Source organism: Myotis daubentonii, chromosome X (genome assembly GCF_963259705.1).
Source record: "Myotis daubentonii chromosome X, mMyoDau2.1, whole genome shotgun sequence".
Classification (NCBI taxonomy): domain Eukaryota; kingdom Metazoa; phylum Chordata; class Mammalia; order Chiroptera; family Vespertilionidae; genus Myotis; species Myotis daubentonii.
Window position 1 is genome coordinate 2,261,032 of NC_081861.1, and position 69,706 is coordinate 2,330,737.

Here is a 69,706-nt window from a genome sequence, read left to right on the forward strand (position 1 = left end):
AATGTGTTTTTGTTAATGGAATTATTATCATCATCATTATCCTCATTATTATTATTACTGACTCATGCCTTCTCATGAAAGGAGAAGCTGTCTTGAGGGACCATGATAGAAAGGAAGTTAATGAGTAATAAGTAAGATCACATCATTAGAACAATTAAGAAGTCATGAATACTGCAATTCTTTAATTAAGGGTTGCCAGAACATACACTGCCCTTTCCTGGTATTTCAAAGTAAGAGTGTGACCTTTTATTTTATTACTAGCTTTATTTTCTTTAATAGATGATCAGTATATATCAAGTTTTGTTGACAATGATGATGAATAAGGAAGGAAACATTAAAGTCACATGCAATGCAGCTTCACAGGCAGGTCCCAGCTCTTAAGTTTTTCACTTAAAGTTAGTCTCTGACTTACTGCCAAATACCAGAAATGACTCAGTCCTATAGGGTGTGAGCTCTGGAATCAGACTGCTTAGGTTCATCCTAGGTCCTTTCTGCAGTATCTGTGGTCTTGGGTGAACTGTTTAGCCCTTCAGGCTTCAGTCTCCTTGTCTGTTAAATGAAGATGCAAGCAGTACTAATGTCATGAATTCAGTAGAGAAGAGGTCAGCAAATGATGGCTTATAGGCCCAATTCGGCCTGCAACCAATTTTTATAAATAAAGTTTTACTGGAACACAGCCAAATCCATTTGTTTACACTTTGGCTTTCAGAGTGTGACAGAGATGTTATGGCTCACAAAGCTGAAAACAGCTATCTGGTCATTTACAGAAAAAGTTTACTAGCCCCTGACCTAAAGGAATAAATAAGATAATGCATATAAATGTGTTTTCTGGTTCTTGGCACTTCACAAGTACTCAGTGAATATTAATGACTAGCTTTCTCTATTGCCAAAGATGCAAGAACCATTCACTACAGCTTAAAATATACAGCTAATGTCTGTAAACAATGTGTATCTGAATGAATTTCTGACATGATTAGAAACTCAGCCCAGTATTACTGAGTTATATCATTCATTCACTGATTTGTTGTGTCTCAGTTGTGTTCACATATATAGCATATCTGCTAGGTTAGTGGCCAGTTACCTGTGGGCATTTGGCTGATTGATATTTATGTGAGGAAGAGACCAGAGGATATTCAGCACCTGGAAAGAGACATTGAAGCCATTGCCAGGTTCTGTCTTCTGGTCCTTGGATCTGCGTCTGAATCTTTTTGAGAGAAAGCTTGCTTTCCTATGAGACTGTGTGAGGCAGGGAAGCATGCTCCCCTCTATTTGGTCCAGGGGCAAATCCTATCTAATAAAAGAGAAACATGGTAATTGGCGTACGACCGCTACCCTTCCCATTGGCTAATCAGCGAGATATGCAAATTAACTGCCAGCCAAGATGGCGGCCGGCAGCCAGGAAGCTTGAAACTAACATGAGGCTTGCTTGCTTCAGTGACGGAGGACTCCAACGTTCCCCGCCTGCCGCTGCAGGCCTCTGAGCTGCAACTCTAAGCAACTCTGTAACAAATATAGAAGCTAAACAAAACCCCAGAAACCTGCTTTAGTCCGCCGGGCTTCAGCCAGCAGGATCGCAACATTGTTTCAAATACAGAGGGTAAACAAAGGCCAGAAACCTACTTTCAGCAGCAGAGGCCTCAGAGCTGGAGCCAAGCCTCAGAGCTAAAGCTAGCCCAGAATTAAAAAGAAAAAGAAAAAAAGGAGCGGTTGGGAGCTTCAGTCACCCCCAGCCTGAAAACAGCCCTCAGCCCCTCACCCAGACTGGCCAGGCACCCCAGTGGGGACCCCCCACCCTGAAGAGTGTGTGACCAGCTGCAAACAGCCCTCAGCCCCTCACCCAGGCTGGCCAGGCACCCCAGTGGGGACCCCCCACCCTGAAGAGTGTGTGACCAGCTGCAAACAGCCCCTCACCCAGGCTGGCCAGGCACCCCAGTGGGGACCCCCACCCTGAAGGATGTGTGACCAGCTGCAAACAGCCATCATCCCCTCACCCAGGCTGGCCAGGCACCCCAGTGGGGACCCCCATCCTGATCCAGGACACCCTTCAGGGCAAACCAGCCAGCACCCACCCGTGCACCAGGCCTCTACCCTATATAGTAAAAGGGTAATATGCCTCCCAGCACTGGGATCAGCGGAGCCGTGAGGCCTCCCGGCACCAGGATCAGCGTGACAGGGGGCAGCGCCCAAACCCCCTGATCGCCCTGTGGCTCTGTGTGTGACAGGGGGTGGGGCCACAACCTCCCTATCCGCCCTGCTCTGTTGGTGACAGGGGAAGGCACCCCAACCTCCTGATCAGCCCTGCTCTGTGCCTGATACGGGGGAGCTCCCCAACCCCCTGATCGCCCTGTGGCTCTGTGTGTGACAGGGTGCAGCGCCCCAACCCCCTCCCCCAACCCGCACGGGCCCTGCTCTGTGTGTGACGGGCTAGAGCCATAACCTCCCCATCGGCCCTGCCCTGAGTGTGAGAGTGGCGGCGCCCCAACCCCCTGATGGGCCCTGCTCTGTGCATGACAGGGGGCAGCGCCCCAACCCGCTGATGGGCCCTGCTCTGTGCGTGACAGGGGGCAGCGCCCCAACCTGCTGATTGGCCCTGCTCTGTGCGTGACAGGGGGCAGCGCCCCAACCCGCTGATTGGCCCTGCTCTGTGCATGACAGGGAGTGGTGCCGCAACCTCCCCATCGACCCTGCCTTGAGTGTGACAGGGGACGGTGTCCCAACCCCCCAATCGGCCCTACCCTGAGCGTGACTGAGGGTGGCATCACAACCTCCTGATCACCCTGCTCTGTGCATGACAGGGGGCAGCGCCCCAACTCCCCAATCGGCCCTGCTCTGAGCCCGACCAAGGGCTGCACCTAGGGATTGGGCCTGCCCTCTGCCACCTGGGAGCAGGCCTAAGCCAGCAGGTCGTTATCTCCCGAGGGGTCCCAGACTGTGAGAGGGCACAGGCCGGGCTGAGGGACCCCTCCCCACCCCCCGAGTGCACAAATTTTTGTGCACCGGGCCTCTAGTCTATACTAATAAAAGGGTAATGTGCTAATTAGACTGAACAATTTCCGGATGACTTTCCAGATGTCCTTTTGGACAAAGCCATGGTGGCATGGCTGAGGCAGAGGCAGTTAGGGGTCATCAGGCTGGTAGGGAAGAGCAGTTAGGGGCAATCAGGCTGGCAGGGGAGAGCAGTTAGGGAGATCAGGCCACCGGCAGGTGAGTGGTTAGGAGCCAGCGGTCCCAGATTGTGAGAGGGATGTCCAACTGCCAGTTTAGGCCCGATCCCAAGGGGTCACTGATTGGAGAGTGTTCAGGCTGGGCTGAGCCCCCCCATGCACAAATTCATGTACCAGGCCACTAATTAGGAAATAAAATGAAGAGAAGGACCAGGGGGCATTCCTCCTCTGTCAGTGTGGCAAACACCATGGCTGCAGCTCATTCTGCAGGACTATAGCCTTGAAGGCTTCAGGAGATGGTGTCCTGGCACTACTACTAGTGTCTGTCACTCACAGGGGCTCCATTTTCCTCAAAATTTCACCCAATTTATGGGCACCCATGAGGTTTCTTAATAGTAGTTTTTAGGTTTCTCCACTCTGGGCAATAATGTTAAGATCTGCTGGAGAATGCCTTTCCCCTTGGCCCTCCACACTGCACCGGTGGCCCCTGTGAAACTGACGTTATCAATGTTACCAAATGCTTTTTCACATGCACAGTTGGTGAAACCTAGTGCAACTCCATTGCATACTCTCAACACAAATGTGTACTGAAGACACACTCTACCTACAGAATCCTTGGTTGAAAATGATTTAAAGACCCTACTAAGCCCTGAAAACCATAAGATAGCTATCTACTCTTTGCCATTCTTACTGGTAGAAGAGCTGGAAGAACTTGTCCAACTTCCTGGATTTGTAGATGAGAAAACTGATACTCAGAGGAAGTAATAGGCCAGGTAATATGTCCTTCAGTGAATTAGTGTGAGAGCGAGAACCAAACTCCAGTGGAAAGGCTTGTTCTGATGTGGGAGAGTAATACCTCTGGAACTGGTCTAGGAATTGGCCAGGTGGAGTCTTTTCTTGCCCCAAAAAAAGAGTAGTGCCAAGCAGGCCTGCTCCTACCATTTCTGCACCCAGGTCAATAATACAAATAGGGGCCACATGCTATTTATCTAAAAATATCAACTTTATAAATTAAGTTAGCAACAATTGAAATAAAATATGTTTTATCCTCTTATCTTGACAAATATACTTTTATAAAAGTCTTGAAATCCTGGTTCAAATTGGGATTTTTAGATCCCTTAGCCCCATGCATGCCTCACCTTGTGCAGTAGGGTAGAGTTTAGGGAGGGCCAGAATGGGATTCTAAAATTAGAGTTCCAGATTAAGGGTCTCTCTTACGTGATTCTAAGCAGAGTACTGGTGCCCAGTATAGTGGCAGAATTTTAGAATCAAGACAAGTGGGAACCACAAAAAACGCACATTTTCTAAAGCACATATCAATGAGATATAGTCCTGATTCCCTTAAGACCACCCCCATTCCCTTCCTGAATCCAGCTGAGCTAAAATGGAAGGAACAACTCTTACAAACACTTCAGCTAATAAAGGCTCAGTCTGGTAGGCGGGAGGTAATCTTCAGGAACATCTACTTTACAGGGAAGCAGAGAAGTTTGGAACCATATTGGGATAAATAATATGGGGTCCTGTAGACAGAAACCAATTAAGTCAAACCTCAGGTTGAAACTTCTCTAGTTCTCATCTCCACATAATAATCTTAATTCCAAGGCTCTCAGGGATACCTGAACCTCTTTAGTATCATTCAAAATTAGAAAAGAAAAAAATCTCCATTTTATTACTTGAAGAAGAAGTAGACTCTTTCTGTTCAATTACTCAATATTATAGACCTTTGACCCTTCCCCAGAAAGCTTGGTTAGGCTATTTGATAATTTTCCTGACTTAACATTTAGTGATATTCTATACTACAGGCCCCGTGCACGAATTTGTGCATGGGTGGGGGCAGATCGGGCTGGGCCAGCTGGGGGGAGGGGCTGCGGGCGGTTGGTTGGCTGGCCCCACCCCCTGGTCGAACTCCCAGTTAAGGGAGCAATTTGCATATTAGCATTTTATTATACAGGATACTTTTAGCAATAGTGGTAGTGAGTCAATTGGTCTTGAAAATATACCTAATTTCTTTACTTCAACCACTCCTTTCTGACTTTAGGTAGTGTCCTCATTCCTTATTTCCATATCCAAAGAGAGGCAGTGTTCAATTTTCTTTTTCTTTTTTTTACTTTGTTTTTAGTGTTGACACTATTACAGATATTTTCATTACGTCCCCCCCTTTACCCACTTCCACCCAGCCCTGGCCATACCCCTTTCTCCTGGCAGTCACCACACTATTGTCTGTGTCTATGGATTAGGCCTATATGTTCTTTAGCTAATCCCTTCACCTTCTTTCATCCAGTTCCCTCTCCCCACTCTGCTCAGAAAGCTGTCAATCTGTACCAAGTATCTACGCCTCTGTTTCTATTTTGTTCATCAATTTATTTTGTTCATTAGGTCCCACATATAAATGAGATAATATGGTATTTGCCTTTCTCTGATTGACTTATTTCACTTAGCACAATAATCTCTAGGTCCCTCCAAGCTATTGCTAAACTTAAGAGATCCTTCTTTTTTACAACCGCATAGTATTCCATTGTGTAAATGTACCACAATTTTTTCCCTCTCATCTGTTAATGAGCTCAGCTATTGTAAATAAAGCTGCTATGAGCATAGTGATGCATATATTTTTTCTGATTGGTGTTTCAGAATTATTAGGATATATTTCCAGAAGTGGGCTCACTGGGTCAAAAGGCAGTTCCATTTTTAATTTTTTGAGGAATCTCCATATATTTTTTCCACAGTGGTTGCACCAGTCTGCATTCCTACCAGCAGTGTACTAGGGTTCCCTTTTCTTCACATCCTCTCCAGTACTCATTGTTTGTTGATTTATGGATGATAGCCATTCTGGCAGGTGTGAGGTGATATCTCATTGTGGTTTTAATTTGCAGCTCTCTGATGATTAGTGCCCTTGAGCATTTTTTCATTTGTCTATTGGTGATCTGTATGTCCTCTTTGGACAAGTTGTCTTATTTGGGTCCTTAGCCCATTTTTTAATTGCATTGTTTGTCTTGCTGGTGTTGAGTTGAATAAGTTCTTTATATATAGTTTTGGAAATTATTATTATTTTTTACTTTTAAGTGTTTTTATTAAAAAATTTTAATGTTGATGTTATTGCAGACTTCCCCCATTTCCCTACCCCTTACCAAATGTCTCATTGGCAACTATTTTCTCCCATACAGTGGGTTTCCCTTTCATTTTGTTGATGGTTTCTTTTGCTGTGCAGAAGCTTTTTAGTTTGACAGAGTCCTATTTGTTTATATTTTCCTGAGTTTCCCTTGCCCTTCGAGACATATTAGCAAAAAATATTGCTACAAGAGATGTCTGAGATTTTACTGCCTATATTTTTTTCTAGGATTTTTATGGTTTTGTGACTTATATTTACATATTTTATTCATATTGAGTTTTTTCTTGTACATGATGTAAGTTGGTGGTCTAGTTTCATTTCTTTGCATATACCTGTCCAGTTTTCTCAACACAATGTATTGAAGAGACTGTCTTTAGTTTTCTTATGTTCTCAAAGTGTTTTTGCTTAACATGGGAGCCGATTACATTAATAGCAGAAGAGAAATATGGGCTTAAGCACTTTATACTTTAACAATACGTCTTTAAGAGTTTATTTTTTTAAAATATATTTTATTGATTTTTTACAGAGAGGAAGGGAGAGGGATAGAGAGCTAGAAACATCGATAAGAGAGAAACATCAATCAGCTGCCTCCTGCACGCCCCCTACTGGGGATGTGCCTGCAACCAAGGCACATGCCCTTGACCGGAATCAAACCTGGGACCCTTTAGTCCGCAGGCCGACGCTCTATCCACTGAGCCAAACCAGTCAGGGCTAAGAGTTTCTTTTGATCAACTAAGGAACTAGGACACTCAGGCCCCTAAGGCAGGTTAAGCATCTCCTAAGATGGTTTACCATGAAACTATTTAAAAACTTTTCACAAAGCCATAGAAGTGATTTGGGAATCAGAAACGTTTCATTAAATAGGTGGTATCACTTAATAAGGAAGAAAGATATACATAGTTATTTTAGAAATGTAAACAATGAAAATTGCATGGACCATTCTACCATGGTCTTATTCTATTTTGTAACTAATCAAAATCCACATGTATTTCTTGAGAACCTTTTAAGTACTTGATACAGATCAATAGTCTCTTGATTTTTAAGGACAACAACTAATCAATACAAAATTGGCAAACCACTTGAGAAAAAATCAATTTCTGGTGCTAATGTGACCATATTTCTTAGTTGTTAGTTCCAAGGTCTGTATTTTTGCTTGGCTCACCCACTTACCAATTATGAATCATGTTTGGAATACCATCAGTGCCTTTAAGGAATATCTACTGGAGTTGAATCACACTATACACATTATAAAATGTGCCATAAAAATATGTAATGTTTCTGCCTTCAATGAGATTTTAACCACCTAGTATAGGAATTCTGGGAAGATGGCAATCTGAACACATGTTTTTTGCTTCTCCCTCAAGTTCCTGCTGGAATGAATCTACCCATAAGTTAAAGCTTATTCAAGTGTGTGTCTTTGGGGTGGGAAGGGTTAGGAAGTTGGTGTAAATATGACCATATTTCATTGTAGAACTCTGAAGATACATCTGGTATCTTCAGGCTTCCCAGATGCCCTTTCAGAAAACCAGAAGTCCCCTTCTTTGCAGCATTTCACTCTCCAGCAGGGAAGAGACCATTCTCCCTAATGTAGCCTGGAGTAAGAAGCCCTGAGTCTAAGGATCGGTGAGAGGTCAAACATCAGAGTGCAGGGATTGTCTAAATCTGTGGGGATTAACCCTTTCTTCCTGCTCACTACCATGTCCCTGAGACACTCTGCTGACCCCATGGGTCTCATCACCCCTGGAGGGGGACTGCTGCTATAAACTGCTCCCCTCCCAATGGGGTAACAGATGACAGCCACTCAAAACTCACATGTGAAGAAAATGGAAATAATGGACTCCTCAGCACCAAACAGTCCAGTTGTTTTGCCAGTGGTTACACAGTAATAAACATCTTACCTCATTGATCTGCAAAGCCACTATGGCCTGACAGGCTCCGACAACCTGACATGCAAAGGTTCTGAAAAATATTCCTACACTTGCTGAAAGGAGTGTACATGTGGTTGATGGGTCCGTTAAGGAGACTTAGTAACTCAAAGGAGAGGAACCAGGAGGGTGATATGGAAGATGCAACATATGAAAACTTTCCTTCCATTTTAAAATTAAATCAGAAAAGTTTCCAGAATGATGGAAATGAAATATCTAAGAAACAATGAATGGTGAGCAATAACTTCAGGATCCGTTGTTTAATTTCTTCTGCATTTTCATTGCTCTTACAGTAAACCAGGCTATTATAAGCTCTCAGTAGATTGCTTCTTCAGTCACTTCCTAACTGTTCTGTATATGCTGCTTCACTTTGACCAGACTCATCTTTTTGAAAGGATATTTTGATGCTGCTTCCCTTGTACACCTAAAGCCCTTCAGCAGTCTCATTTTTCTTAGGTTAAATCTTCAATGTGCTCTGTGAAGATTTTGCATGTAGGTATGGCTTCATCTTACTTACCCAGCTGTATTGTGTACCACTTTTGCTTTCATTCAAAACTGTGCTTTCCCACAACAGGAATGTTGTACACCCTGAACTTGTTCTGAAAATATTCTTTCCCCTTCTTCACTTGGCTGAATTATTATTCATTCATTTTGAAGGCAGATGCTTAAATAAGATTACTCTCAGAAAGAATAATGAGACAAAGGTATAAATTACTAAGTAAGAAGACGGCCAACCAAAGGAGGAAGCAACAAACACAACAGCAGATATTGCCTACAAATTAATAGCAGGGCTCAGATTCAGATGAGAGATAAATCATTGGATTATCTATAAGAGCCTTAAATACATGCATTCCTCCTCTTGCACTCTCTGGGACTGCCACATAGACTGAAATATAGGATAGTTGATTGTGTGTAGAACAGGTTTTCTGTAGAAACAGTTACTGTAAAGTGTAGTGGGCGTATCATGACTTGGGGAAACTCATATAGATTTAAAAAGGAAAGGTCTATTGGTGTATTTGTTTCTATTGCTGTAAAGCAAATTGCCATAAACTCAGTGGTTTAAAACAGAGCCCATTGATTTGATCACATTGTTCTGTAGCTAAGGAGCCCCAGGAATGGCTTAACTACATTCCCTGCTCCAGGGTCTCACAAGACTGAAATCAACATGTCAACTAGGGCTGCAGTCTCATCTGAGGATCGACTTCCCACTTCCAATGGCGGTTGATGCCAGTCAGTTCTTTACGGCTGTTGGACTGGGGGCTTTGGTTTCTTGATTCTGCTGTCCAGGTGTCACTCTCAATTGCTTACCACAGGGCCGCTTCTTAGGCCAGCTTAGTCTTCAAAGTCAGCATCGGAGAGAGTCTCTCAGCTACTGATTGAAGGAGAATAAGAAGATAGCAACTAAAGATGATGAGGAATCTTGGATTGGATTCTGGAAAAGCAAAAGGCAGGTAGTGGGAGAACAAGTAAAATCTGAATAAAGTCAGAAATTTGGTAAATAGTATAGTACTGCCTGGCCAACATGGCTCAGTGGTTGAGCATTGACATATGAACCAGGAGGTCACGGTTCAATTCCAAGTCAGGGCATATGCCCGGGTTGTGGGGTCCATCCTCAGTGTGGGGCATGCCGAAGGCAGCCAATCCATGATTCTCTCTCATCATTGATATTTCTATCTCTCCCCCTTTCACTTCCCCTGTGAAATCAATACAAATATATTTTAAAGAAAGAAATCCCCATCTGTAAACTCTTTGGGAACCCCGATTGAGTTCAGGAGCCTTGCTTGCATTGTTGACAATGACCCCTGACGTCACTCTGCACAACAATCCCTACCTCACACCCTAGCCCACAGAGTCCACCGGAACCTGTGATCCAACTCTCAATGTGAACTTCAATCTTGAACTTACATGGAAAACCTTTCCTGAATCTGTGGGAGGCACCTGCCCTGACCCCCTGCTTTAAGTCCAGACCTCATCCTATATAGGCACCGACAGCCCCACCTGGCACAGGACCTCCTGCCCAGACACAGTGCAGGGCTTGCTGACCTAACCCTGTCCTGGCACCATGGCTCTGACACTCTCCAGGAAGCATTGCCTATAACAGTGCTGGAGCCTATAGCCGGATTCTGCAGAAATCTTTCCCTGACTTCCAACAGAAATCCGTAACTTGACCCGTTTCAGGAATCTCTGACCTGATCGTTCGGAGGAACCTCTAAACTTACCCTCTGGAAACACCCTCCTGATCCTGTATAGGAAGCCCTGATGTGACTCTCTCTGACAGCCTTGGTCTGGAAGCCTTGCCCTCACCTTGTACAGGAGCCACTGTCTTGACTGTGGCTAGTGGCTACCACATGAAACAGCGTAGCTATGGGGAGTCTATAGAATCCTGTAGCAAGCACTGCTATAGGCTTTTCAACACTGTTCCCCTTTCTTTCTGACTCACTCACATTCCCAGCCTCCCTTACAATGATGTGTGGACATGTGACAGTTCTGATCAATGGAGTGAGCAAAGTGACATACGCAACTTCCAGGCCTGGCCCATAGGAACCTCTCATGGGCCCTCTTATGAGCACTGGCTGGTGTTCTCAGTGGTTAGAGCATGGGATTGTGCACTGAAGGGTCTCAGATTTGATTCCCAGACAAGGGCATGCACCCGGGTTTAGGTTCGATCCCCAGCCCCAGTTGGAGCATATGCAGGCAGCTGCTGCACTGGCTTTTCTGGCAGGGATCCATGTTGCTGGGGTTGCCATGGAGACCCTTAGCTAGGGTAGAATCTCACAAAGAGGCCATCTTAGAAATGGCCATAAACCTTCCCGAGGCTATGTGGATCAGGTTCCCTGCGTATGTGCAGACCTGGGAACTTACATCCCCAGACTGCATCATTGGGAATGAATACGGTAAGTAGGTGGGGGTGAGCCTAGTTGAGTGGCCCATGGGGCTCCACAAAGTTCTGCTCAAAACCCATTGGGAAAAGGCTGCTGGTGACTGCAGCTGCCAGAGTGAGCAGTGGGACTCAGACCCAGGAGTCACCCAATGGCCAGCAGCTGCTCTGGCAACCTATGGGAAGGTGGGAAGGTTGGCCACCACGTGGGGATATTGGGAATCATTGCATCCAGAAAGCAGGATGGCTTCAGACCTTCTGTTCCCTTCTTTCTTCCTTCCCATACCCACCCACACCCCAAACAGTCTTCGAGGTTAATGCATGCCTCTGCTGTCTGGAGGGGACCCAGGAGAATCACCATACACAAGCTGGGCCTATGGACGCACTGGGCTCCACCCTCCCACAACTGTAAGCCCCACCTGGGAGTACACCCCTCCCCAGGCCTCAGAAGATTCCTATGCAAGAGGCACCTTCCTAAAGAACATCAGGGCACAGCGACTGAGTCCGGACCTGTTGACACTGGGACCTGCAGTGCCTTCCTCCATCCCTGTCCCCAGCAGTGCCTACGGGCCCCCCGACTTTCCTAGGAGCTTCTTTCCTCCAACCAGAAGCCCTCCCAATCCAACGGCCTAATCCTCCTCCAACCTTCCTGGAACCCTGCCCCCATCCACCTGTAGTGAGGCTCCCCCAAAGGGACTGGGAGGTTGAGGAGGGGGATGGGGTCCAAGGCAAAGTTGGGCTGAGCGTGGTCCCTCTTGCCCACTGTCCACCTCAACAGAGGCCAGAGAGTATAAGTACTGCAGAGCGAAAGCAACTCTGCAACGGTCCCTATGCAAGGCCAATATTCAGACGATGACTAGGGAGAACAAGCCCCAAAGGCGCCTGGTAAGAGCCCAGGCCCACCTCCCCTCACCCAGGTACTCTGTTCTCACTCCGGGCAGGGATCTCTGCCCTCACACTCTATGAGAGCCCACATTCCCCCCTCTCGGGCCCATCCACTCAGGGACCCAGCTCTGTACAGGAGTGTCTACCCTCAGCCCACCCTCGGGCTGCAAGCAGGCACGCCGTCCACTCCCTGCACTGCACTTTTCATCCTTGGCTACACACTGGGATCACCGTGGGGCCCTCCCGAGATGGGTTCATTTACTTGGTCTGAGGCGCTGCCTGGGCATCAGGATTATTTTCGACTCACCAAGTGAGTCCAATGTCCTGCAACCCTGAGAACAACTGATGAAGCACCCCACGCCATCCGGAAAGCCCCGGGACAGGAGGCCATGTCCTTGCACCTCAGAGAACCCTCAGACTACACCTTGTCCAGGAAGCACTGCCTGTACCCTGACCCTCACCTCCTGGGTCCACCAACCCCCAATGCACTGACCCTCACATTCTTGCTGCTCCCAGAAAGTCAGCAAGTGGGCAGGTGCCGAGTGCACAAACTGTCAGACAACCATCACGGCAGTGTGGCGGCTGAATGCTGGTAGAAACCCCGTGTGCAATGCCTGCGGACTCTATTACAAGCGACACCATGTGTGCCCTGCCTCTTGGAGCCTGCCCCCTGCACCCCCATCCCACTAACCTGGCCTTCCTTCTCCTTTTCCTTTCCTGTATTCTTCCTATCTCCCTTTCTCTCTTCTCTGTAATTCTTCTCCCTCCTCCTTCCCTATCACCCTTCTCTTCTCTACACCTTCATCTCCTCCCTGCCTGTCTTTTCCCTCCTGCTCCCTTTTCTCTCCTCTATTTCTCATTTCCTTCCCCCTCCCCTCCAGCCATCGGATAGTCCTATGGCTAGAGGCTCCCTCAGCCTTTCCATTGCTTAGGGCCTCACAAGCTCATGACTCCTTAGAGCATTATCTGTGTCGCAGCTGGGGCCTGCTCCCCTAGTCCTTGACCCAGTTCCCCACTGTTAAGGAGTGGGGTGGAAAGGGTGTCCCCGGTGGAGACAGAGAGGCAGAAGTCTGAGGTTGGCGAACACTCATGGACTCTCTTTCATCAGGTGAACAGACCACTGCCTATTCGGACAGAAGTTTCAAAGCCTAGAAAACCCAAGGCATCACAGAAAGAAAAGAAACCAGTGTCGAGCCTGGGAGGCACAGGACCGGCTGATGCTGTGGCTGGTGGCTTCATGGTGGTGGCTGGGGGCAGCGATGGTGGGAATTGTGGGGAAGTGGCCTCGGGCTGGAGATTGGGCCCACCTGATACTGCCCATCTCTACCAAGGCCCGGGCCCCAAGGTGCTGTCTGGGCCTGTCAGCCACCTCATGCCTTCCCCCGGGCCCCTGTTGGGTTCACCCAGAGGCGCCTTCCCCACAGGCCCCGTGCCTCCCACCACCACCAGCACTGTGGAGGCGCCACTCAGCCCATGAGGACACAGAGCATGACTCAGAGCAGGGGTAGGGTCCCTCTCCGCGTGGAGCCAGAAGTTTCTACAACCCAACCTCTGGACCCCCCAACAGCTCTTGGTCTGGACCATCGACGATTTGTAAAATAAATCATCAGAGTTCTGAAGTTGGAGGTGTGAGTCTGAGTGGGACTGAATAAAGAGCCGTGGTAGGTGGGGTGTGCAACAGTGCCTGTGGTTCTCTGGTGATGGCGTGAGGCCGTGTGAGACAGCACGTGTCACCCTTCATGATAGTGGGTTATGATGTGCAAGTATAAGAGTGTACTAGTATGTGAGACCACGTGTGACAGCAACCAGGGTGTATGATATGGCCTGTACATGCACACGTCATGGGCAGAGACTGTGTAGTGGCTGACTGCTCTGTGAGGTGGTGACCATGGGGGTGAGGTTCTGAGAGATGGTGTGCATGACACCAGACAACTGTGAGAAACGGGGCACCAGTGACTGTCTGAGAGGACATGGGGGTATGTGTGCAACGGGGTGTGCTGAGGCAACGTGTGAGGCTGTGCTCATGTGATTGTGCACCATGCAGGGTGGTTCTGAGACGGTGTGACAGCATGTGTGCCAGGCACAGCATTTGCTCAATAAACATTTCTGGGATGCTCACCAAGGGCTGTGTAGGACGGAATGTGGCGACCTAGCAGTGTGACCTGAGGTACTGCGTGCCAGGAGGTCTTTGTGGGTCTGCATACTTGTGTGCAAGCATGTGTATGTGAGCGTATCGCATATCCTGTGCCCTGTCACAGTGTCTCTGAGTGGCTGACAGCGTGAGCAGCTCTGTACACTTGTTTGTGGAGGTATCAATATACACAATTTCAGTCTGTCAGTTAGGGACCCACCTCCAGGGGACAGAAGACATGATCAGGACAGGAACGGGAGGCCAAGTTTGGGGCTGGAAAGACAGCCAGCAAGAAGGGCAGAGGCCGGTCTGGGACCGTGGGGTTGTCCATGGGCCCTCCTGTCACTCATCTCTGATCTCTCTCAGCCCAGCTCGGCCTGCAGCCCTGTGGGAAATGGTAGAGAAGGAGGGGGGAGATTAGGAGGACAAAATAATCTCTAGGGGGGGATATTTAGACCCCACAGGTGGTGAGCTCCCCACAGTGCCAATTCCCTCCCCAATGCACCCACTCACCTGGGATGTGTTCTTCCATGGAACAAACCCTCACACTGGAGCATGCACGGAGTCAGGTGACATCCTAACCCAGACAGGTTAAGCGTCTCTCCCAAGGCCGCACAGCTGGTGGCACAGGGCTGAGCTAGGCTCCGTGACTTAGTCCCACACGGCCCAGAGGCTCCTAACCACAAGCAGCACCGTTTGCTGAGTGCTCACTGTGGTCAACAACAGTGGAAGGCTCAGGTGCTTTCCTTCATGAACACCTGAAAAAATACTCTAGTCCGGCTGGTGTGGCTCAGTGGTTGAGCATCAACAGAACAGCACCCCTTCAGCTCGTCCGCACACTGGCCCACTGAGGAACCACAGTAGTCCCTGCTCATGACAGGGATTGTCCAGAACTTCCCTGGCCGCTCCACAGAACCCCAGCCTCCTCATCCTGTGGGAGCCCCTGTCCTCGTCTTGAACAGAAACCTCTTGCAGAACCTGTGCTGGACAGGCCCCTGGACCCGCCGTGTTCAGGAGCCCCGGATCCCCAACTCCTATCAAAACGGCAGCCCTAGCCTGGTTCAGGAGCCTCTCTGATACTGGAGCTCTAAGGGAACCCTTTCTCTAATCAACAGGAAACCCATCCTGACCCTGAGCAGGATCACCGGTCCTCACCTTCTACAGGAGGCACCCTGTCCTGCCACCACAGCACAGGAACCTCCGCCTTCCCTGGTGGCAGGACAGAGCCTGCCCCACCCACCCTTATAGAAATGCCTGGCCTGACCCTCTTCATGGGACTCCATCTCTATAGGAATCCTGCCTGGACCTTGGACGGGACAGCTCTGTCCTCACACTGCACTGCAGCCCTCCCGTCCAGGTAGCATTTTAGAACCACTTTGCTCATCTTAAAATCTAGTTCTGAAACCACCTCCCTGACTCTGTCTGCAGAAATTCTCTCTTACCATTGATGTTTCTATCCCTCTCCCTTCCTCTCTGAAATCTTTAAAAATATATTTTAAACAAAGAAATCCCCATCTGTAAACTCCTTGGGAACCCCGATTGAGTTCAGGAGCCTTGCTTGCATTGTTGACAATGACCCCTGACGTCACTCTGCACAACAATCCCTACCTCACACCCTAGCCCACAGAGTCCACCGGAACCTGTGATCCAACTCTCAATGTGAACTTCAATCTTGAACTTACATGGAAAACCTTTCCTGAATCTGTGGGAGGCACCTGCCCTGACCCCCTGCTTTAAGTCCAGACCTCATCCTATATAGGCACCGACAGCCCCACCTGGCACAGGACCTCCTGCCCTGACACTGTGCTGGCTCCATGGCTCTGACCCTCTACAGGAAGCCTTGCCTATAACAGTGCTGGATTCTGCAGAAACCTATCCCTGACTTCCAACAGAAATCCGTAACTTGACCCGTTTCGGGAATCTCTGACCTGATCGTTCATAGGAACCTCTAAACTTGCCCTCTGGAAACACCCTCCTGACCCTGTATAGGAAGCCCTGATGTGACTCTCTCTGGCAGCCTTGGTCTGGAAGCCTTGCCCTCCCCTTGTACAGGAGCCACTGTCTTGACTGTGGCTAGTGGCCACCACATGAAACAGCGTAGCTCTGGGGAGTCTACAGAATCCTGTAGCAGGCACTGCTATAGGCTTTTCAACCCTGTTCCCCTTTCTTCCTGACTCACTCACATTCCCAGCCTCCCTTGCAATGACAGGTGGACATGTGACAGTTCTGATCAATGGCGTGAGCACAGTGACATGCGCAACTTCCAGGCCTGGCCCATAGGAACCTCTCATGGGCCCTCTTATGAGCACAGGCTGGTGTTCTCACTGGTTAGAGCATGGGCTTGTGCACTGATGGGTCTCAGGTTTGATTCCCAGACAAGGGCATGCACCTGGGTTTAGGTTTGATCCCCAGCCCCAGTTGGAGCATATGCAGGCAGCTGCTGCACTCGCTTTTCTGGCAGGGTTCCATGTTGCTGGGGTATCCATGGAGACCCTTAGCTAGGGTAGAACCCCACAAAGAGGCCATCTTAGAAATGGCCAGAAGCCTTCCCGAGGCTGTGTGGATCAGGTTCCCTGTGTATGTGCAGACCTGGGAACGTACATCCCCAGACAGCATCATTGGGAATGAATACGGTAAGTAGGTGGGGGTGAGCCTAGTTGAGTGGCCCATGGGGCTCCACAAAGTTCTGCTAAAAGCCCATTGGGAAAAGGCTGCTGGTGACTGCAGCTGCCAGAGTGAGCAGTGGGACTCAGACCCAGGAGTCACCCAATGGCCAGCAGCTGCTCTGGCAACCTATGGGAAGGTGGGAAGGTTGGCCACCACGTGGGGCTGTTGGGAATCACCGCATCTTGAAAGCAGGATGGCTTCAGACCTTCTGTTCCCTTCTTTCTTCCTTCCCATACCCACTCACACCCCAAACAGTCTTCGAGGTTAATGCATGCCTCTGCTGTCTGGAGCGGACCCCAGGAGGCTCACCATATGCCAGCTGGGCCTATGGACGCACTGGGCTCCACCCTCCCGCATCTGTGAGCCCCACCTGGGAGTACACCCCTCCCCAGGCCTCAGAAGATTCCTATGCAAGAGGCACCTTCCTCGAGACCATCAGCGCACAGCGACTGAGTCCGGACCTGTTGATGCTGGGGCCTGCAGAGCCTTCCTCCATCCCTGTCCCCAGCAGTGCCTACGGGCCCCCCAACTTTCCTAGGAGCTTCTTTCCTCCAACCAGAAGCCCCCCCAATCCAGCCGTCTCTTCCTCCCCCAACCTCCAAGGTACCCTGCCCCTGTCCACCTGTGGTGAGGCTCCCCCAAAGGGACAGGGAGGTTGAGGAGGGGGATGGGGTCCAAGGCAAAGTTGGGCTGAGCCTGGTCCCTCTTGCCCCCTGTCCACCTCACCAGAGGCCTGGGATTGTGCGCCATGCAGGGTGGTTCTGAGACGTTGTGATAGCCTGTGTACCAGGCACAGCGACAGTCCGGCAGGGCGAAAGTCCGGCAGAGCGAAAGCCGCTCCACAGTGCTACCTGTGCAATGCCGGTGGTCAGACGATGACTAGGCACAACAAGCCCCAGAGGCGCCCGGTAAGAGCCCAGGCCGGCCTCCCCTCACCCAGGTACTCTGTTCTCACTCCGGGCAGGGATCTCTGCCCTCACACTCTATGAGAACCCACATCCCCCCTCCCTGCCCCATCCACTCAGGGACCCAGCTCTGTACAGGAGTGTCTACCCTCAGCCCACCCTCGGGCTGCAAGCAGGCACGCCGTCCACTCCCTGCACTGCACTTTTCATCCTTGGCTACTCACTGGGATCACCGTGGGGCCCTCCCGAGATGGGTTGATTTACTTGGTCTGGGGCGCTGCCTGGGCATCAGGATTGTTTTCGACTCCCCAAGGGAGTCCAATGTCCGCCAACGCTGAGGACCACTGATGAAGCACCCCACGCCATCTGGAAAGCCCCGGGACAGGAGGCCATGTCCTCGCCCCTCAGAGCACCCTCGGTCTATGCCTTGTCCAGGAAGCCCTGCCTGCACCCTGACCCTCACCTCCTGGGTCCTCCACCCACCAGTGCACTGACCCTCATTTTCTTGCTGCCCCCAGAAGGTCAGCAAGCGTGCAGGTGCCCAGTGCACCAACTGCCAGACAACCATCACGGCAGTGTGGCGGCTGAATGCTGGTAGAGACCCCGTGTGCAATGCCTGCGGCCTTTATTACAAGCGACACCAGGTGTGCCCTGCCTCTTGGAGCCTGCCCCCTGCACCCCCATCCCACTAACCTGGCCTTCCTTCTCCTTTTCCTTTCCTGTATTCTTCCTATCTCCCTTTCTCTCTTCTCCCTGTTATTCTACTCCCTCCTCCTTCCCTATCACCCTTCTCTTCTCTACACCTTCATCTCCTCCCTGCCCTGTCTTTTCCCTCCTGCTCCCTTCTCTCTCCTCCATTTCTCCTTTCCTTCCCCCTCCCCTCCAGCCATCAGCTAGTCCTATGGCTAGAGGCTCCCTCAGCTTTTCCATTGCTTAGGGCCTCACAAGCTCATGACTCCTTAGGGCATTATCTGTGCCGCAGCTGGGGCCTGCTCCCCTAGTCCTTGACCCAGTTCCCCACTGTTAAGGAGTGGGGTGGAAAGGGTGTCCCTGGTGGAGACACAGAGGCAAAAGTCTGAGGTTGGGGAACACTCATGGCCTCTCTTTCATCAGGTGAACCGACCACGGACCGTGCAGAAGGGTGGTATAAAGTCTCGAAAACCAAGGCCATCACAGAAAGAAAAGAAGCCAGTGTCGAGCCTGGGAGGCACAGGACCGGCTGATGCTGTGGCTGGTGGCTTCATGGTGGTGGCTGGGGGCAGCGATGGTGGGAATTGTGGGGAAGTGGCCTCGGGCTGGAGATTGGGCCCACCTGATACTGCCCATCTCTACCAAGGCCCGGGCCCCGAGGTGCTGTCTGGGCCTGTCAGCCACCTCATGCCTTCCCCCGGGCCCCTGTTGGGTTCACCCAGAGGCGCCTTCCCCACAGGCCCCGTGCCTCCCACCACCACCAGCACTGTGGAGGCGCCACTCAGCCCATGAGGACACAGAGCATGACTCAGAGCAGGGGTAGGGTCCCTCTCCGCGTGGAGCCAGAAGTTTCTACAACCCAACCTCTGGACCCCCCAACAGCTCTTGGTCTGGACCATCGACGATTTGTAAAATAAATCATCAGAGTTCTGAAGTTGGAGGTGTGAGTCTGAGTGGGACTGAATAAAGAGCCGTGGTAGGTGGGGTGTGCAACAGTGCCTGTGGTTCTCTGGTGATGGCGTGAGGCCGTGTGAGACAGCACGTGTCACCCTTCATGAGAGTGGGTTATGATGTGCAAGTATAAGAGTGTACTAGTATGTGAGACCACGTGTGACAGCAACCAGGGTGTATGATATGGCCTGTACATGCACACGTCATGGGCAGAGACTGTGTAGTGGCTGACTGCTCTGTGAGGTGGTGACCATGGGGGTGAGGTTCTGAGAGATGGTGTGCATGACACCAGACAACTGTGAGAAACGGGGCACCAGTGACTGTATGAAGGGACGTGGGGGTATGTGTGCAACGGGGTGTGCTGAGGCAACGTGTGAGGCTGTGCTCATGTGATTGTGCACCATGCAGGGTGGTTCTGAGACGGTGTGACAGCATGTGTGCCAGGCACAGCATTTGCTCAATAAACATTTCTGGGATGCTCACCAAGGGCTGTGTAGGACGGAATGTGGCGACCTAGCAGTGTGACCTGAGGTACTGCGTGCCAGGAGGTCTTTGTGGGTCTGCATACTTGTGTGCAAGCATGTGTATGTGAGCGTATCGCATATCCTGTGCCCTGTCACAGTGTCTCTGAGTGGCTGACAGCGTGAGCAGCTCTGTACACTTGTTTGTGGAGGTATCAATATACACAATTTCAGTCTGTCAGTTAGGGACCCACCTCCAGGGGACAGAAGACATGATCAGGACAGGAACGGGAGGCCAAGTTTGGGGCTGGAAAGACAGCCAGCAAGAAGGGCAGAGGCCGGTCTGGGACCGTGGGGTTGTCCATGGGCCCTCCTGTCACTCATCTCTGATCTCTCTCAGCCCAGCTCGGCCTGCAGCCCTGTGGGAAATGGTAGAGAAGGAGGGGGGAGATTAGGAGGACAAAATAATCTCTAGGGGGGGATATTTAGACCCCACAGGTGGTGAGCTCCCCACAGTGCCAATTCCCTCCCCAATGCACCCACTCACCTGGGATGTGTTCTTCCATGGAACAAACCCTCACACTGGAGCATGCACGGAGTCAGGTGACATCCTAACCCAGACAGGTTAAGCGTCTCTCCCAAGGCCGCACAGCTGGTGGCACAGGGCTGAGCTAGGCTCCGTGACTTAGTCCCACACGGCCCAGAGGCTCCTAACCACAAGCAGCACCGTTTGCTGAGTGCTCACTGTGGTCAACAACAGTGGAAGGCTCAGGTGCTTTCCTTCATGAACACCTGAAAAAATACTCTAGTCCGGCTGGTGTGGCTCAGTGGTTGAGCATCAACAGAACAGCACCCCTTCAGCTCGTCCGCACACTGGCCCACTGAGGAACCACAGTAGTCCCTGCTCATGACAGGGATTGTCCAGAACTTCCCTGGCCGCTCCACAGAACCCCAGCCTCCTCATCCTGTGGGAGCCCCTGTCCTCGTCTTGAACAGAAACCTCTTGCAGAACCTGTGCTGGACAGGCCCCTGGACCCGCCGTGTTCAGGAGCCCCGGATCCCCAACTCCTATCAAAACGGCAGCCCTAGCCTGGTTCAGGAGCCTCTCTGATACTGGAGCTCTAAGGGAACCCTTTCTCTAATCAACAGGAAACCCATCCTGACCCTGAGCAGGATCACCGGTCCTCACCTTCTACAGGAGGCACCCTGTCCTGCCACCACAGCACAGGAACCTCCGCCTTCCCTGGTGGCAGGACAGAGCCTGCCCCACCCACCCTTATAGAAATGCCTGGCCTGACCCTCTTCATGGGACTCCATCTCTATAGGAATCCTGCCTGGACCTTGGACGGGACAGCTCTGTCCTCACACTGCACTGCAGCCCTCCCGTCCAGGTAGCATTTTAGAACCACTTTGCTCATCTTAAAATCTAGTTTTGAAACCACCTCCCTGACTCTGTCTGCAGAAATTCTCTCTTACCATTGATGTTTCTATCCCTCTCCCTTCCTCTCTGAAATCTTTAAAAATATATTTTAAACAAAGAAATCCCCATCTGTAAACTCCTTGGGAACCCCGATTGAGTTCAGGAGCCTTGCTTGCATTGTTGACAATGACCCCTGACGTCACTCTGCACAACAATCCCTACCTCACACCCTAGCCCACAGAGTCCACCGGAACCTGTGATCCAACTCTCAATGTGAACTTCAATCTTGAACTTACATGGAAAACCTTTCCTGAATCTGTGGGAGGCACCTGCCCTGACCCCCTGCTTTAAGTCCAGACCTCATCCTATATAGGCACCGACAGCCCCACCTGGCACAGGACCTCCTGCCCTGACACTGTGCTGGCTCCATGGCTCTGACCCTCTACAGGAAGCCTTGCCTATAACAGTGCTGGATTCTGCAGAAACCTATCCCTGACTTCCAACAGAAATCCGTAACTTGACCCGTTTCGGGAATCTCTGACCTGATCGTTCATAGGAACCTCTAAACTTGCCCTCTGGAAACACCCTCCTGACCCTGTATAGGAAGCCCTGATGTGACTCTCTCTGGCAGCCTTGGTCTGGAAGCCTTGCCCTCCCCTTGTACAGGAGCCACTGTCTTGACTGTGGCTAGTGGCCACCACATGAAACAGCGTAGCTCTGGGGAGTCTACAGAATCCTGTAGCAGGCACTGCTATAGGCTTTTCAACCCTGTTCCCCTTTCTTCCTGACTCACTCACATTCCCAGCCTCCCTTGCAATGACAGGTGGACATGTGACAGTTCTGATCAATGGCGTGAGCACAGTGACATGCGCAACTTCCAGGCCTGGCCCATAGGAACCTCTCATGGGCCCTCTTATGAGCACAGGCTGGTGTTCTCACTGGTTAGAGCATGGGCTTGTGCACTGATGGGTCTCAGGTTTGATTCCCAGACAAGGGCATGCACCTGGGTTTAGGTTTGATCCCCAGCCCCAGTTGGAGCATATGCAGGCAGCTGCTGCACTCGCTTTTCTGGCAGGGTTCCATGTTGCTGGGGTATCCATGGAGACCCTTAGCTAGGGTAGAACCCCACAAAGAGGCCATCTTAGAAATGGCCAGAAGCCTTCCCGAGGCTGTGTGGATCAGGTTCCCTGTGTATGTGCAGACCTGGGAACGTACATCCCCAGACAGCATCATTGGGAATGAATACGGTAAGTAGGTGGGGGTGAGCCTAGTTGAGTGGCCCATGGGGCTCCACAAAGTTCTGCTAAAAGCCCATTGGGAAAAGGCTGCTGGTGACTGCAGCTGCCAGAGTGAGCAGTGGGACTCAGACCCAGGAGTCACCCAATGGCCAGCAGCTGCTCTGGCAACCTATGGGAAGGTGGGAAGGTTGGCCACCACGTGGGGCTGTTGGGAATCACCGCATCTTGAAAGCAGGATGGCTTCAGACCTTCTGTTCCCTTCTTTCTTCCTTCCCATACCCACTCACACCCCAAACAGTCTTCGAGGTTAATGCATGCCTCTGCTGTCTGGAGCGGACCCCAGGAGGCTCACCATATGCCAGCTGGGCCTATGGACGCACTGGGCTCCACCCTCCCGCATCTGTGAGCCCCACCTGGGAGTACACCCCTCCCCAGGCCTCAGAAGATTCCTATGCAAGAGGCACCTTCCTCGAGACCATCAGCGCACAGCGACTGAGTCCGGACCTGTTGATGCTGGGGCCTGCAGAGCCTTCCTCCATCCCTGTCCCCAGCAGTGCCTACGGGCCCCCCGACTTTCCTAGGAGCTTCTTTCCTCCAACCAGAAGCCCCCCCAATCCAGCCGTCTCTTCCTCCCCCAACCTCCAAGGTACCCTGCCCCTGTCCACCTGTGGTGAGGCTCCCCCAAAGGGACAGGGAGGTTGAGGAGGGGGATGGGGTCCAAGGCAAAGTTGGGCTGAGCCTGGTCCCTCTTGCCCCCTGTCCACCTCACCAGAGGCCTGGGATTGTGCGCCATGCAGGGTGGTTCTGAGACGTTGTGATAGCCCGTGTACCAGGCACAGCGACAGTCCGGCAGGGCGAAAGTCCGGCAGAGCGAAAGCCGCTCCACAGTGCTACCTGTGCAATGCCGGTGGTCAGACGATGACTAGGCACAACAAGCCCCAGAGGCGCCCGGTAAGAGCCCAGGCCGGCCTCCCCTCACCCAGGTACTCTGTTCTCACTCCGGGCAGGGATCTCTGCCCTCACACTCTATGAGAACCCACATCCCCCCTCCCTGCCCCATCCACTCAGGGACCCAGCTCTGTACAGGAGTGTCTACCCTCAGCCCACCCTCGGGCTGCAAGCAGGCACGCCGTCCACTCCCTGCACTGCACTTTTCATCCTTGGCTACTCACTGGGATCACCGTGGGGCCCTCCCGAGATGGGTTGATTTACTTGGTCTGGGGCGCTGCCTGGGCATCAGGATTGTTTTCGACTCCCCAAGGGAGTCCAATGTCCGCCAACGCTGAGGACCACTGATGAAGCACCCCACGCCATCTGGAAAGCCCCGGGACAGGAGGCCATGTCCTCGCCCCTCAGAGCACCCTCGGTCTATGCCTTGTCCAGGAAGCCCTGCCTGCACCCTGACCCTCACCTCCTGGGTCCTCCACCCACCAGTGCACTGACCCTCATTTTCTTGCTGCCCCCAGAAGGTCAGCAAGCGTGCAGGTGCCCAGTGCACCAACTGCCAGACAACCATCACGGCAGTGTGGCGGCTGAATGCTGGTAGAGACCCCGTGTGCAATGCCTGCGGCCTTTATTACAAGCGACACCAGGTGTGCCCTGCCTCTTGGAGCCTGCCCCCTGCACCCCCATCCCACTAACCTGGCCTTCCTTCTCCTTTTCCTTTCCTGTATTCTTCCTATCTCCCTTTCTCTCTTCTCCCTGTTATTCTACTCCCTCCTCCTTCCCTATCACCCTTCTCTTCTCTACACCTTCATCTCCTCCCTGCCCTGTCTTTTCCCTCCTGCTCCCTTCTCTCTCCTCCATTTCTCCTTTCCTTCCCCCTCCCCTCCAGCCATCAGCTAGTCCTATGGCTAGAGGCTCCCTCAGCTTTTCCATTGCTTAGGGCCTCACAAGCTCATGACTCCTTAGGGCATTATCTGTGCCGCAGCTGGGGCCTGCTCCCCTAGTCCTTGACCCAGTTCCCCACTGTTAAGGAGTGGGGTGGAAAGGGTGTCCCTGGTGGAGACACAGAGGCAAAAGTCTGAGGTTGGGGAACACTCATGGCCTCTCTTTCATCAGGTGAACCGACCACGGACCGTGCAGAAGGGTGGTATAAAGTCTCGAAAACCAAGGCCATCACAGAAAGAAAAGAAGCCAGTGTCGAGCCTGGGAGGCACAGGACCGGCTGATGCTGTGGCTGGTGGCTTCATGGTGGTGGCTGGGGGCAGCGATGGTGGGAATTGTGGGGAAGTGGCCTCGGGCTTGAGATTGGGCCCACCTGATACTGCCCATCTCTACCAAGGCCCGGGCCCCGAGGTGCTGTCTGGGCCTGTCAGCCACCTCATGCCTTCCCCCGGGCCCCTGTTGGGTTCACCCAGAGGCGCCTTCCCCACAGGCCCCGTGCCTCCCACCACCACCAGCACTGTGGAGGCGCCACTCAGCCCATGAGGACACAGAGCATGACTCAGAGCAGGGGTAGGGTCCCTCTCCGCGTGGAGCCAGAAGTTTCTACAACCCAACCTCTGGACCCCCCAACAGCTCTTGGTCTGGACCATCGACGATTTGTAAAATAAATCATCAGAGTTCTGAAGTTGGAGGTGTGAGTCTGAGTGGGACTGAATAAAGAGCCGTGGTAGGTGGGGTGTGCAACAGTGCCTGTGGTTCTCTGGTGATGGCGTGAGGCCGTGTGAGACAGCACGTGTCACCCTTCATGAGAGTGGGTTATGATGTGCAAGTATAAGAGTGTACTAGTATGTGAGACCACGTGTGACAGCAACCAGGGTGTATGATATGGCCTGTACATGCACACGTCATGGGCAGAGACTGTGTAGTGGCTGACTGCTCTGTGAGGTGGTGACCATGGGGGTGAGGTTCTGAGAGATGGTGTGCATGACACCAGACAACTGTGAGAAACGGGGCACCAGTGACTGTATGAAGGGACGTGGGGGTATGTGTGCAACGGGGTGTGCTGAGGCAACGTGTGAGGCTGTGCTCATGTGATTGTGCACCATGCAGGGTGGTTCTGAGACGGTGTGACAGCATGTGTGCCAGGCACAGCATTTGCTCAATAAACATTTCTGGGATGCTCACCAAGGGCTGTGTAGGACGGAATGTGGCGACCTAGCAGTGTGACCTGAGGTACTGCGTGCCAGGAGGTCTTTGTGGGTCTGCATACTTGTGTGCAAGCATGTGTATGTGAGCGTATCGCATATCCTGTGCCCTGTCACAGTGTCTCTGAGTGGCTGACAGCGTGAGCAGCTCTGTACACTTGTTTGTGGAGGTATCAATATACACAATTTCAGTCTGTCAGTTAGGGACCCACCTCCAGGGGACAGAAGACATGATCAGGACAGGAACGGGAGGCCAAGTTTGGGGCTGGAAAGACAGCCAGCAAGAAGGGCAGAGGCCGGTCTGGGACCGTGCGGTTGTCCATGGGCCCTCCTGTCACTCATCTCTGATCTCTCTCAGCCCAGCTCGGCCTGCAGCCCTGTGGGAAATGGTAGAGAAGGAGGGGGGAGATTAGGAGGACAAAATAATCTCTAGGGGGGGATATTTAGACCCCACAGGTGGTGAGCTCCCCACAGTGCCAATTCCCTCCCCAATGCACCCACTCACCTGGGATGTGTTCTTCCATGGAACAAACCCTCACACTGGAGCATGCACGGAGTCAGGTGACATCCTAACCCAGACAGGTTAAGCGTCTCTCCCAAGGCCGCACAGCTGGTGGCACAGGGCTGAGCTAGGCTCCGTGACTTAGTCCCACACGGCCCAGAGGCTCCTAACCACAAGCAGCACCGTTTGCTGAGTGCTCACTGTGGTCAACAACAGTGGAAGGCTCAGGTGCTTTCCTTCATGAACACCTGAAAAAATACTCTAGTCCGGCTGGTGTGGCTCAGTGGTTGAGCATCAACAGAACAGCACCCCTTCAGCTCGTCCGCACACTGGCCCACTGAGGAACCACAGTAGTCCCTGCTCATGACAGGGATTGTCCAGAACTTCCCTGGCCGCTCCACAGAACCCCAGCCTCCTCATCCTGTGGGAGCCCCTGTCCTCGTCTTGAACAGAAACCTCTTGCAGAACCTGTGCTGGACAGGCCCCTGGACCCGCCGTGTTCAGGAGCCCCGGATCCCCAACTCCTATCAAAACGGCAGCCCTAGCCTGGTTCAGGAGCCTCTCTGATACTGGAGCTCTAAGGGAACCCTTTCTCTAATCAACAGGAAACCCATCCTGACCCTGAGCAGGATCACCGGTCCTCACCTTCTACAGGAGGCACCCTGTCCTGCCACCACAGCACAGGAACCTCCGCCTTCCCTGGTGGCAGGACAGAGCCTGCCCCACCCACCCTTATAGAAATGCCTGGCCTGACCCTCTTCATGGGACTCCATCTCTATAGGAATCCTGCCTGGACCTTGGACGGGACAGCTCTGTCCTCACACTGCACTGCAGCCCTCCCGTCCAGGTAGCATTTTAGAACCACTTTGCTCATCTTAAAATCTAGTTTTGAAACCACCTCCCTGACTCTGTCTGCAGAAATTCTCTCTTACCATTGATGTTTCTATCCCTCTCCCTTCCTCTCTGAAATCTTTAAAAATATATTTTAAACAAAGAAATCCCCATCTGTAAACTCCTTGGGAACCCCGATTGAGTTCAGGAGCCTTGCTTGCATTGTTGACAATGACCCCTGACGTCACTCTGCACAACAATCCCTACCTCACACCCTAGCCCACAGAGTCCACCGGAACCTGTGATCCAACTCTCAATGTGAACTTCAATCTTGAACTTACATGGAAAACCTTTCCTGAATCTGTGGGAGGCACCTGCCCTGACCCCCTGCTTTAAGTCCAGACCTCATCCTATATAGGCACCGACAGCCCCACCTGGCACAGGACCTCCTGCCCTGACACTGTGCTGGCTCCATGGCTCTGACCCTCTACAGGAAGCCTTGCCTATAACAGTGCTGGATTCTGCAGAAACCTATCCCTGACTTCCAACAGAAATCCGTAACTTGACCCGTTTCGGGAATCTCTGACCTGATCGTTCATAGGAACCTCTAAACTTGCCCTCTGGAAACACCCTCCTGACCCTGTATAGGAAGCCCTGATGTGACTCTCTCTGGCAGCCTTGGTCTGGAAGCCTTGCCCTCCCCTTGTACAGGAGCCACTGTCTTGACTGTGGCTAGTGGCCACCACATGAAACAGCGTAGCTCTGGGGAGTCTACAGAATCCTGTAGCAGGCACTGCTATAGGCTTTTCAACCCTGTTCCCCTTTCTTCCTGACTCACTCACATTCCCAGCCTCCCTTGCAATGACAGGTGGACATGTGACAGTTCTGATCAATGGCGTGAGCACAGTGACATGCGCAACTTCCAGGCCTGGCCCATAGGAACCTCTCATGGGCCCTCTTATGAGCACAGGCTGGTGTTCTCACTGGTTAGAGCATGGGCTTGTGCACTGATGGGTCTCAGGTTTGATTCCCAGACAAGGGCATGCACCTGGGTTTAGGTTTGATCCCCAGCCCCAGTTGGAGCATATGCAGGCAGCTGCTGCACTCGCTTTTCTGGCAGGGTTCCATGTTGCTGGGGTATCCATGGAGACCCTTAGCTAGGGTAGAACCCCACAAAGAGGCCATCTTAGAAATGGCCAGAAGCCTTCCCGAGGCTGTGTGGATCAGGTTCCCTGTGTATGTGCAGACCTGGGAACGTACATCCCCAGACAGCATCATTGGGAATGAATACGGTAAGTAGGTGGGGGTGAGCCTAGTTGAGTGGCCCATGGGGCTCCACAAAGTTCTGCTAAAAGCCCATTGGGAAAAGGCTGCTGGTGACTGCAGCTGCCAGAGTGAGCAGTGGGACTCAGACCCAGGAGTCACCCAATGGCCAGCAGCTGCTCTGGCAACCTATGGGAAGGTGGGAAGGTTGGCCACCACGTGGGGCTGTTGGGAATCACCGCATCTTGAAAGCAGGATGGCTTCAGACCTTCTGTTCCCTTCTTTCTTCCTTCCCATACCCACTCACACCCCAAACAGTCTTCGAGGTTAATGCATGCCTCTGCTGTCTGGAGCGGACCCCAGGAGGCTCACCATATGCCAGCTGGGCCTATGGACGCACTGGGCTCCACCCTCCCGCATCTGTGAGCCCCACCTGGGAGTACACCCCTCCCCAGGCCTCAGAAGATTCCTATGCAAGAGGCACCTTCCTCGAGACCATCAGCGCACAGCGACTGAGTCCGGACCTGTTGATGCTGGGGCCTGCAGAGCCTTCCTCCATCCCTGTCCCCAGCAGTGCCTACGGGCCCCCCGACTTTCCTAGGAGCTTCTTTCCTCCAACCAGAAGCCCCCCCAATCCAGCCGTCTCTTCCTCCCCCAACCTCCAAGGTACCCTGCCCCTGTCCACCTGTGGTGAGGCTCCCCCAAAGGGACAGGGAGGTTGAGGAGGGGGATGGGGTCCAAGGCAAAGTTGGGCTGAGCCTGGTCCCTCTTGCCCCCTGTCCACCTCACCAGAGGCCTGGGATTGTGCGCCATGCAGGGTGGTTCTGAGACGTTGTGATAGCCCGTGTACCAGGCACAGCGACAGTCCGGCAGGGCGAAAGTCCGGCAGAGCGAAAGCCGCTCCACAGTGCTACCTGTGCAATGCCGGTGGTCAGACGATGACTAGGCACAACAAGCCCCAGAGGCGCCCGGTAAGAGCCCAGGCCGGCCTCCCCTCACCCAGGTACTCTGTTCTCACTCCGGGCAGGGATCTCTGCCCTCACACTCTATGAGAACCCACATCCCCCCTCCCTGCCCCATCCACTCAGGGACCCAGCTCTGTACAGGAGTGTCTACCCTCAGCCCACCCTCGGGCTGCAAGCAGGCACGCCGTCCACTCCCTGCACTGCACTTTTCATCCTTGGCTACTCACTGGGATCACCGTGGGGCCCTCCCGAGATGGGTTGATTTACTTGGTCTGGGGCGCTGCCTGGGCATCAGGATTGTTTTCGACTCCCCAAGGGAGTCCAATGTCCGCCAACGCTGAGGACCACTGATGAAGCACCCCACGCCATCTGGAAAGCCCCGGGACAGGAGGCCATGTCCTCGCCCCTCAGAGCACCCTCGGTCTATGCCTTGTCCAGGAAGCCCTGCCTGCACCCTGACCCTCACCTCCTGGGTCCTCCACCCACCAGTGCACTGACCCTCATTTTCTTGCTGCCCCCAGAAGGTCAGCAAGCGTGCAGGTGCCCAGTGCACCAACTGCCAGACAACCATCACGGCAGTGTGGCGGCTGAATGCTGGTAGAGACCCCGTGTGCAATGCCTGCGGCCTTTATTACAAGCGACACCAGGTGTGCCCTGCCTCTTGGAGCCTGCCCCCTGCACCCCCATCCCACTAACCTGGCCTTCCTTCTCCTTTTCCTTTCCTGTATTCTTCCTATCTCCCTTTCTCTCTTCTCCCTGTTATTCTACTCCCTCCTCCTTCCCTATCACCCTTCTCTTCTCTACACCTTCATCTCCTCCCTGCCCTGTCTTTTCCCTCCTGCTCCCTTCTCTCTCCTCCATTTCTCCTTTCCTTCCCCCTCCCCTCCAGCCATCAGCTAGTCCTATGGCTAGAGGCTCCCTCAGCTTTTCCATTGCTTAGGGCCTCACAAGCTCATGACTCCTTAGGGCATTATCTGTGCCGCAGCTGGGGCCTGCTCCCCTAGTCCTTGACCCAGTTCCCCACTGTTAAGGAGTGGGGTGGAAAGGGTGTCCCTGGTGGAGACACAGAGGCAAAAGTCTGAGGTTGGGGAACACTCATGGCCTCTCTTTCATCAGGTGAACCGACCACAGACCGTGCAGAAGGGTGGTATAAAGTCTCGAAAACCAAGGCCATCACAGAAAGAAAAGAAGCCAGTGTCGAGCCTGGGAGGCACAGGACCGGCTGATGCTGTGGCTGGTGGCTTCATGGTGGTGGCTGGGGGCAGCGATGGTGGGAATTGTGGGGAAGTGGCCTCGGGCTTGAGATTGGGCCCACCTGATACTGCCCATCTCTACCAAGGCCCGGGCCCCGAGGTGCTGTCTGGGCCTGTCAGCCACCTCATGCCTTCCCCCGGGCCCCTGTTGGGTTCACCCAGAGGCGCCTTCCCCACAGGCCCCGTGCCTCCCACCACCACCAGCACTGTGGAGGCGCCACTCAGCCCATGAGGACACAGAGCATGACTCAGAGCAGGGGTAGGGTCCCTCTCCGCGTGGAGCCAGAAGTTTCTACAACCCAACCTCTGGACCCCCCAACAGCTCTTGGTCTGGACCATCGACGATTTGTAAAATAAATCATCAGAGTTCTGAAGTTGGAGGTGTGAGTCTGAGTGGGACTGAATAAAGAGCCGTGGTAGGTGGGGTGTGCAACAGTGCCTGTGGTTCTCTGGTGATGGCGTGAGGCCGTGTGAGACAGCACGTGTCACCCTTCATGAGAGTGGGTTATGATGTGCAAGTATAAGAGTGTACTAGTATGTGAGACCACGTGTGACAGCAACCAGGGTGTATGATATGGCCTGTACATGCACACGTCATGGGCAGAGACTGTGTAGTGGCTGACTGCTCTGTGAGGTGGTGACCATGGGGGTGAGGTTCTGAGAGATGGTGTGCATGACACCAGACAACTGTGAGAAACGGGGCACCAGTGACTGTATGAAGGGACGTGGGGGTATGTGTGCAACGGGGTGTGCTGAGGCAACGTGTGAGGCTGTGCTCATGTGATTGTGCACCATGCAGGGTGGTTCTGAGACGGTGTGACAGCATGTGTGCCAGGCACAGCATTTGCTCAATAAACATTTCTGGGATGCTCACCAAGGGCTGTGTAGGACGGAATGTGGCGACCTAGCAGTGTGACCTGAGGTACTGCGTGCCAGGAGGTCTTTGTGGGTCTGCATACTTGTGTGCAAGCATGTGTATGTGAGCGTATCGCATATCCTGTGCCCTGTCACAGTGTCTCTGAGTGGCTGACAGCGTGAGCAGCTCTGTACACTTGTTTGTGGAGGTATCAATATACACAATTTCAGTCTGTCAGTTAGGGACCCACCTCCAGGGGACAGAAGACATGATCAGGACAGGAACGGGAGGCCAAGTTTGGGGCTGGAAAGACAGCCAGCAAGAAGGGCAGAGGCCGGTCTGGGACCGTGGGGTTGTCCATGGGCCCTCCTGTCACTCATCTCTGATCTCTCTCAGCCCAGCTCGGCCTGCAGCCCTGTGGGAAATGGTAGAGAAGGAGGGGGGAGATTAGGAGGACAAAATAATCTCTAGGGGGGGATATTTAGACCCCACAGGTGGTGAGCTCCCCACAGTGCCAATTCCCTCCCCAATGCACCCACTCACCTGGGATGTGTTCTTCCATGGAACAAACCCTCACACTGGAGCATGCACGGAGTCAGGTGACATCCTAACCCAGACAGGTTAAGCGTCTCTCCCAAGGCCGCACAGCTGGTGGCACAGGGCTGAGCTAGGCTCCGTGACTTAGTCCCACACGGCCCAGAGGCTCCTAACCACAAGCAGCACCGTTTGCTGAGTGCTCACTGTGGTCAACAACAGTGGAAGGCTCAGGTGCTTTCCTTCATGAACACCTGAAAAAATACTCTAGTCCGGCTGGTGTGGCTCAGTGGTTGAGCATCAACAGAACAGCACCCCTTCAGCTCGTCCGCACACTGGCCCACTGAGGAACCACAGTAGTCCCTGCTCATGACAGGGATTGTCCAGAACTTCCCTGGCCGCTCCACAGAACCCCAGCCTCCTCATCCTGTGGGAGCCCCTGTCCTCGTCTTGAACAGAAACCTCTTGCAGAACCTGTGCTGGACAGGCCCCTGGACCCGCCGTGTTCAGGAGCCCCGGATCCCCAACTCCTATCAAAACAGCAGCCCTAGCCTGGTTCAGGAGCCTCTCTGATACTGGAGCTCTAAGGGAACCCTTTCTCTAATCAACAGGAAACCCATCCTGACCCTGAGCAGGATCACCGGTCCTCACCTTCTACAGGAGGCACCCTGTCCTGCCACCACAGCACAGGAACCTCCGCCTTCCCTGGTGGCAGGACAGAGCCTGCCCCACCCACCCTTATAGAAATGCCTGGCCTGACCCTCTTCATGGGACTCCATCTCTATAGGAATCCTGCCTGGACCTTGGACGGGACAGCTCTGTCCTCACACTGCACTGCAGCCCTCCCGTCCAGGTAGCATTTTAGAACCACTTTGCTCATCTTAAAATCTAGTTCTGAAACCACCTCCCTGACTCTGTCTGCAGAAATTCTCTCTTACCATTGATGTTTCTATCCCTCTCCCTTCCTCTCTGAAATCTTTAAAAATATATTTTAAACAAAGAAATCCCCATCTGTAAACTCCTTGGGAACCCCGATTGAGTTCAGGAGCCTTGCTTGCATTGTTGACAATGACCCCTGACGTCACTCTGCACAACAATCCCTACCTCACACCCTAGCCCACAGAGTCCACCGGAACCTGTGATCCAACTCTCAATGTGAACTTCAATCTTGAACTTACATGGAAAACCTTTCCTGAATCTGTGGGAGGCACCTGCCCTGACCCCCTGCTTTAAGTCCAGACCTCATCCTATATAGGCACCGACAGCCCCACCTGGCACAGGACCTCCTGCCCTGACACTGTGCTGGCTCCATGGCTCTGACCCTCTACAGGAAGCCTTGCCTATAACAGTGCTGGATTCTGCAGAAACCTATCCCTGACTTCCAACAGAAATCCGTAACTTGACCCGTTTCGGGAATCTCTGACCTGATCGTTCATAGGAACCTCTAAACTTGCCCTCTGGAAACACCCTCCTGACCCTGTATAGGAAGCCCTGATGTGACTCTCTCTGGCAGCCTTGGTCTGGAAGCCTTGCCCTCCCCTTGTACAGGAGCCACTGTCTTGACTGTGGCTAGTGGCCACCACATGAAACAGCGTAGCTCTGGGGAGTCTACAGAATCCTGTAGCAGGCACTGCTATAGGCTTTTCAACCCTGTTCCCCTTTCTTCCTGACTCACTCACATTCCCAGCCTCCCTTGCAATGACAGGTGGACATGTGACAGTTCTGATCAATGGCGTGAGCACAGTGACATGCGCAACTTCCAGGCCTGGCCCATAGGAACCTCTCATGGGCCCTCTTATGAGCACAGGCTGGTGTTCTCACTGGTTAGAGCATGGGCTTGTGCACTGATGGGTCTCAGGTTTGATTCCCAGACAAGGGCATGCACCTGGGTTTAGGTTTGATCCCCAGCCCCAGTTGGAGCATATGCAGGCAGCTGCTGCACTCGCTTTTCTGGCAGGGTTCCATGTTGCTGGGGTATCCATGGAGACCCTTAGCTAGGGTAGAACCCCACAAAGAGGCCATCTTAGAAATGGCCAGAAGCCTTCCCGAGGCTGTGTGGATCAGGTTCCCTGTGTATGTGCAGACCTGGGAACGTACATCCCCAGACAGCATCATTGGGAATGAATACGGTAAGTAGGTGGGGGTGAGCCTAGTTGAGTGGCCCATGGGGCTCCACAAAGTTCTGCTAAAAGCCCATTGGGAAAAGGCTGCTGGTGACTGCAGCTGCCAGAGTGAGCAGTGGGACTCAGACCCAGGAGTCACCCAATGGCCAGCAGCTGCTCTGGCAACCTATGGGAAGGTGGGAAGGTTGGCCACCACGTGGGGCTGTTGGGAATCACCGCATCTTGAAAGCAGGATGGCTTCAGACCTTCTGTTCCCTTCTTTCTTCCTTCCCATACCCACTCACACCCCAAACAGTCTTCGAGGTTAATGCATGCCTCTGCTGTCTGGAGCGGACCCCAGGAGGCTCACCATATGCCAGCTGGGCCTATGGACGCACTGGGCTCCACCCTCCCGCATCTGTGAGCCCCACCTGGGAGTACACCCCTCCCCAGGCCTCAGAAGATTCCTATGCAAGAGGCACCTTCCTCGAGACCATCAGCGCACAGCGACTGAGTCCGGACCTGTTGATGCTGGGGCCTGCAGAGCCTTCCTCCATCCCTGTCCCCAGCAGTGCCTACGGGCCCCCCGACTTTCCTAGGAGCTTCTTTCCTCCAACCAGAAGCCCCCCCAATCCAGCCGTCTCTTCCTCCCCCAACCTCCAAGGTACCCTGCCCCTGTCCACCTGTGGTGAGGCTCCCCCAAAGGGACAGGGAGGTTGAGGAGGGGGATGGGGTCCAAGGCAAAGTTGGGCTGAGCCTGGTCCCTCTTGCCCCCTGTCCACCTCACCAGAGGCCTGGGATTGTGCGCCATGCAGGGTGGTTCTGAGACGTTGTGATAGCCCGTGTACCAGGCACAGCGACAGTCCGGCAGGGCGAAAGTCCGGCAGAGCGAAAGCCGCTCCACAGTGCTACCTGTGCAATGCCGGTGGTCAGACGATGACTAGGCACAACAAGCCCCAGAGGCGCCCGGTAAGAGCCCAGGCCGGCCTCCCCTCACCCAGGTACTCTGTTCTCACTCCGGGCAGGGATCTCTGCCCTCACACTCTATGAGAACCCACATCCCCCCTCCCTGCCCCATCCACTCAGGGACCCAGCTCTGTACAGGAGTGTCTACCCTCAGCCCACCCTCGGGCTGCAAGCAGGCACGCCGTCCACTCCCTGCACTGCACTTTTCATCCTTGGCTACTCACTGGGATCACCGTGGGGCCCTCCCGAGATGGGTTGATTTACTTGGTCTGGGGCGCTGCCTGGGCATCAGGATTGTTTTCGACTCCCCAAGGGAGTCCAATGTCCGCCAACGCTGAGGACCACTGATGAAGCACCCCACGCCATCTGGAAAGCCCCGGGACAGGAGGCCATGTCCTCGCCCCTCAGAGCACCCTCGGTCTATGCCTTGTCCAGGAAGCCCTGCCTGCACCCTGACCCTCACCTCCTGGGTCCTCCACCCACCAGTGCACTGACCCTCATTTTCTTGCTGCCCCCAGAAGGTCAGCAAGCGTGCAGGTGCCCAGTGCACCAACTGCCAGACAACCATCACGGCAGTGTGGCGGCTGAATGCTGGTAGAGACCCCGTGTGCAATGCCTGCGGCCTTTATTACAAGCGACACCAGGTGTGCCCTGCCTCTTGGAGCCTGCCCCCTGCACCCCCATCCCACTAACCTGGCCTTCCTTCTCCTTTTCCTTTCCTGTATTCTTCCTATCTCCCTTTCTCTCTTCTCCCTGTTATTCTACTCCCTCCTCCTTCCCTATCACCCTTCTCTTCTCTACACCTTCATCTCCTCCCTGCCCTGTCTTTTCCCTCCTGCTCCCTTCTCTCTCCTCCATTTCTCCTTTCCTTCCCCCTCCCCTCCAGCCATCAGCTAGTCCTATGGCTAGAGGCTCCCTCAGCTTTTCCATTGCTTAGGGCCTCACAAGCTCATGACTCCTTAGGGCATTATCTGTGTCGCAGCTGGGGCCTGCTCCCCTAGTCCTTGACCCAGTTCCCCACTGTTAAGGAGTGGGGTGGAAAGGGTGTCCCTGGTGGAGACACAGAGGCAAAAGTCTGAGGTTGGGGAACACTCATGGCCTCTCTTTCATCAGGTGAACCGACCACGGACCGTGCAGAAGGGTGGTATAAAGTCTCGAAAACCAAGGCCATCACAGAAAGAAAAGAAGCCAGTGTCGAGCCTGGGAGGCACAGGACCGGCTGATGCTGTGGCTGGTGGCTTCATGGTGGTGGCTGGGGGCAGCGATGGTGGGAATTGTGGGGAAGTGGCCTCGGGCTTGAGATTGGGCCCACCTGATACTGCCCATCTCTACCAAGGCCCGGGCCCCGAGGTGCTGTCTGGGCCTGTCAGCCACCTCATGCCTTCCCCCGGGCCCCTGTTGGGTTCACCCAGAGGCGCCTTCCCCACAGGCCCCGTGCCTCCCACCACCACCAGCACTGTGGAGGCGCCACTCAGCCCATGAGGACACAGAGCATGACTCAGAGCAGGGGTAGGGTCCCTCTCCGCGTGGAGCCAGAAGTTTCTACAACCCAACCTCTGGACCCCCCAACAGCTCTTGGTCTGGACCATCGACGATTTGTAAAATAAATCATCAGAGTTCTGAAGTTGGAGGTGTGAGTCTGAGTGGGACTGAATAAAGAGCCGTGGTAGGTGGGGTGTGCAACAGTGCCTGTGGTTCTCTGGTGATGGCGTGAGGCCGTGTGAGACAGCACGTGTCACCCTTCATGATAGTGGGTTATGATGTGCAAGTATAAGAGTGTACTAGTATGTGAGACCACGTGTGACAGCAACCAGGGTGTATGATATGGCCTGTACATGCACACGTCATGGGCAGAGACTGTGTAGTGGCTGACTGCTCTGTGAGGTGGTGACCATGGGGGTGAGGTTCTGAGAGATGGTGTGCATGACACCAGACAACTGTGAGAAACGGGGCACCAGTGACTGTATGAAGGGACGTGGGGGTATGTGTGCAACAGGGTGTGCTGAGGCAACGTGTGAGGCTGTGCTCATGTGATTGTGCACCATGCAGGGTGGTTCTGAGACGGTGTGACAGCATGTGTGCCAGGCACAGCATTTGCTCAATAAACATTTCTGGGATGCTCACCAAGGGCTGTGTAGGACGGAATGTGGCGACCTAGCAGTGTGACCTGAGGTACTGCGTGCCAGGAGGTCTTTGTGGGTCTGCATACATGTGTGCAAGCATGTGTATGTGAGCGTATCGCATATCCTGTGCCCTGTCACAGTGTCTCTGAGTGGCTGACAGCGTGAGCAGCTCTGTACACTTGTTTGTGGAGGTATCAATATACACAATTTCAGTCTGTCAGTTAGGGACCCACCTCCAGGGGACAGAAGACATGATCAGGACAGGAACGGGAGGCCAAGTTTGGGGCTGGAAAGACAGCCAGCAAGAAGGGCAGAGGCCGGTCTGGGACCGTGGGGTTGTCCATGGGCCCTCCTGTCACTCATCTCTGATCTCTCTCAGCCCAGCTCGGCCTGCAGCCCTGTGGGAAATGGTAGAGAAGGAGGGGGGAGATTAGGAGGACAAAATAATCTCTAGGGGGGGATATTTAGACCCCACAGGTGGTGAGCTCCCCACAGTGCCAATTCCCTCCCCAATGCACCCACTCACCTGGGATGTGTTCTTCCATGGAACAAACCCTCACACTGGAGCATGCACGGAGTCAGGTGACATCCTAACCCAGACAGGTTAAGCGTCTCTCCCAAGGCCGCACAGCTGGTGGCACAGGGCTGAGCTAGGCTCCGTGACTTAGTCCCACACGGCCCAGAGGCTCCTAACCACAAGCAGCACCGTTTGCTGAGTGCTCACTGTGGTCAACAACAGTGGAAGGCTCAGGTGCTTTCCTTCATGAACACCTGAAAAAATACTCTAGTCCGGCTGGTGTGGCTCAGTGGTTGAGCATCAACAGAACAGCACCCCTTCAGCTCGTCCGCACACTGGCCCACTGAGGAACCACAGTAGTCCCTGCTCATGACAGGGATTGTCCAGAACTTCCCTGGCCGCTCCACAGAACCCCAGCCTCCTCATCCTGTGGGAGCCCCTGTCCTCGTCTTGAACAGAAACCTCTTGCAGAACCTGTGCTGGACAGGCCCCTGGACCCGCCGTGTTCAGGAGCCCCGGATCCCCAACTCCTATCAAAACGGCAGCCCTAGCCTGGTTCAGGAGCCTCTCTGATACTGGAGCTCTAAGGGAACCCTTTCTCTGATCAACAGGAAACCCATCCTGACCCTGAGCAGGATCACCGGTCCTCACCTTCTACAGGAGGCACCCTGTCCTGCCACCACAGCACAGGAACCTCCGCCTTCCCTGGTGGCAGGACAGAGCCTGCCCCACCCACCCTTATAGAAATGCCTGGCCTGACCCTCTTCATGGGACTCCATCTCTATAGGAATCCTGCCTGGACCTTGGACGGGACAGCTCTGTCCTCACACTGCACTGCAGCCCTCCCGTCCAGGTAGCATTTTAGAACCACTTTGCTCATCTTAAAATCTAGTTCTGAAACCACCTCCCTGACTCTGTCTGCAGAAATTCTCTCTTACCATTGATGTTTCTATCCCTCTCCCTTCCTCTCTGAAATCTTTAAAAATATATTTTAAACAAAGAAATCCCCATCTGTAAACTCCTTGGGAACCCCGATTGAGTTCAGGAGCCTTGCTTGCATTGTTGACAATGACCCCTGACGTCACTCTGCACAACAATCCCTACCTCACACCCTAGCCCACAGAGTCCACCGGAACCTGTGATCCAACTCTCAATGTGAACTTCAATCTTGAACTTACATGGAAAACCTTTCCTGAATCTGTGGGAGGCACCTGCCCTGACCCCCTGCTTTAAGTCCAGACCTCATCCTATATAGGCACCGACAGCCCCACCTGGCACAGGACCTCCTGCCCTGACACTGTGCTGGCTTCATGGCTCTGACCCTCTACAGGAAGCCTTGCCTATAACAGTGCTGGATTCTGCAGAAACCTATCCCTGACTTCCAACAGAAATCCGTAACTTGACCCGTTTCGGGAATCTCTGACCTGATCGTTCATAGGAACCTCTAAACTTGCCCTCTGGAAACACCCTCCTGACCCTGTATAGGAAGCCCTGATGTGACTCTCTCTGGCAGCCTTGGTCTGGAAGCCTTGCCCTCCCCTTGTACAGGAGCCACTGTCTTGACTGTGGCTAGTGGCCACCACATGAAACAGCGTAGCTCTGGGGAGTCTACAGAATCCTGTAGCAGGCACTGCTATAGGCTTTTCAACCCTGTTCCCCTTTCTTCCTGACTCACTCACATTCCCAGCCTCCCTTGCAATGACAGGTGGACATGTGACAGTTCTGATCAATGGCGTGAGCACAGTGACATGCGCAACTTCCAGGCCTGGCCCATAGGAACCTCTCATGGGCCCTCTGATGAGCACTGGCTGGTGTTGTCAGTGGTTGGAGCATGGGCTTGTGCACTGAAGGGTCTCGGGTTTGATTCCCAGACAAGGGCATGCACCTGGGTTTAGGTTTGATCCCCAGCCCCAGTTGGAGCATATGCAGGCAGCTGCTGCACTGGCTCTTCTGGCAGGGTTCCATGTTGCTGGGGTATCCATGGAGACCCTTAGCCAGGGTAGAACCCCACAAAGCGGCCATCTTAGAAATGGCCAGAAGCCTTCCCGAGGCTGTGTGGATCAGGTTCCCTGTGTATGTGCAGACCTGGGAACGTACATCCCCAGACTGCATCATTGGGAATGAATACGGTAAGTAGGTGGGGGTGAGCCTAGTTGAGTGGCCCATGGGGCTCCACAAAGTTCTGCTAAAAGCCCATTGGGAAAAGGCTGCTGGTGACTGCAGCTGCCAGAGTGAGCAGTGGGACTCAGACCCAGGAGTCACCCAATGGCCAGCAGCTGCTCTGGCAACCTATGGGAAGGTGGGAAGGTTGGCCACCACGTGGGGCTGTTGGGAATCACCGCATCTTGAAAGCAGGATGGCTTCAGACCTTCTGTTCCCTTCTTTCTTCCTTCCCATACCCACTCACACCCCAAACAGTCTTCGAGGTTAATGCATGCCTCTGCTGTCTGGAGCGGACCCCAGGAGGCTCACCATACGCCAGCTGGGCCTATGGACGCACTGGGCTCCACCCTCCCGCATCTGTGAGCCCCACCTGGGAGTACACCCCTCCCCAGGCCTCAGAAGATTCCTATGCAAGAGGCACCTTCCTCGAGACCATCAGCGCACAGCGACTGAGTCCGGACCTGTTGATGCTGGGGCCTGCAGAGCCTTCCTCCATCCCTGTCCCCAGCAGTGCCTACGGGCCCCCCGACTTTCCTAGGAGCTTCTTTCCTCCAACCAGAAGCCCCCCCAATCCAGCCGTCTCTTCCTCCCCCAACCTCCAAGGTACCCTGCCCCTGTCCACCTGTGGTGAGGCTCCCCCAAAGGGACAGGGAGGTTGAGGAGGGGGATGGGGTCCAAGGCAAAGTTGGGCTGAGCCTGGTCCCTCTTGCCCCCTGTCCACCTCACCAGAGGCCTGGGATTGTGCGCCATGCAGGGTGGTTCTGAGACGTTGTGATAGCCTGTGTACCAGGCACAGCGACAGTCCGGCAGGGCGAAAGTCCGGCAGAGCGAAAGCCGCTCCACAGTGCTACCTGTGCAATGCCGGTGGTCAGACGATGACTAGGCACCACAAGCCCCAGAGGCGCCCGGTAAGAGCCCAGGCCGGCCTCCCCTCACCCAGGTACTCTGTTCTCACTCCGGGCAGGGATCTCTGCCCTCACACTCTATGAGAACCCACATCCCCCCTCCCTGCCCCATCCACTCAGGGACCCAGCTCTGTACAGGAGTGTCTACCCTCAGCCCACCCTCGGGCTGCAAGCAGGCACGCCGTCCACTCCCTGCACTGCACTTTTCATCCTTGGCTACACACTGGGATCACCGTGGGGCCCTCCCGAGATGGGTTGATTTACTTGGTCTGGGGCGCTGCCTGGGCATCAGGATTGTTTTCGACTCCCCAAGGGAGTCCAATGTCCGCCAACGCTGAGCACCACTGATGAAGCACCCCACGCCATCTGGAAAGCCCCGGGACAGGAGGCCATGTCCTCGCCCCTCAGAGCACCCTCGGTCTATGCCTTGTCCAGGAAGCCCTGCCTGCACCCTGACCCTCACCTCCTGGGTCCTCCACCCACCAGTGCACTGACCCTCATTTTCTTGCTGCCCCCAGAAGGTCAGCAAGCGTGCAGGTGCCCAGTGCACCAACTGCCAGACAACCATCACGGCAGTGTGGCGGCTGAATGCTGGTAGAGACCCCGTGTGCAATGCCTGCGGCCTTTATTACAAGCGACACCAGGTGTGCCCTGCCTCTTGGAGCCTGCCCCCTGCACCCCCATCCCACTAACCTGGCCTTCCTTCTCCTTTTCCTTTCCTGTATTCTTCCTATCTCCCTTTCTCTCTTCTCCCTGTTATTCTACTCCCTCCTCCTTCCCTATCACCCTTCTCTTCTCTACACCTTCATCTCCTCCCTGCCCTGTCTTTTCCCTCCTGCTCCCTTCTCTCTCCTCCATTTCTCCTTTCCTTCCCCCTCCCCTCCAGCCATCAGCTAGTCCTATGGCTAGAGGCTCCCTCAGCCTTTCCATCGCTTAGGGCCTCACAAGCTCATGACTCCTTAGGGCATTATCTGTGTCGCAGCTGGGGCCTGCTCCCCTAGTCCTTGACCCAGTTCCCCACTGTTAAGGAGTGGGGTGGAAAGGGTGTCCCTGGTGGAGACACAGAGGCAAAAGTCTGAGGTTGGGGAACACTCATGGCCTCTCTTTCATCAGGTGAACCGACCACGGACCGTGCAGAAGGGTGGTATAAAGTCTCGAAAACCAAGGCCATCACAGAAAGAAAAGAAGCCAGTGTCGAGCCTGGGAGGCACAGGACCGGCTGATGCTGTGGCTGGTGGCTTCATGGTGGTGGCTGGGGGCAGCGATGGTGGGAATTGTGGGGAAGTGGCCTCGGGCTTGAGATTGGGCCCACCTGATACTGCCCATCTCTACCAAGGCCCGGGCCCCGAGGTGCTGTCTGGGCCTGTCAGCCACCTCATGCCTTCCCCCGGGCCCCTGTTGGGTTCACCCAGAGGCGCCTTCCCCACAGGCCCCGTGCCTCCCACCACCACCAGCACTGTGGAGGCGCCACTCAGCCCATGAGGACACAGAGCATGACTCAGAGCAGGGGTAGGGTCCCTCTCCGCGTGGAGCCAGAAGTTTCTACAACCCAACCTCTGGACCCCCCAACAGCTCTTGGTCTGGACCATCGACGATTTGTAAAATAAATCATCAGAGTTCTGAAGTTGGAGGTGTGAGTCTGAGTGGGACTGAATAAAGAGCCGTGGTAGGTGGGGTGTGCAACAGTGCCTGTGGTTCTCTGGTGATGGCGTGAGGCCGTGTGAGACAGCACGTGTCACCCTTCATGATAGTGGGTTATGATGTGCAAGTATAAGAGTGTACTAGTATGTGAGACCACGTGTGACAGCAACCAGGGTGTATGATATGGCCTGTACATGCACACGTCATGGGCAGAGACTGTGTAGTGGCTGACTGCTCTGTGAGGTGGTGACCATGGGGGTGAGGTTCTGAGAGATGGTGTGCATGACACCAGACAACTGTGAGAAACGGGGCACCAGTGACTGTATGAAGGGACGTGGGGGTATGTGTGCAACGGGGTGTGCTGAGGCAACGTGTGAGGCTGTGCTCATGTGATTGTGCACCATGCAGGGTGGTTCTGAGACGGTGTGACAGCATGTGTGCCAGGCACAGCATTTGCTCAATAAACATTTCTGGGATGCTCACCAAGGGCTGTGTAGGACGGAATGTGGCGACCTAGCAGTGTGACCTGAGGTACTGCGTGCCAGGAGGTCTTTGTGGGTCTGCATACATGTGTGCAAGCATGTGTATGTGAGCGTATCGCATATCCTGTGCCCTGTCACAGTGTCTCTGAGTGGCTGACAGCGTGAGCAGCTCTGTACACTTGTTTGTGGAGGTATCAATATACACAATTTCAGTCTGTCAGTTAGGGACCCACCTCCAGGGGACAGAAGACATGATCAGGACAGGAACGGGAGGCCAAGTTTGGGGCTGGAAAGACAGCCAGCAAGAAGGGCAGAGGCCGGTCTGGGACCGTGGGGTTGTCCATGGGCCCTCCTGTCACTCATCTCTGATCTCTCTCAGCCCAGCTCGGCCTGCAGCCCTGTGGGAAATGGTAGAGAAGGAGGGGGGAGATTAGGAGGACAAAATAATCTCTAGGGGGGGATATTTAGACCCCACAGGTGGTGAGCTCCCCACAGTGCCAATTCCCTCCCCAATGCACCCACTCACCTGGGATGTGTTCTTCCATGGAACAAACCCTCACACTGGAGCATGCACGGAGTCAGGTGACATCCTAACTCAGACAGGTTAAGCGATGTTTCTCTCTCTCATCGATGTTTCTGACTGTCTATCTCTCTCCCTTCCTCTCTGTAAAAAATCAATACAATATATTTTAAAAAAAAATTCATTGGACTTTAGAAATTTAATAGCTACATGTCTTCACTAAGTTTAAAATAATTCCATAAATTCTTACCAAATGTTTTACATCCAACAATTTAGAGTTTATTATCACTAAGAGGATAATGGTTTATGCTAATTTGGTGTACAAAATGCTGCAAATTAAACATATCAGGCATGGGCACAGCCCAAAATAAGTGTCAGCACTGTGCACATAGTGGGTATTCATCTGTCCATTAATTCATTCTCCCACAGATGTTTGAGTATCTCCTACTGAAGGATGGTAGCGATCATCTCAGGTAGAAACTGTAGTTTAACTTTAACCTTGCTGTTTGGCTTCTGTGCTTATTCGCTTCGTTTAACAATAGAAAAGTTACTTTGATTTTCTAAATTGTAAAAGTCATCCCATTCGATTGAATGCCTTATTGATTGTAACGTGACTATCCCATTGATTGTGATCTGACTGGTTATCGAAGCACATTCTTCTGTACCTGGGAAACAGGACAGCACAATTATCCTAAATTGTTTTAGTGGCCACAGATAATGCGTTCCAGTTGACTCAGTGGTCCCAAGACCAGGACAATTACTCTAAATTACCTCAATGGCTCTAGTCAGGGGTGGGCAAACTTTTTGACTCGAGGGCCACAATGGGTTCTTAAACTGGACCGGAGGGCCGGAACAAAAGCATGGATGGAGTGTTTGTGTGAACTAATAGAAACTCAAAGTAAACATCATTACATAAAAGGGTACGGTCTTTTTTTTTAGTTTTATTCATTTCAAACGGGCCGGATCTGGCCCGCGGGCCATAGTTTGCCCACGGCTGCTCTAGATAATGAGTTCCTGGCAACCCAGTGGTCTCAAGACCCCCTGGCTCTAGATAATGTGTTTCTGTCAATTCAGTGAAACAGAGACCCAAATCTGTAATTAACATGCTTAATTCTGCTTCTGTAAACTGCTTTTTTTGCGAACCAGGTTCCTCATTCCAAACCCTGGGATGTAATCAATACCTTTGTGATTTTTGCCTATATTAACCTGGTTTTGTGGCCATCTTATCACGATGAGATTTGGGGAATGGCCCCTCATAGTCCCGGATTGCAATAAATGCGACTCTTTAATTCGACTTCTTGAAGCGTCCTTCTGTGATTCGTGGGGTACATTACCACACTATGACACAAATGCACACACGGTTGTGAAATGAAGGGTCATGCAGTATGCTGAACAGACTTCAATGTGGCTCCCGTGACTCCCGCTTCCTGATTTTTACTGGACAGTGATAGGACACCCCAACTATGCCTCTCTGGCTTGACGATTATTTCGAGCTCATTGTTATTGAGAACAGGAGAAATTACTCTTTTGTGAGGGACATTTATAGTTACAAAGAAAATCACCATTTGTAATGGTGTTTCCCTCTCTGTACAAGGAAGAAAAGGGTAGCTCTAAATCACAAGAGAATCTTATCAATGAAGAAGACACTGGCAAAAATCTGCATAATCAAGCTTACTTTTGTTTATATTACTTTTCCAGGACCTCCTTATAAACTGGCCTCCTCCACCCTCCTCTTCCTTTTGTCTTTAGTTGAAGATAGCATTTAAGTCTAAATTCTAATCCACCTCTGAGAGTTACTCATTTTGTTATGGTTACCTCCCATGTTTACCTGAGGCTTACATGTTAATAAACCTGTTTGTTTTTCTCTTGTTAATCTGTCTTCAGTTTCAGGAGCCTCAGCACATTGACTATTGTCAGCTAAAGGAATTCGAGAAAACAGCAGAAACAGAAAGGTCACTGATCTCCTCTCACCCTTCTCCCCTGAAACAGGTCATAAGACCTGCCTGTGAGAGGTAGCCTCCCTTTACCCACAGGAAAGGATCATCCTTGTTTCTGATGACAACGGGACAACTAGAAGAATCTGAACAGGCCTTGCTAAGCGCCCCCAGTTTACCACACTTACTTCATACTCTCTGACCTATTGCGTTTCTCCGTGACTCCACTCTTCATCAAACCTGGCATAAAACTACTCAGGTCTTTCTGACTGGCTTCTTTCGCTCAGCATAATGCTCTCCAGTTCCATCCATGCTGTTGCAAATGGTAAGAATTCCTTCTTTTTTAAGCATCCATCAGATCGTCAAACCTCAGAGGGAAGGCAGGGGAGGGTGGGGGTAAAGGGGAGAGATCAACCAAAGGACTTGTATGCATGCAGATAGGCCTAACCAATGGACACAGACACCAGGGGGGTGAGGGCATGAGTGGGGGGGGGGGCATAGGGGGATAAGGAAGAATAAAAAAGAACTAAGAAAAAACTACTCAGGCCTAACTGGTTTCTTCAAGTCTTCATTTCCTTATGAAGGCTCCCATGTCACATAAAGCATATTAAATTTGCATGCTTTTCTCCTATTAATCTGTCTTTGTCAGTTTAATTTTCAGACTCAGCCAGGGATCCTAAGAATAAAAGAAAACATTTTCCTCCTCTACATTGCCATAAATACAATTACATTCAAGGAAAAGAATTCTGCCAACAACCTGAAGAAACCTGGGAGCAGATCTTTCCCCAGTTGGGCCTCTGATGAGAACTCAGGCCCGGCCGACCCATTGACTGCAGCCTTGTGAGACACACAAAACCTGCGAGATAACAAACGTGTTGTTTTACGGAGCCAAGTTCAGAGAACTCTGCTATAATGGCAGAAAGTTAATACCAACAGAACTGCTCTCTTGCTTTTGGATCAGAGAGATAACTATCACTCTTTACAATAAAACACCACGAAGTCATTTTTTGATAATTAGGTTGTCCTCTGTGAAGGAATATTTTCAAAATCATTGCTTCACTGGGTCATGTAACTGCTTTGTGTTAAAGTTTGTCACACAAGTCCTTGCGGCCTACACTAATCTGCTAGAATGAGCCAACCACATAGGACCAGCCTTGTCTTTACTGAATGAAATTATTTATAAGCCAACTTATACTGGTCTCATTTCTGTTCCCCACACAATGAATCAGGACAATGGGCCCATCTAAATAGCTTAAGGATAATTGTGTTTAATATGTATAGACCAATTTACCAGGAACTTTTACTAACCTCGTCTTTCACAGTCCTCACTAGAAGCACGCGAGAGAATAATTTTACAAGGAGGACCCTGAGGCTACTAGAACTTAAAAACTAAAATCATATCATTGGTAAATGGCAGAGGTGGGATTCATGCTGCCAAATGTCATCAGAAGGATAACGGATTGCTCATTTCACTCTATCACAGCGACCTGTAGAGGAAATTGACTGTTCTGTCCCTGCAGTCCGCCCTGAGCCAACAGAGCCTTTCAAAGCAGACTCTGAACTGAGGCAGTTCCTACCTCCCTCCTTCACAAGAAGCTTAAGCCAGCATCAATGCTCTCCTTTCCATTTAAAAGAGGGGCAAGCCACATTTGAACAAAGTGAAATGGACAAACTAGAGTGTCACCTCCTTAGAGTAATTTATTTTTGTCAAAACCGTTAGTTATGTTCCAGGCACTGTGCTAGGTACTGGGAATAGAAAAATGAATAAGAGCCATTTTCTGCCCCTAAGCAACCCCCACCCCCCACTACCACCACCACCAGGTACTTGTAGTCTGGGATATAGAGACGTTATTTCAACTTGATATGTTGAAACCTCATTATAGGACAATGATGGGCCAGTGAAACTACCCCTGCTTTCAGAGAAATCTTCTGACAGGAGCAGAAGCTTTCGTGAAGGTCTGCAAAGGCAAGCAAAGTTTCAATTATGTGTTCCACGTAAAGGAAATTGGGAGGCAGGTTATGGAAGCAGGAAGCAATTTGCAGTACAGAGGAGTGCTCAGCAGTTGAGTGTTAATAATAAATGGAGCATGGAGCATGAAGTAGCCAGAGAGTTAGCAATAAAATCGTCGCTGAAATGGTATGTGTGCCTGTCATATGCCAGGCTCCGTGGGAAGAACCATACTTACAGACAAAAATGTAATTCTAAAACAACGGAGGTGTCCACTTTTCAGATGAAGAAACTGAGGCTCAGAGAAACTGGACATAGTTCCCACAGCCAATAATTTGCAGAGTTCACATTTGAACATCTGTGATTCCAAACTCTTAGCCAAATCCCACACTGCTCTTCTAGGTAGCAAGCAGGTCTGAAGAACACTGTACTTCATCTAATAAATATCAAGGGTCATACAACTTTTTATTTATTTATTTTAAAAAATAAATTTTATTGATTTTTTACAGAGAGGAAGGGAGAGGGATAGAGAGTTAGAAACATCGATGAGAGAGAAACATCAATCAGCTGCCTTCTGCACACTCCCCACTGGGGATGTGCCCACAACCCAGGTACATGCCCTTGACCGGAATCAAACCCAGGACCCCTCAGTCCGCAGGCTGACGCTCTATCCACGGAGCCAAACCGGTTAGGGCCATATAACTTTTTAAAATAAAGAACCAGATCATAAATAGTTTAGGCTTGGTGAGCAAGGTGCTGCAACTACACAGCTCTGTTGTTGTAGTGACAAAACAACGATAGGCAGTACATGAATGAGCATGGCTGTCTTCCAATAAAACTTTATTTACAAAAACAGGCATCACGAGGAATTTGACCCATGTCCATAATTTGCCGACTCCTGATGAATAGGAAACCATTAAAGTGTTTTAAGCAAGGAATGGATGTGACTGGTTTTGAAAACCACTGCTCTAACCGTCTGGACCATGCCAGAAACATCCTCAGGCCATCTCAGTCTTGATGGAATGCCTGCTTCCCACAAGTGTTAGCAACTGAGACTTTGTCTTCTTATACTGTTATATTGTAAATCAGAAGATGCCTTAATCAATAAGCCAAATTAATTTGGAGTCCTTTTCATTTCGCTAGTGCTAGCGGGCCCAGAGGAACTCTTGCTTCTCAAATTCTGGGGCCCCATATGGTGGAAGTCTCCCTTATTTATTTGTTTTTCAGCTCTTTGTCTCCCAAATTTGGAATGAGACTTCCAGACCTACTGAGAAAAAGTCCTGTTTGCTGCGACAGGGCTGTGAGACCATCTCTCAAGGCCTGGCCTGGCGCCAGCACTGACAGCTCTGTCTGGGGCAGAGTTTATGGCCTCTCTGGAGTGGGGAGTCGTCTTATTTTTTCCCTATTATTTAAGCAAGCAAATGTTTACAGAGTAGCAGGGTTAAAATTGTAAACAGCAGTTTTTACCCAAGATGGAGGTTACTATACTTCGATACTTTCACTTCTAATGCATCTTATCCATTTATTTCACAAATACTTATTGAAGTCCTACCATAAACCAGGAACTGATTAGGCAAAAGGGATATAAGAACAAACAAAAATAAAGCTAATGATCTCTTAATTCTTATATTCTAGTGCGGGGAACACACACAAACACACAAGTAAATAAATACAATATGTTAGTGTAGGGGTTCAGAACAAATCACCCCCTAATGTGCTTCTGGGGTATGCAACTCGTTTTAAGCTAAAGGCAAATAAGACCTTGTGGGCTCAAGAGAAATTTCGGCCTCCTCAGATACCTAGAAGAATTTGAAGTAGGGGCTTTGCCCATAATAAGAGATTATCAAAGCTAACATTTTTTGAATTATCTATAGGACAGGACAAGCTTCTAATGACTGAATATCTGCCCTTCTTATTGTCCTACAATGATTTTCCTCCCCTCATGGGGCAAGGTGTCTTCCAATAGGGTGGGACAACTGTCTCTCCCTCAGACAAAAACTGCCTGCATAGCGAAGGACTGCCTGAGAAAGATGGCCTCCTCAGCGTGAGGGAACGACTCAGCACAAGAAACCCAGGTATCCGCCATCTGAGCACTAACTTCAGGATGATTTTTTTGTAATTTAGCTGAAATTCCAGTTTGGACCTGGGACTTTGTCTGTGTAGCATCCACTTACTCTGTGGCCATTTTGAATTTCCCTTCTTCCAGTGGTTCTCAGCCTTCTGGCCCTTTAAGTACAGTTCCTCCTGTTGTGACCCAACCATAAAATTATTTTCATTGCTACTTCATCACTGTCATGTTGCTACTGTGATGAATCGTCATGTAAATATCTAATATGCAGGATGGTCTTAGGCGACCCCTGTGAAAGGGTCGTTCGACTGCCAAAGGGGTCGCGACCCACAGGTTGAGAACCGCTGCCAGATGTTCTGAGAACAGCACTCTGGTAAGGGATGCTCAATAGCACCATTGTGTGGACATTCGGAGAACAGCACCCTAGTGAGGGATTAGGATCAATAGTGCTCTCATGTAGGCAGTCTTAGAACCACACCCTAGTAAGAAATTGGGCTCAATAGCGCCCTCTTTTGGGCATTCTGAGAAAAGCCCCCTAGTTAGGGATTAGGCTCAGTAGCACACTCTTGTGCTCATTCAGGGAACAGCACCCTAGTAAGGTATTAGGCTCAATGGTGCCCTCTTGTGGGCATTCTGAGAACAGCACCCTATTAAGGGATTGGCGGGGGGGGGGGGGGGGGGGGGGCGGGGGGGATGTCATATGTACCTCATTTTTCCTTTCTGTTTTGGAACCTCTCATGTATGTGAAGTCCTTGATTCATGTGTGCAGGGTTCTCATATACTAGTATATGTATGTAATTAAATTGGGTCATTTTGCTAATCTCATGCTTATTTGATCATTAGACCAGCTGAAAGAACCTTAAGGTAGCAAAAAAAAATTTCTTCCTCTCTCACATTAGGTTATGATAACTGCTATGGAGAAAAGCAAGTCAGCAATGAGAAGCACCATGAAGGCCAATTTTATATGAAGTAAGTAGTTAGAATTAGGGTTAAGGATAGGGTTAGAGTTAGGGTTAGGGCTAGGGCTAGGGTTAGGGCTAGGGATAGGGTCAGGGCTAGTTTAGGGCAGTGGTTCTAAACCTGTGCGTCGTGATCCCTTCGGCGGTCGAACGACCCTGTCACAGGGGTCGCCTAAGACCATCCTGCATATTAGATATTTACATGACGATTCATAACAGTAGCAACATGACAGTTAGGAAGTAGCAACGAAAATAATTTTATGGTTGGCTCACAACATGAGGAACTGTATTTAAAGGGCCAGAAGGCTGAGAATCACTGGTTTAGGGTTAGGGCTACATGGAGTCTTCACACTTTCTCAAGTGAAAGAATTAATTATCACTTTCCCCCCATTTATATTGGTTACTGACTGTTTAGGAGCCCTTTGTTTATGTACCTTCAAGGCCAGGGTAAACCAGGGAGCCTATGACGGGATGGTTTCTGGTCTCTTTTGTTTTTGTAGCAGAAAGGAGCAGCTGGTTGGGTCACTGCATGTCTCTGGTATATGTGATTACAGGAAAGCTTTTGGATGTGCCAAAACTCCAGTGATGTGGAGCCCTTTTATCCCCTGCAGCTCAGAGGGCACCCGTTTTGCACAGTCTATTGCTCCAAAGGGAAAAGGGAATGACAGAGTACTTTTAAAGGTTCTAATTGATCATAGAAAAAATATTAATGAGGCTGGGAAAAATCAAGAATAATGAGCCCACTACTAAAGTTTATCCATTTTCTAACTCTAAACTTAACCTGTTTGGAGAACAATATGGTAACCACTAGTCATATGTGGCTACTTGAATTTAAATTTTAACTAGTTAAAATTTTTAAAAATTTGATTGTTCAGCTAAACTAGCCACATTTCAAGGGTTCAGTAGATACATGTGGCTGGTTTCTGCCACGTTGGACAGATTTTGATAAGATTTTCATCACTGCAGCAAGTTCTATAGGACCATTTTGCTCTAAAGCAGTGATGGCGAACCTATGACACGCGTGTCAGAGGTGACACACAAACTCATTTTTTTGGTTGATTTTTCTTTGTTAAATGGCATTTAAATATATAAAATAAATATCAAAAATATAAATCTTTGTTTTACTATGGTTGCAAAGATCAAAAAATTTCTATATGTGACACGGCACCAGAGTTAAGTTAGGCTTTTTCAAAATGCTGACACGCCGAGCTCAAACGGTTCGCCATCACTGCTCTAAATGATAAAAACGCATCTCCAAAAACTCAAGAATAATGTGGACACTACCAAATGTCTTATGTCTGTCTACATATGGATATACACACATACACTGTTTTAATATATTTCCTTCAACTTTCATATATAATATATGCACTCATATTTTATATGCCAATTTCTATTCTGCTATTTTACTTATCATATCAAACACCTAGTTTGTGTTTCTATATAATCTTGTCATTTTAATGTCTACATACTATGCCATCATCATTGTGTATCTTAATTTATTCAGTCATTTTTCTAGTGTTACACACGTGCTTAGTGGTTATTCCTTTCTTTAATGTGATTAAGGTTATAAGACATTTTCTGGGTATCAATGTTTCTGCTGTTTCTCTTGTACTTTGTAACTAACTTCTCTATTCACATATGCTTTATGGGAGATATCTTATTTAGAGCCTCTATAGTGCACAGAATATAAAACTGTCTCTAAGTTAATCCAACAAGACTCAAAACAGATAGTTTATAGAAGGCAGTGGATTTAGTGGTTATTTAGAATGCATGCCTTTGGCAAAAGACATTGATTTAATTGTGCAATTTTTGTTATGCTGTGGCTTTTACTCCCTAATATCCTGCAATGCTTTCTGCCCCAGAGACAGTGTCTAGAACAATAGAAGTCATGTGAATCAGCAGAAATAACTGTTAGACCCTATTTTAATTTCACCTACAGTTTCAATCCCTCCCCTCCACAAGAGTTATGTTCCTGACAGAGTTGGGGAGACGGGATCTGATGTCCCAATAGTGTCTATATTCTATGCCTATGCCACTCCCCAATTTTCCTTCACTTACATCTAGCACTAAGATCCAGAATTCTACAGATATCTTTACAGCCTCTTATCAGGCTTGAGTCTTCTTTAAAACCCACAAAAATTTGGATTCCTGCTGCTTTTCTGTTTTCTTTCCAATTTGTGGTATCCAGGACTACTGCTTGCTTTATTTTATAAGGTAGATTTTAGAAGGGCCCCAGATCTCAGCCTTGAATGTAGAGCTCAAAGGTATAGCAAGTACACAGGGCCATACAATTAAAAAAAATTGCAAAATTTCGCACATAAGGTTTTAATAAAGGTAAACACAGCAGCACAAGGAAAGTATAGTCAAACATTGAGGATACATGTCCCGGAGCACCTTTCAGAGTCCTTTCTCAGTTGCTTTGCATTTAGACTATAGACTACTAAAATATGTTCAAGGTATCTTGGTTTAGGGGAAGCTCAGACACAAGTTCACTGAGAGGTCTTTAATATTCCTCTGGTCACAACTAAAATAAGATGGTATAAACACTAAAACCATGTGCAAATCCTCAATCTATAGATCTCTAACCAATGTAAGCAAGCTAGTATGGGATGCCTCCATGGAAATTTTGAACTTTAAACAGAACATTCTAAGTCATTAACCAGCACTTTTATCCTTGTATTAGCTATGGGTCAGTACCAGACTTTCAACCATCCCTAGGATGAGCACAGAGCTATCCCAGTCCACGTGCAAGTTTAAGTCTATCTTCGCCTAGAGGGATAAGCAATATATAGATCTTCATTACATTAGTTTCCTCCTTCTATCTTCATTGTTTAAGTCAACAAATACTCCTGTGTAAGATCAAGTTTGCTGAGGGACACATTGTCAAGTCTCAAAAAAGTTTCTTGGGCTTATTTCCTTTCTTTAGGTTGAGGAACTTCAAGTTAAAAAAAATCCTTTGAACTTTAACTGATTAATTTATTGAATATCTAGAGGAGGTTAGAATAAGAAAAAGATCCGGGAGCCATGTTATCAAAGGAACTCTCAGTTGCCATTGGAGAGGGGCTGCAGGGCATACTACTGTAGATGGGTAAGTAGTTATTCAGTTCACAGTCTTCTCCAACTCTGAAATACAAAATAAAAAAACTGTAGAGAAGTATTTCCAGCAGCTTCTCGTTGTTGTTTTTTCCTCAAGTGACCACAGGAAAACAAAATGTGCTGAACTGCATTCCCATAATGGTATTTGGCTGGAAACCTACCGCTGTGGCTTTTGTGCGTTTTGGCACTGTCTTAGTTTGCTAGGGCTGCTGTAAAAAAATACCACAGACTGGGTGGCTTGAACGACAGAAATTTCTTCTCTCACAGTCTGGAAGTTAAAAGCCCAAATTCAAGATGTTGGTAAGTGTGGTCCTTCTGAGATCTGCGACGAAAGGACGTGTTCCAGGCCTCTCTCCTTGGCTTATAGATGCTCTTCTTCTCCTTGTGTCTTAACGTCATCTTCCCACCGTGTGTGTCTGTCTCTCTGTCCAAATTTCTTCTGTTTATAAGGACAGCAGTCATGTTGGATTGGGGCCCACCTTAATGACATCATTTTAATTTGATTAGCTCTGTAAGGACTCAGTCTCCAAATAAGGCCACAGTCTGAGGTACTAGGGGTTAGGATTTCAATTTATGAATTTGGGGGAAAACAGAATTCAACCCATAACAGGCACATATCTAAAATCAGACTGCTTCAGCCCTAGTTGGTTTAGCTCAGTGGATAGAGCATCGGCCTGCAGTCTGAAGAGTCCTGGGTTCAATTCCGGCAGGGGCACATGCCCAGGTGGCGGGCTCCATCCCTAGTCAGGGGCATGCAGGAGGCAGCCGAGCAATGGTTCTTTCTCATCATTGATGTTTCTAACTCTCACCCTCTCCCTTCCTCTGAAATCAATAAAAATGTATTAAAATAAAATCTGGCTGCTTCTTTTCTTTGCATTCCTCTTCTTCCTCTTGACATTAGTTGTCTTCAGGATAGGCTGTGGCTGATGTTGCCGTCAGCCATGAAAGAGGAATTCCTGATGGCCAATATAACAAGATCCTATATAATAAAAGCCTAATATGCTAAGTGTCTGACCTTTCGACTGTTCAATCAGTCACTATGATGCTTGCTGACCACCAGGGAGCAGATGGTCTGACTGGTAGGTTAGCTTACTGCTGGGGTCCACTGATCGGGACTGGGCAAGAGGTGCTGGACACACCCTGGAGCCCTCCCGCGGTCCCTCCCCGGCCCCTATCATGCACCCGTGGGGTCCCTCGGCCTGGCCTGCACCCTTTCGCAATCCAGGACCCCTCGGGGGATGTTGGAGAGCCAGTTTCAGTCCAATCCCTGTAGGCCAGGCCAAGGGACCCCACCGGTGCACGGATGGGCCTCTAATATTTATATAAAGAGGTAGACATAACACATAGCTTTCTGGACAGGAATCAACTGTTACATAATTAGAAACCCACGCGTATTTTCAAAACAGAAACCAAGACAGAGTGGATGCTGTGAAGTAACCATTCAATGTAAAAATGGCACATGAAGTCCTTTAGCTCCTAAAATGAACAGGAAGGTAACTTACCTGTGCTTTGAGCCGGGCAATTACATAATGTTGTACTGCAATTTACTAAAAATTACTTACAAAATAATTGTTTACTAATTGCTTCCTAACAATTTACTAAAAATGTTTTAGAATTTCTTGGTACAATTACCAATAAGGTGATAATAATAATTCTTATTGCTAATATACAGTTTTATGGCATATAATTTAGAGTCCACAAAAGTTTTAAGTACCGTGTTTAATTTTACAACAAAAATATATTACAGAAAATTAAATTTCTTTCAGAAAAGGATATTCAAAAAGGGTAAAATAGGGACGTTCACAATCATATTCCCTTTAAACTTTATGACTTTAAACAGTATTTTACCCAGGTTATAGTGATATTTCATGAGCAAGTGACATGGTTGGAAGCATAGGCTACAGGCTTGATGTATAGAGAGATCCTGGAGCTCACTCTCATGGCTTTATCATTTAATTATAAGTATTCTCTTCCTTTGTTTCTAAACATAATTTCTTTAAAGTAGCCAAATAAATATAATATCATCAGCATCGCAAAATATTTTAAAATGGAAACACCTATTATGCTTATTCATTCAGATAAATATTATTCAATTATCCATATTTCACAAATATGTTCAGTCTGTCATAGTGGTGCACTGAAAGAAATTAACCATATTCCAGAAGTTGTGTTCTGCCTCTGCTAAGCTTGGCTCCATTCACAAATCAATACTTAATAAATGCTTTCAATGGCTAATGATTAGGATGACTTTATATAATTGAAGAAGCAAATAAGTTTTATACACTTTTCATGGCTGTGACAAGAGATACACAGAAAATAAGAAATTATAACTCTAATAATATAGTAAACCATTATCAGATCTGAATATAAGGACAATATCCAAATTTCCAATCTTTAAGAAATTTAAGATTCTGATAGAATAAAGCATCTCCATATGATTTGATTTTCCCAACACCACAGTAGTTTCTGGATAGTAGTTGGTTTAGAGGAAGGGCTAGCACCAGGAAATGATAAGGGTCTTTGAAATAAGGTTTGCACAATTTCTGAATGCAATCTTACCTTCCCAGAAGGAAATACATATAAACAGCTATGAGAAACCAATTACAATAAATCTTGATCAAACTTGGCATTTACTGCAAAACAGCTATCTATATATATAAAAGCTAATATGCTAAGTGTCCCATCCCACCATCCAACTGGTCGCTATGACACGCACTAACCACCAGGGGGCAGACGCTCAACGCAAGAGCTGTCGAACTACAGTGACTTGGCAGTGGCGGTTCTTGGGTGACGCACCCCAAAACCAGAGAGGAGGGAGCCCGATTCCTCATAGGGCCATGTGATTCCACCTTTGGCTGTGGGTCATGTTGTTGCTGGGGCACTGTCGACCTTGAACCTGGTTTACTGCACACTTGTGTTTGCATTCCACACCCTATATGACAGCAACTTTGCAGAGTGCCCTCTCGCACTCAGGGACCCCTCAGGGGATGTTGGAGACCGTTTTTGGCCAATCCCCACAGGCCAGGACAAGGGACCACACCTCCTGGAGGGACCCCGCTCACTCTGCCACAGGGCCGCCCCAGGTAGGCTTCTGAGGTCTTGGTCCTGAACCAACATCCCACATTGCCCTCAGACACATCACAGTCCTTCTATTCTTATAGAATCAGCTGGAGGAAGTGCACTAAACCCGTCTCGCCCAGTCCTGCCCTGCCGGTCACCTTCTAATTAATTTCCTTTCAATGTGCACGAATCCATGCACCAGGTCATCAGTATAACAATAAAAACCTCCCAGAACTTTTTAGTACTTTTGAAATGTCTAGAGAATTTCATCTCATCTTTATAAGTTAAAACCCAGACAATTCACTTCCACAGGTTCCTTTCAGCTAGGGCACACCCAAGCAATTTAGACATGCCCATGCTAAAGTTTTATTTGTTAGGGAGCAGCTTCCATGATTATTTTTAAGCTTCAATATTTCAGACTATAATTTTTAAAACTGACCACCACTTGGTTTCCCATATATTCTAATACATAATATTTTCATTATTATTACAGTTGAGAAATTCTACAGGTATGATTTATAATTTTCCTTTTACAAAAGAATAATTTATGAACATTTAAAATTCTCAAGTGAAAGGGACTTTTTGTCTGATTTTGTTATTACACTGTGAAAAATGTGTGGTATTTATTTCTACTTTATAAAACATATTGAGGGTTTTTGTGACATTACTTATGGTTTATTTTATGAATTTTTATGTGTGCTTGAAAAAGAGGCATGTTCTCTAACATTTGAGTGCAAAGCAAAAAATAGGTCTGCATGACCTACCTACCTTATTAAAATTTTCTAGGTCTTCTCTATCTTTATAGATTTTTTTTTGTCTACTTAACTTGTGTTTGGCTGAGATTGGTGTGTTAAATTCACCTGTTATTATTATGTTTTTGTCTATTTCTCCTTGAACACTTTGTTAAAAGTGACCTCTGCTTTATAGGTTTGTTTGTATTATTTTTTGGTATACTTTAAATTTTTTAAGTTAGCATTTATTGTTCCAATGTAATAGAAGTACATAGTTTTAAATGTTGTTAACAATGTTCGTAACAAAATATTAATTCTGTCCCTGTCTTCCATCCAGTGGTTCTCAACCAGGGATAATTTTGCCACGCAGGTGACATTAAGCAATGTCCAGAGACATATTTGGTTGTAATAATTTGGGGGTGGGGATTGATAGTGGCATCTGGTGTGTAGAGACCAGGGATACCGCAAAGCATAGTGAAATAAACAGGACAGGCCTCTGCAGGAGACCAGTTCCAGCATGACAGTAGAGCTGAATCTGGGAATGGCTGAAGGCATTTCCCTAAAGGATGCATTAAATTGATTATGTTTGCTGCCAGACAGCTAAAGGGCATCTTAATCTACATGTTATTGCCTCCTACTGGCCAAACACCTGAACAGCCATAGGCTAATTCCCCCATTCTGACAACGGACTCTGTGAAGTGTATATCTCTGTCTCAGGACAAGTTGTGTTAATAAAAAGCATGGGGTCCTGAGAGGAGGAGACCTAAGACCTAAGACTCTAAGACCTTACCAGCAGTTCTCAATCTGTGGGTCGCGACCCCTTTGGGGGTCGAACGACCTTTCACTGGGGTCACCTAAGACCATCGGAAAACACATATATACTGACATTGTTTTTGTGATGAATCACTATGCTTTAATGATGTTCAATGTGTAACAATGAAATTGGGGGTCACCACACCATGAGGACCTGTGTTAAAGGGTCACGGCATCAGGAAGGTTGAGAACCACTGAAAGGCTTAGACCTTAGAACTTATCTCCTTTAGCTAAGCTCTTCTGACCCCCAAATGCCTTTCAAAATTATGCTTCGTCTCCGGACTCCTCTTTATTAATCGACGCACAGCCTTCTCCAGATTCCTGACCAGGGAATGACTCAGCACAAGAAACCCAGGTGTCCGCCATCTGAGCACTAACTTCAGGATGATTTTTTTGTAATTTAGCTGAAATTCCAGTTTGGACCTGGGACCTTGTCTGTGTAGCATCCACTTACTCTGTGGCCATTTTGAATTTCCCTTCTTCCAGTGGTTCTCAGCCTTCTGGCCCTTTAAGTACAGTTCCTCCTGTTGTGGTGACCCCCAACCATAAAATTATTTTCGTTGCTACTTCATAACTGTCATGTTGCTACTGTAATGAATCGTCACGTAAATATCTGATATGCAGGATGGTCTTAGGCGACCCCTGTGACAGGGTCGTTCGACCGCCAAAGGGATGGCGACCCACAGGCTGAGAACCGCTGGAATAAGGAATAGGGACCGTGAAACTATAGAGTAGAACTAATGAGTCAAATGATAAATAAATAAGACAGATTTCACAACAAATTTCAGAGAGCCAAGGTTGAGAAACACAGCCACAGACCCCTCTATAGAGGCAACTCCTTTCCACTTTTTAAGATTTTTTTAAAATGACTTTCACACTTCTCCATGTGTCTAAATAACATACAGATCCTGCTATATTTTTTAAGATTTGTTTTAATCTTTATGAATCACTTTGTTTTATTTATACATGTAGCATTAGCAAAATAATTTTTGCAAATGAATTTGAACATTATTTTAAAAGGTAACTTAAGCTCATTTACATGTATTGATATCTCGAATATATAGGGTTTCCCAAAAAAAGTGTACATATACTTTGAATAATTATAAAGGCAATGTTTATTATAAGAAATTTCATGTTCAAAATTGAGGTATCAGCTGTTAAAGTTTGTATACATTTTATGGTACACCCTGTATATGATCTCAATTCTATTATTTTCTATTTCTTATAGAATTAGCCTGTATTTGGCATGTTTCTCTATGTGGCAATGACCATATGACTTCCAATCTCAGCATCCTCATTGGGCAAGAACACCCACTTCTAACATCCACAACATTTGACTCTAGGACAGCGGTTCTCAACCTTCTGGCCCTTTAAATACAGTTCCTCACGTTGTGACCCAACCATAAAATTACTTTCGTTGCTACTTCATAACTGTCATGTTGCTACTATTATGAATCATAATGTAAATATCTGATATGCAGGATGGTCTGAGGCGACCCCTGTGACAGGGTCGTTCGACCACCAAAGGGGTCGCGACCCACAGGTTGAGAACCGCTGCTCTAGGAGATGATGCAGAGCCTGGCTTTTCAAAGCCCAGTTTTTAACTGGAAAGATCATTCCTCAGTAGACAAAAAGACTAACTTTGCATTTTCCTGATCTTTTGGGGCACCGAGGGAGCTACACAAAGAACTCATCTGTCAGTAGTTAAAATATTGGTAACTATTCCAAGCTGGTCATCACTTGTAAGCAAATTCTGTGCTTTAATTAGAGCTGCCTGTGACTTTTGTTTGCAAGGGGAATAGAAGGGTGAAGGAAATTGTTCCACTTAGGCAATGCTGTTTCCTTTGGAGTAGATACCATTTTATGTGAAAGTCAACTTCTCTCAGTGCTGAATGTGTTTGTATGTCTGTGAGTGGGGGGATTGTATGTTATGTGGCTACAAGCACAACTGCATGTATATCAAACAGGAGAAGCTAGGTTATGCCAGAATAACAAACAGTTCCTAAATCTCAATGGCTTAGAGCAGTGGCTCTCAACCTTCTGGTCTTTTAAATACAGTTCCTCATGTTGTGACCCAACCATAAAATTATTTTCGTTGCTACTTCATAACGGTAATGTTGCTACTGTGATAAATCGTCATGTAAATATCTCATATGCAGGATGGTCTTAGGAGACCCCTGTGAAAGGGTCATTCGACTGCCAAAGGGGTTGCGACCCACAGGTTGAGAACCGCTGGCTTAGAGCAACAAAGGTTCTTATTCACATTGCATGCTCACTGTAGGTCAGCAGAGGGTCCCGTTCTCTGTTATTCTCATTCAGTAACCCAGGCGGAGGGAGGCACTGCCTCTGCGCCTGTGCACTTGCTGAGGTAAAACCGAATGTGGAGAATCATGCACTGGCTGTTAAAGCTTCTACCCAGAAGTGACACACATTCCTTCTGCTCACAGTTCATTGGTTACAGCAAGTCTAACATCAAAGGGTCAGGAAACCTGAACTTCAAAGAGCAACCCGAACTTCAAAGGGTCAGAAAAATTTGATTCTGTAATATTCCCCAGAGAACTGGGGTATTTGGTAATAGGACTAATGATGATCACAATTCCCATTGCATTGGTAACACAGAAAGTTAACCAACAGCACTGGTCTAGGAATTGAGAAGTGCGCTTTCTATTTTTGGTTTGACTCATAACTAGCTTGGCAGTCGCTGTGTCTTCACATTTTAAATATACTAAGAGGTTTAGACCTTTTCTTTTTTAATTTTTTTTTATCATCAATATCTGCCAAATGCCTGAATGCTGGTCCATGAAGACCCAAAGACCACCTGGGAGGGTCTGAGGAAGCAAGGGTTTATTTTAATTTTTTTAAATATATATTTTATTGATTTTTACAGAGAGGAAGGGAGAGGGATAGAGAGTTAGAAACATCGATGAGAGAGAAACATCGATCAGCTGCCTCCTGCACACCCCCTACTGGGGATGTGCCCGCAACCAAGGTACATGCCCTTGACTAGAATCAAACCTGGGACCCTTCAGTCCACAGGCCAACGCTCTATCCACTGAGCCAAACCGGTCAGGGCAAGGGTCACTTTTAGATTGGATACTGACATAGAGGGTGAATGATTCTATGATTAGGTGTTTTGTGAGTGACACAATGTCCTTGGTTTTGTCTGTGCTTAGACACAGTTATGAAATGGCTTGCTTCATTGTATTTCATCACGATGCCAGAATAATCTTGTTTGTGTCCATGAGAAAAACAAAGTAGCCTGGTGTCAGCTCAGCTTGTAAATGATACTGAGGTCTAGCTGTGAATGTCAAATCCGCTCTGGATGTCAGGGGCTGCTCTTTTCTTTCTCACTCATTATGGTCGGAGGTCTGAAAAACATGGTGGTAAGTTGGTACTCATCATTTCGTTGAGATCTAAGAGGAAGAAAGTGGTTCCTGACACTAAGCCCTAAGCACAAATAGCTTGTGCGAATTATTAGGTGTTTCTGGAGTTTGTGGTAATCTCTACTCTTTAATACAAACCAGGGCAATAGCCAAAAATCCCCACATCTCTGTCAACTTATCTGTAGGTACAGCTGACATGGAGCAAGGAGCATCCTTGTATGGGATAAACTGTGTCTCCCATACCCCCAAATTCATATGTGAAAGCCCTAACCCCCAACATGATGGTATTTGGAGATCAGGCAAAATAGGGTCATATGAGGTCAATGACAGAGCCATAATGATAGGACAGGGGCCCTTATAAAAAGAGAGCTTGCACCTGGCTATCCTGGCTCAGAGGTTGAGCATCTACCTATGAACTAGAAGGTCGTGGTTCACTTCCCAATTGGGGCACATGCCTGGGTTGTGGGCTCAATCCCTAGTAGGGGGTGTGCAGGAGGCAGCCGATCAATGATTCTCTCTCATCATTGATGTTTCTCTCTCTCTCTCTCCCCCTCTCCCTTCCTCTCTGAAATCAATAAAAAATAGATTTTTTTAAAAAAAAGAAGATAGCTTGCAAACAGCTCTCCACACACTCACAAAGAAGATGCCAAGTGAGCATATAGTGAGATGGTGGCCATCCATATACCAGAAAGAGCACTCTCACCAGAATCAGACCATGTGGGCACCCAGATCTTGGACTTCCAGCCTCCAAACTGTGAGAAAATGAATTTCTGCTGTTTAGTCACCCATTCTGTGGTTCAGACTAAGTCACATCCATTTGCATTGGGCCATGTATTATAGGAAGGAGCCCTGTATTATCCTTGTGTGTGAGCCACCAGGCCCATGTGGTGGATTTTATAGCTTTAACTCATCAGAATAGAGGTTAAGTGATGGAATGGTAATCAATGTTACACTATAAACCTAATTTTTTTTTTTTAAAGGACGCTCTTGAAAGTATCTGAATGGACTTTCCCCCTCTCTTCATGGTACCAGAAATGGAGCTAATATTAAGCTGCAACAAGCCCAGTGCTGTTAGGTTTTCCAGCAGATCCCCAGATGAGCTGGGTGCCTGCAGAACACTGTTTTCCTCTAAGGCTTGCCTGGGACCAGGAGAGTCATTTTCTCCACCCACATTCATCCCTCATTTCCTTTAAACACAAAATGACTTCAAATGACTGCATTTAAAGCATTTCATTTTGCTCTAAAACAAAACAAAATCTGTTTATTTCTTAGCTCTTCAGGCAAAGCGAGTCCTTTGTGTTTCCTGACTTTATATTAACTGGCAATGCTACTCCCTGACAGTGTGAAAGGAGGCACCACAGTGGATATCCTTAACTCTTCATTTGCAAGTTCAAAGTCTTCTAAAAGGGAGTTGCAGTGATGGCTTGGGAACCATTTCTCCTTTCTAGCTGGAGTTTGTTTTCTTAGCACCTTCCCTGACTCCTTCTTTCTCAATTGCCTCAAATCTTACCATCTTTTTTACTGAGGTCACAGTGTGACAGCCTACCAATGGTGCCTGCACCACACATGTCACAGAGTAATATTCACACATTAATAAGGAAATGCCCTCATACTCTCACCTAAGTATAATAAATAGGGACTTGACTCCTTTGTTAGAAACAGTTTTTAAACATTACAAGCTCTTTATCCTTAGCTGCCTTTTCCACAGTCAGGGAAGCTCATGAGTTGTGACAATTATCTTCATAGAATTGCTTATTTTTAAATTACAGATGTAATAAATAAATGTAATAGAACCACAGGCTATTAGAAAAAAATATCTTTCTAATAATTGTGATGCACCTCTATTGCCTATAAAAATGGTTAGCATATAGAAAGTGCTTAATAAGTATTGACTAACTGAATGAACCCATGATTTTATAGTTAAAGAAACTAAGATCTGCTAGTATATTAAATTTCTTAATCTGGTAAGTTAGCGCAGAACCAGTAACCTAAACTCACCCAGATATTTGTAATGTTCACTGAAGAGTCTCTTCATGTTGTTGATGGTTTCCTGTTGTGCAAAGTCTTTTAGTTTATTTTTGCTTTGATGTCAAACTCAAAAACATCGTTGCCAAGACTAAGATCAAGGAATTCATGCCCTATGTTTTCTTCTAGGATTTGGTTATAGTTTCAGTTATTACATTCAAGTCTTCAGTCCATTTTGAGTTCATTTTGTTGCAGGGTATAACATAGGGTCCAGTTTCATTCTTTTGCATGTAAATATCCAGTTTTCCTAACACCATTACCGAAGATGCTTTTTCCCCATTGTATATTCTTGGCTTCTGGGTTAAATATTAACTAACTATATATGCATGGGCTTACTTCAGGGCTTCCTATTCTGTTCCATTGATCTGTGTGTGCATACATGTCAACATGATATTATTTTTTGTTGCTATAGCTTTGTAATATAATTTGAAATTAGAATGTGACAATTCCAGTTATCTTCTTCTTTAACAAGATTTCTCTGGTTCTTTGGGGTCTTTTGTGGTTCCATACAAATTTTAGATTTTCTTTTTATTTCTGAGAAAAACCATTGGAATTTGATAAGGACTGCATTTAATCTGTAGATTTATTGAGATAGTATGGACATTTTCACAACAGCCACCTCCCCCGGTCTTGATGGGCTGGCCTCATGTAGGTGATGCTCCACATCAGTCAGTTTGGCCCACGCTTCTGATTGCCTCTCAGACCTTGATGACTGTCCCAGCCATGGTCTTTGTGCTTAGTGGCTCTCAGTGACTGAGCATGTGTCAAGATTCCAGAAAGGACGATGACTAGCAGCAATAGATGCAGGCCATTTCCATTTGGGCATTTTCTGTCATCTGATGTATAGGAGCCACTCAACTAGCTTCTGGATTTGTCTCAGAAGGAATTTTTCTATGTGTAGCTGTGTATTTGGTGAATCCATGGGAGAAGGGAAATTCGGGAACCTCCGATTTGCCATCTTTGTCCAAAGTCCTGTGTTTTTAATTATTGTTTCCAACTGTGTTCTCAGTCCCTCCTTATTTGAGAAGAGTTTAATAACTTCATTTCATAGCTTTCCAGCCACTTGCAGTTATAAAAGCAGTTTTATTCGAGTTTTTATGACTCAGTTCTGTGTGGTGTGTTTTTTTTTTTACAAAGTCAATGTCATATTAAATCCAAAGCCTTTCTCTTCTCCCCAGAGGAAAAGCTAAACTTGTGCCTCTGGCAGCTTGCATGCAGGGGATTTTCAGAGCCTGATGATTGATTTTGAACACAAGGCCTGCTCTCCTACCATTTTCACTCCATCTTCTTTGCAATGTGGTATAAAGAAAAGAGCTGCAAGTGCCCGGTGTGCCATTATATTAGGGTTCAGGTGAGGTTGCTCTCTTCTCATAGCTTGGTTATCATTTCTGCTCTGGTCAGCTGCTTCCCCCACATTCTGCTGACGTTCAGGATTCTGCCACTGAGAGTCCCCAAGAATGCTGTAGTCTTATACTTTACAGTGGCTCCTACCTCTGTAGTCATGGAGAATAGGAGGACCTCTGTGAACAAACATAACAATCTACCCAAAGGAGACTTTCCCGTTCTGTAAGTCTTCTTTTTGGACACATATGAGAGAAGAGAGCGTGCAATTCTGCCCAATGGTAAATCTCAGCAAGCCGTACAGGGAGGCAACAGTCTCAAACATCTAGTGGAGACGTGGACTCTAAAGTTGGACCATGAGGTACTAAGTACCTGTTTTTCTCTGTCAGAAATTTCAGTCCTGTTCACTAACACTAATCTACTGTACTGTCAGTAATTTTAATGTTGTGTGAGGTACCTTGAATGTATCTATCTATGTATACCATATATATAATGTACATATATACAGTGGGGCCTTGACTTACGAGTGTCCCGACTAATGAGTTTTTTGAGATACCAGCTGTCTCTCGGCTGATTTTTTGCAGAGTTGACAGAGTAATTTGAGTTAACGAGCTCCTTAACGAGCTCGGTCTCAGAACGAATTAAACTCGTAAGTCAAGGCCCCACTGTATATAATGCACACATAATAATGCATATATAGGCTTACATGTTTATATCTTATAGTATTATAAATATAACATGTGTAAATACATAGATATATTTATTTATGCATACAGTCATATATATATATATACTCAAGTATCTTATACGCACGCATGTATATTTATGTACCTATGTAGTGAGTTGGGTGTGGGAATAGGAAAACCATGACATTTCCCTGGGTTGCATGCATCATGTGGCTCTCCTTTCTCCAGTTTCTTCTATTTATTTAGTGTGGTTTTCATTTTCTTTAAGTGTTCTGAGATGAATCTTAATCAAAAGAAAATGTCAGATGGAATCTTATTTTAATAAGAAAATAATTAGAGAGTATTAAAAGAGAAAGACAGAGCAAAAAACCCTTGATGAGGAAGCAAAAGATGATAAATGGTAGCAGTGAAGGGAAAATAAGCAGACAGACCTGAGTAGAATGAATGGTAGTAATACATAGAGGGGCTGTCTATACTAGGACAAATGTTGATTAAAGCTTCTGTACTACATCCTACAACTTGTGAAGGACAAAGGAAAATTATTACTTATTCTAATATTATCTTATATCTTACAATAATAACAAAAATTAAGAGTGTAATAAAACAATTGAAGGAGAGGAGGTGGACCAAAGAAAACTTTTATACATTGCTGGCATGAGTATAAATTGATACAACTTCTTTGGAAAACAATGGGACATAATCTCACAAAGTTGAACATGTGCACATGTAAGTACATATCACTAAGAAACTCTCACAATTATGTTCCAGAATATGTGCAAGATTCTCCATGACAACAATCCTTGTAAAGGCAAAAAACACAAAAACCCTCAAACGCATCAGAAAATTCCAATTGTCCACTGACAGGTAAAAGAATAAGATAGATTGTGGTATATTAACAAAAGACAATCATTCATCAATAACAATAAATGAGGTAAATTATGGCAAATGCTGATTAGCTTGTCAATGCAGCTATTTCTTCTTCTTCCTGGCCATATAGCTAGACTTCATTTTTTCAGCCTCCCTTCTATTCATGTGTGACCATGTGTGTCAGTTGGGATCCTCTAAGAAACCAACACAAAGATGAAATTCGGAGTACAAGAGTTTTATTGAAAATGAGTTCTGTGAACAACAAAGGGAAGAGGGAGCAAGAGTCAGCAGGGAGAGCCTTAAACCATGATGCAGGTCTGATCCACAAGAACAGAGAGGGGAAGGATGAGCCGGTAAAGAAAAAGTTATACTGCATGCAACTCCAAGAAAGTTTTGGCCAGTCTGATGTTAAGTTCCAGCACAAAGATTGCCCACTGATAAATTCTGCACTGGGTAGAAATACTAGTATCCAGGCCCATTTGCAGTGCTTGTCCATTGGCTGGGAACTGTCTGGTAAAGTCTAGCCTCAGCTATTATGATGTGATAGATTCTAAAGGTACTCAGCTGGAGGCAGTCAGCTCACTGTACTCCTTTCAGCGGCTTCTGTGTTGGAAGGAATCTGAGAAGCACACCTCCATGGCTGCCACACCATGTGACTATGTTTTCACAAATGGAACACAAGAAGAAGTGATTTGTGCCACTTGTGGACATGACCCATAGAAACAGCTACACTAATAAAAGAGAAAGATGCAAATTGACTGTACCTTCGTGATGCCCACCAGCCAATCAGGCGTGAGTATGCAAATTAACCCAACAAAGATGGCGGCTTAATTTGTATATGCAGGTGCTGAACAGGTGGGGGCAGGGCAGGACACAGGCATTCTGCACTGCTACAGCTGCTCCAGGCCTCTGGGCAGCATGGGAAAGCAGAAAGGCGGCTCCTGGCCGGAGCGAAGGCAGTGCCAGCAGCCAGGGGAAGGAAGGCCCATTCTTGCACGAATCTTTGTGCATCAGGCCTCTAGTCTTATGTGAATCCTCCATGTTTTTCTTCCCTCTGAAATTTGACAAGCCATAGATTGAAGACATAGAGAATAAGATGGAGAAATTCTAAATTCCTAATTTACCACTTAGACAACAGCCACCCATTATTAAAGCATGTACGTTTCAGACTTTATGCAGGAGAGAAATGCATTTCTTTTGTGTTACGGTATTGAGATTTTAGGGTTTGTCTATTATGACAGCTAATTATACACTAAATCATGCTTTTAGTGACTCATTAAATCACAGATGAATCTTGGATATGCAATTTTGAGAAAGGAAAGCAGATCTCAGAAGACAAAATACAGTAAGCTATAATTTTATAGACTCAAAAACAAGTAAATCTAATAATATATTGCTTAAGAATGATGGGAAAAGTGTGCAGTAAGATTAATCACAATTTCTCAGGTAATAATTATATTGTCCTCTGTAATCCTTCTTTGCATGGAAACACTTGTTAAATGTAGAGGCTTCCCGGTAGATGTAAAATCAATGCTATGGTTTCTTAGGGACTATCAAATATTACAATCAAAAATCTCTTATTCCTTGGGGAAACAATTGATGTTTTGAAATAAAGATTTTTCCCTAGGAGGTATCAGTGAATCATTAAACTTGAGAGATAAACTGAAAATTCAAGATATATTTGTACGCTCAATATCAGACACGGATCAAATTAAATTTGAAAGTGTATTTAGTAAGCAACTATATTCAGCTGCAGTTACACAGACTGAAAAATAGTGGCTTAAACACACAATGATATATTTTCTCCAAATAAAGGAGTCTGAAATTTGGAAGTCCGAAGCTGGTTTGGAATTCCAAAGTGTCTTCAGGAAATCAGAATGCTTCTTTGTGCTCCAATATATCAGCATATGGTTTCCATCCTTAAAGGTAAAGATGGCTGCTAGATCTCTACTATCTAACTGCATTTCAAGTAGCAGAAAGTGCCAAGGGCAACCTCCCAGAAGTCAGCTTTCTTTAATCAGCCTTCCAGAAAGTTCCAAGCAACAGTTATGCTTTTCTTTCAGCACGGGAGCTAAAAATAAAATCTCTATTCTAGATGGTCATATGCACAGCTGAAAACAGATTTCTACTAAAGGAAGAGGGGTAGAATGTCTATTGTTGTTTCCAAACCTTGGCTATTATAAATAATGTTGATATTAACATAGGGGTGCATACATTCTATTGAATTGGTGTTTTGGATTCTTAGGATGTATTCCCAGAAGTGGAATCACTGGGTCAAAAGGCAGTGGCTTTTAATCTTGATAGATAATTTTGGTTTAGAGCATTAGTGTAAACAGCATAAATAATTTTCACAAATTATATGAAAATATTGGCTATAGTAATGTAATTAGGAATTTTGCTATCATTAAGGCAAGAAAAAAATCATGAAATGAACATGATAATTAATAAATTATACTTGCTTATTTTATTATTCACCTAAACATTACTAACCCATCAGCAGAATAATTAGATATGCATAACTATGATTAATTGTAGTAGTTTACCTTTCAAACATACAAACTTTGTCTTTATAAAAGTTTGTTTGCCAACATAAGAGGATAGGATATGTGAATATATTTTATGTTTACCAGTTTGTTAGCTTGATTTGTAAATTTTAACTATTCATTCATATAGTAACTGGACTTCCATGTGTAATCTTGCACTGGGCCAGCATGTCTTTTTCCTCTTGTACCCGGGAAAATGTTGAAGCAGGGAAAAATCCTCTATAGAAATCTACCAGGCAATGCTGTATTTTGTTCTACCTTCTTTTTGCTCAATAGGTTGCCTACAGTACATGCCCCAACCAGGATCAAATCCAAAACCTAGGTATTGCTCTGACCAGGAATTGAAGCTGCAAGCTTTTGGTGTGCAGGATGACATTCCAACCAGCTGAGCCACCCGGCCAGGGCAAAACATCTTTTTAATTATTATGGTTATTATTTTTCTTCACTTTTTTGAAATCTTTAATTGTTGATGTGATGGACCCTGAGAAAGAAGATACCTACTAAGAGGGGTTCTCAGTGGCTTAAGTTAACTCCAATTTAAAACAAACAAACAAACAAACAAACAAAAAACAGAGACTAGCAGCAATTTCTACATAGGGGCCTCAAGCAAATTGCACTTCAGGGAGAACCCTTCACTAAGCTGCCTACCTCCCACACTGAGCTACCTGCCTGCACTGTGTCCCTGTCATCTTAGCCATCCTTATAAGTGTGTTCTTGGAATAGTATTTCAACCAATAGGACCGAGGCTTTTCCCATCCAATCAGAGCTGGGCACCTATATCCCCATCACCATTTTCACTCATTTGAGCAGCTCCATTCTGACAATCAGGACAGCAATTTTTGAACCAATCATACAGTGATGATTGGAAGTCCTGATTTGCATGAGAACAAAACAATCAGGAACCAAGGGCAGGGACTTCTGTCTGTATCAGTCAGCTCCCCTCTGGCTTGGCGATTGCACTTTCCACAGGATGGAGCTGAAACAGTGAAGATGAAACACAAAAGACATCTCACCTGGACAGAGCAGAGCAGGGCAGGGCAGGGCAAGACAGAGCAGAGCAGACTGAACCAGAATGGAGTGGAGAAGAGGAGAGCTGTCCAACTGGAGGGTGCC

At 48.5% G+C, this 69,706-nt stretch overlaps 6 protein-coding genes across 6 annotated transcripts; all 6 read left to right on the plus strand.

Moving 5' to 3' along the window:
* The first annotated feature begins 11,013 nt into the window (after positions 1-11,013).
* Positions 11,014-13,435, plus strand: LOC132224709 (erythroid transcription factor-like). Its single transcript, XM_059679816.1, has 4 exons — positions 11,014-11,089; positions 11,852-11,958; positions 12,475-12,600; positions 13,067-13,435. The coding sequence occupies exons 1-4, from the start codon at positions 11,014-11,016 to the stop codon at positions 13,433-13,435; spliced, it is 678 nt and encodes a 225-aa protein (XP_059535799.1).
* A 3,278-nt stretch (positions 13,436-16,713) lies between these two features.
* LOC132224710 (erythroid transcription factor-like) lies at positions 16,714-19,143 on the plus strand. The gene is made up of 5 exons (XM_059679817.1): positions 16,714-16,722; positions 17,149-17,383; positions 17,486-17,664; positions 18,180-18,305; positions 18,775-19,143. The coding sequence occupies exons 1-5, from the start codon at positions 16,714-16,716 to the stop codon at positions 19,141-19,143; spliced, it is 918 nt and encodes a 305-aa protein (XP_059535800.1).
* A 3,278-nt stretch (positions 19,144-22,421) lies between these two features.
* LOC132224712 (erythroid transcription factor-like) lies at positions 22,422-24,851 on the plus strand. The gene is made up of 5 exons (XM_059679818.1): positions 22,422-22,430; positions 22,857-23,091; positions 23,194-23,372; positions 23,888-24,013; positions 24,483-24,851. Exons 1-5 carry the CDS (start codon positions 22,422-22,424, stop codon positions 24,849-24,851), a joined length of 918 nt encoding a protein of 305 aa, XP_059535801.1.
* Positions 24,852-28,129: 3,278 nt separating this feature from the next.
* Positions 28,130-30,559, plus strand: LOC132224713 (erythroid transcription factor-like). Its single transcript, XM_059679819.1, has 5 exons — positions 28,130-28,138; positions 28,565-28,799; positions 28,902-29,080; positions 29,596-29,721; positions 30,191-30,559. Exons 1-5 carry the CDS (start codon positions 28,130-28,132, stop codon positions 30,557-30,559), a joined length of 918 nt encoding a protein of 305 aa, XP_059535802.1.
* Positions 30,560-33,837: 3,278 nt separating this feature from the next.
* On the plus strand, positions 33,838-36,267 carry LOC132224714 (erythroid transcription factor-like). The gene is made up of 5 exons (XM_059679820.1): positions 33,838-33,846; positions 34,273-34,507; positions 34,610-34,788; positions 35,304-35,429; positions 35,899-36,267. Exons 1-5 carry the CDS (start codon positions 33,838-33,840, stop codon positions 36,265-36,267), a joined length of 918 nt encoding a protein of 305 aa, XP_059535803.1.
* A 3,278-nt stretch (positions 36,268-39,545) lies between these two features.
* LOC132224715 (erythroid transcription factor-like) lies at positions 39,546-41,975 on the plus strand. The gene is made up of 5 exons (XM_059679821.1): positions 39,546-39,554; positions 39,981-40,215; positions 40,318-40,496; positions 41,012-41,137; positions 41,607-41,975. Exons 1-5 carry the CDS (start codon positions 39,546-39,548, stop codon positions 41,973-41,975), a joined length of 918 nt encoding a protein of 305 aa, XP_059535804.1.
* The last annotated feature ends 27,731 nt before the right edge of the window (positions 41,976-69,706 follow it).

Excerpts from the sequence above, each read along its gene's own strand:
- LOC132224709 (XM_059679816.1), top strand. The coding sequence starts at position 11,014 with ATGTGGATCAGGTTCCCTGCGTATGTGCAGACCTGGGAACTTACATCC. Across the intron at positions 11,959-12,474 it reads ACAAGCCCCAAAGGCGCCTG|AAAGTCAGCAAGTGGGCAGG; the intron begins GTAAGAGCCCAG and ends TGCTGCTCCCAG. Across the intron at positions 12,601-13,066 it reads TCTATTACAAGCGACACCAT|GTGAACAGACCACTGCCTAT; the intron begins GTGTGCCCTGCC and ends CTCTTTCATCAG.
- LOC132224710 (XM_059679817.1), top strand. Across the intron at positions 17,665-18,179 it reads ACAAGCCCCAGAGGCGCCCG|AAGGTCAGCAAGCGTGCAGG; the intron begins GTAAGAGCCCAG and ends TGCTGCCCCCAG. Across the intron at positions 18,306-18,774 it reads TTTATTACAAGCGACACCAG|GTGAACCGACCACGGACCGT; the intron begins GTGTGCCCTGCC and ends CTCTTTCATCAG.
- LOC132224712 (XM_059679818.1), top strand. Across the intron at positions 23,092-23,193 it reads CCTGCCCCTGTCCACCTGTG|AGGCCTGGGATTGTGCGCCA; the intron begins GTGAGGCTCCCC and ends CCACCTCACCAG. Across the intron at positions 23,373-23,887 it reads ACAAGCCCCAGAGGCGCCCG|AAGGTCAGCAAGCGTGCAGG; the intron begins GTAAGAGCCCAG and ends TGCTGCCCCCAG.
- LOC132224713 (XM_059679819.1), top strand. Across the intron at positions 28,800-28,901 it reads CCTGCCCCTGTCCACCTGTG|AGGCCTGGGATTGTGCGCCA; the intron begins GTGAGGCTCCCC and ends CCACCTCACCAG. Across the intron at positions 29,722-30,190 it reads TTTATTACAAGCGACACCAG|GTGAACCGACCACAGACCGT; the intron begins GTGTGCCCTGCC and ends CTCTTTCATCAG.
- LOC132224714 (XM_059679820.1), top strand. Across the intron at positions 34,789-35,303 it reads ACAAGCCCCAGAGGCGCCCG|AAGGTCAGCAAGCGTGCAGG; the intron begins GTAAGAGCCCAG and ends TGCTGCCCCCAG. Across the intron at positions 35,430-35,898 it reads TTTATTACAAGCGACACCAG|GTGAACCGACCACGGACCGT; the intron begins GTGTGCCCTGCC and ends CTCTTTCATCAG.
- LOC132224715 (XM_059679821.1), top strand. Across the intron at positions 40,216-40,317 it reads CCTGCCCCTGTCCACCTGTG|AGGCCTGGGATTGTGCGCCA; the intron begins GTGAGGCTCCCC and ends CCACCTCACCAG. Across the intron at positions 41,138-41,606 it reads TTTATTACAAGCGACACCAG|GTGAACCGACCACGGACCGT; the intron begins GTGTGCCCTGCC and ends CTCTTTCATCAG.